The 72,089-nt window shown below is 44.5% G+C and overlaps 2 long non-coding RNA genes across 2 annotated transcripts; both read right to left on the reverse strand.

Annotated features, from left to right (window-relative positions):
• Window positions 1-22,750: 22,750 nt before the first annotated feature.
• LOC135377077 (uncharacterized) lies at window positions 22,751-23,672 on the reverse strand. The gene is made up of 3 exons (XR_010418009.1): window positions 23,433-23,672; window positions 23,294-23,362; window positions 22,751-23,216 (listed from the first exon to the last, which is right to left on the reverse strand). It is a non-coding gene; the product is annotated as an uncharacterized LOC135377077 (long non-coding RNA).
• Window positions 23,673-25,927: 2,255 nt separating this feature from the next.
• Window positions 25,928-35,287, reverse strand: LOC135377076 (uncharacterized). Its single transcript, XR_010418008.1, has 5 exons — window positions 35,261-35,287; window positions 32,901-32,969; window positions 31,719-31,750; window positions 27,472-27,573; window positions 25,928-27,124 (listed from the first exon to the last, which is right to left on the reverse strand). It is a non-coding gene; the product is annotated as an uncharacterized LOC135377076 (long non-coding RNA).
• Window positions 35,288-72,089: the final 36,802 nt, after the last annotated feature.

Below are 72,089 nucleotides of genomic sequence, written 5' to 3' on the forward strand. Positions count from 1 at the left end.
TCAGGAATGCATGTTGGCTACGCATTCAAGAAAAAATGGCGTCATACTTTTTCTGTAACAGTTATAGTACAGAAGGCGATTCATTTCTTTTGACTTTTATTTGCTTGGACATTAATATTTTGCAAGAACGTTAGTGCAACGGATAAAAGAACAGCATTCGCTACACACTGTTCCTCATCATTTTAAACCAAACCAAACCAGACTGCATATATTCGTAAGCATACTACATTCGCTAAATAGGTGAGCCACTAATCATTCAAATAACATCAAATAAAAAAATATAATTCCAACATGATTGACTGCAAGCTTCAGCACCCAACAGAGCAGTGCGCCTTGACGCCCCTCTACACGTCTTCGACACGACAGACACGAAACCTTTTTGAATATATTATGCTGTCACTGGTATAAAATATTTGTTGCGAGAATGATCATCTGCTACGCTCGTATTTTTTATAACAAATGCCAGGTAGTCTCACTCTTATCTTGTTAAACAATACACAGCAAATGATAACGACAATGATAATACTGGCAAGCCATTTTTTTTTTATCTTGTGTTCTCAGAGCTCACACCTCTGGGTGGGTCCTCTAAAATTGAAAATGTCTGCTCTACTGCTGTTACAGTAATAAAACAGTGATCGCGCTTGGGGAATCGGTAACGGATCGCGATTGCGTGCGTCCCATGCGTCAGTGAATCGAAACTGCAAGAACTCACCCGAACTCTGCTCCTGTGGGGACGTTGCTCGAACACACTGTTTTGTCACTTGTTGTTGAAACGCACGCGTGACAATTGCTTGATTGCTACGATCGAATTTCATGCATGCTGTTTTTTCTGCTTTCTTTTTGTTGATTTTAAGATAAAAGTGAATACCATTAAGAGTAGTATAAAATAAATAATCTTGCAATTTAATGATTAGTACGTGGGTTTCTGTAAGCTCTTTGCACTGCCTGGTGCAGCTCTATTCCTCCTCAGGTGATGTCATGCAGTAACTTGATTGCTTCTGGAGTCTGTAGCGGTTGCGTGACCCTTAATGGAAAAAAAGTGGGGCCTCAGAAAATGCGAGGTTTGGTTCTCACGATCGATGGTGTGCGTTTTCATGGACTTTATGCTGAGCAGATTTATGGTGAGGACCGTTTTTTTTTTAATAAGAGGAGTGTGTGCATGTGTGTTTAGAAATAGTTTGATGCTGGAGAGTGTGTTTTCAGTTTGTTCAAGTGTTTGTGTGCTTGCTTTCCCTTGTTGACTAGCAGTCGTGTGATTTTTCCTCGCGTGACAGTGCTCATTGTGCAATACCCTGACATTCCCAGACCTGTTCCGTCTTATGATGCATGCACGCCTTCCTTTTGCTGAAGCATCTAGTTCTGTATTTTTTCTTTGTTGATAAGAAATATTCTGGTAGAAGCAGTGTCTTGACAATGACGATAGTGCTGCCACGCCCTTGATCTGAACGGGAGTAGCGTTGGTATGATCCTTAATAATTTTGCAATTAAATTACTTCAGAAAGTAACCGCAAGGGGGATAGACGTGTGGCGTTATTTAGGAAGACAAAAACATCATTATTCGGCCTGCCTCTCCGAAGGAACGGCGCTCCTCACTGAGCTCCTCATTAGTAGTTGTTGATTGTGTGCCTTGTTGTTAAGGTATTTTGTTCCTGTTTTTGGTAAATCTACCTGGTCATTTATAAGGCTTCTGGATAAAAATGTTTAACTGGTGCGATCAGCTTTAATACATGGCGTCTGGTGCTCTTTCGGCATAGTTTTTTCATTTGTATGCAATCATTATTTTAGTAGAATCAAGCAAATAATCTTTGGTAGGGATTCAATAAATAGTTGACATGCTGTCTAGGGCGCAGCCGTACGTGTTCTTGAACCATGCAGGTGCATGCCTCAGACATGAAGTTATGATATAATGCACTGGCTCTATCGTTTTCGGCAGACGTTGTCGATAGCAGTTGTGTTGGCCATTAGTGAAAAAAAAAAGCAGCATAGTCTTGACCCAGTGGGATGATATCACGACTAATGAGCTAGTTCTGCAGAGGGCGCGATGGGTATTAACGTGTTACTAGAAGATGATACACGTCGATTTTGTCGATATCAGTTGCGTTGGCCTTTAGTGGAAAACTGTAGCCACAGTGGGATTCAGTTTGCCTCTCACTGGGTACAGACATGTGACTTGTCACTAGTTGGTGATGTGTGTCGATGCTTGTGGATCTCGTGTCAAGCGGCTTTATGATTAGGGAGTGCTGTCAACGTAGAAATACTTCAATGCTGGTGAGTGTTTTCCACTTTATTCCACTGTTTCTCTGTGGTTGCTTTCCTTTGTTGCCCTGCAGTCGTTCAATTTTTTCTCGTGTGACAGCGCTTATTGAGCAAATGTCCTGCCGTATCCAGACCTGTTCTGTCTTATGAGACATATGAGACATACTTTTCTTACTCTTCCTAATCGTGGCAATAGCGCTGCCACGCCGTTGATCTGAACGGGAGTAGCACTGGCAGAGTTCTTCATAATTTTGCTGTTAAGCTAGTTCAGAAGGTAACCCCAGGGGGGATAGATGTAAGGATTTATTCAGCTGGAAAAAGCATCATTATTCAGTTCTCCGCCTGGCTCTCGGATGGAGTGGACGTGTCTCACTGGGCTCCTCGTCATTACTTAGCCCCCGGTTTGTTTGCGATTAGCAGTGACTTGACGCATCAATCACTTGGACAACGGATATAAAAGGCAAGTTCCAGCGCTAAGCAAGTAATATGTAAGGGTTTTGGCGGCCCTCGTAAGAAAAGTAAGAAGTACATACACAGTACACCGCGTACACCGCTATCTCTTTTAAACCAGAACATCTGCATACATTGAAGCATTCTCCACAGAAGGGTTAATGTTTGGGCCAGATGGTACATAGTAATGGAAAAGGTAATCAGCGATAGAAAACGGGACGAGAGAAGTAGTAGAACACACACAGACGCTGGACTTGCAGCATGTTTAATGAGGAAAAGTAAAGAAACACCAAAGCGCACACCGATAGAATATTCGTGCTCCTTGACATTACGTTTAGACAGTGTCCGGTATGACCAAGAAACATGAATATTCGATCAGTTCTGTTGGCGGTGCCAAGTCGCCTATGCATTGTAGGGCGCGCGGTTGCTATCCGTCGTTTGATGGTGCGACGATTATTGGCAGGGGAGCTTCTAAATTTGCACGTGTACTGGTGGAAACCTTCCAGATGAAAAAAAAAAAAAACATGGTCTTCACTACTATGTCACTGTCCCGCCTTTATCGCTTATGGAAAGAGAATACAACTTTCTTGATAGAATTGGGAGCGCTGTTCCTTGAGATATGTTATCACCAGTGCTGGATTTTCACCTGTCTTACCATTCACATCGCTGTACCACACTTCACAAGCGGCGCTTCGGTGTTTCTTTACTTTTCCTCATTAAACTTGTTGCTGGTCTAGCGTCTCTTCTGTCTTCAACTACTTCTCTCGTCGCGTTTTCTGCCACTAGTTACATTTTTTTTATTCTCCACAGCCTTAGTAGCACATATCGAAAACGCAATACAATAAAAATTCATCAAACAATACGACTTTATTGGAGGAAAAGGCTCACAATAATAGATACATGTGTTTATAGGACACTGTACGTACGGCCTGAAAATTATGAGGATAAGGCGCACGTGACCTAACATAAACAAAAAAGAACACAGCATACTAGCCATAAACCAACAAATTACAGTAACTGGAACAGTTCAGATTAACTTGAAATGACGTTTCTGCACCCTTCGCTAAACTTCACGCACAACGAAAAATAAATTGTTTACAGTAGAATAGCTATGACAATATCATAATTGAATTAGCTTAGATTTATAGCACAGAAACATTTAATGAGCATTGCGTCACATGATGAGGCGTCGAGGTGCACAGGATATGAGATACACAAAAAATATAGAGCAGAGTTTCCATAAGCTAATTAATTATAACAACTGAACAGACAGTTCAGTGTATTCAGACGCAGCATTTATGGAGCATGGTGTCATTATTATTATATGGGAGCAATCACAACATGGAAGTCACCTCACAGGTGGTCTGTACTCGCTGTATATGCATGACAGTTTTGTGAACTTTCTTCAACAATGTGTCGCACACTAGAAATTTCAGGAGCACGACCTGCAATGCAGCTGAGGTTGCATGCGGGGTATTGGTACTGTAGCATGGCCACGAGGAGCATCTCCTGTTCCTGGGGATGCTGAAAAAAGAAGTTTCTTCTCAACGTGCTTGGTGGTATCGTCGAATGGCTGCACATGTCTACGGAGCAGTATATATCCGCGGGACTGATGCTGTCCCTAGTGTTTAAATCAGAAAGCTAACCCTGAAAACACGGTAGCGCCGTAATAAATCATGCCGATAAAGAGCTCCTCGCCGGACCTGAGTCCATATCCGCAGAGACCTAATAGATTGAATACTCATAAACGTAACACGGACTGCGAGAACCACTTACTGTACTCGAAACACTCTCGTCATTTAACAAAACACTTAACTGAGTTTTGTTAAACGCATAAATCATTTTTGGCTCTCTAAGAAGTTGCATTCTACACGTGTTTTTGCACCAGCACTGCCACCACCACGATATTAAAATTGTAGCCGCCCTGTACAAGTCGGAAGAATCACATCTGCTTCCTGTCAACACAAGTTGCTGCGCTATAATGTGCAGTAATCATTTGAACTCCTATTTGACCTGCTATTACAGGAACGGATTGAGGAATCTTTAGCATATATGCTTCAACGGCGGGAAAAGCACAGAAAGGAGTCTCACCTGTAACAAAATGCTTGTAGATGGCCGCACATAAAGCACCAGCACAATGGGCGTCATATGGACAATGGGCGTCATATGCAGCGTGTAGATAGCCAGGACAATCAAGGGACCATGAAAATATATTTGACAAGCCCACGATCATTTTTAATTTGTTCCCCTGTACTAAAGCACTCAATCTGAAATATGAAGTTGAAAATGGTTCAAATAGCGAAGATATTCTATATTAACCACGGGTGTGAACGGCAGCTGCTATGGCCCACCTCCGAGGCGAACTGCCCGTGACATCATACACAGAACATGTTGCCGCTTCGTGGACGGGTTTTTGCGAGCAAACTGCAAAATTTGCAAACAAGCTTGCGTACTTCGCCATGAAATATGTTTTCATTTGACCTGGATACAAGATTGTATCTTACCGTCGACACAGGATCCTGCGAGAAATGTAATACAGCCGTTGACTGTCAGCATGGTTACCAGAGCACGTTTACTTCTTTAAACTACTTCTTCGTCAGAACATACTTCCGTCGGTGACATTTTACAAGCTGCTGAGTACCGAACCATCCATAGACGCTGTGTGTGTTGCATAACCTCTTCCTCAATTGCCGATAATTTCCCTTTCGCCATATTTCCAGTGATTTCGACGGCAGGTATACGACGTCGCTGTTGTCCAAACCGATACCATGCACCCACATGGTCCCGCGGGGTGTGTCCTCCTCGTCGGTCACAGTTGGTTGAGAGAACTGAATGGCGAGGACGATATATGACGGATGGCGATTTTGTTTGATATCTGCGCCCCCGTTGTACTGAATACGGTTAAAAGTCGATGTGTGTACGATAGAGAGGGATAAGGAGAACAGTTTCCTGCAGAGTACTCGGAATTCGCGAAAATCATTTCATTGTCCCTTTAAGGGGCGTCCGCGTGCTTATCCCACTAGATCGTGCGAAGTTGCCGCGTTCAATGACATTTCATCCTGCCATATGTTTGACACAAATGAAGTCCGTGAAATTTAATGAAACTCAAGTCACCGAGCCCAAGACTTACATAGCTGGACGGTGCATAATGTGAGGCAATGAGACGCCAGAAGCCAGGGTGGGGGGTCATCCAAGCGAGGTACAAAAGAGTAGTATGGGATCAGCTCAAGTATCCGGAAACTCACATCTTCGTCTGGACGCCATTAATTAGCAATTAGAGCTAATTGGGACCCCCCACATTAATCAGGACCCACCAGGGCGTCATTACACTAATTGGGGATCATCTAAGACACGTCCAGACCACTGTGTGAGTTTCCGGCTACTTGAGCTGATAAAAAATAAAAAAATAGGTAGAAAATAAAATAAAAAGATAGAGATAGAGTGGAGAGAAGGAGTTTAGTTGAAGATCAACGACGCCATCTTGTAGAAAGCGGTCCGGAACGGCCGCTGGGCGACGGAGCACGGAGGCAAGTTGCAAAGCATCGCAGCACCAGTTCCGGACATCCTGTGACGTCAGCTGTGACGTCATCATGGCATGTCTGGGCAAGTTAGGACAGCTCTGGACATGCAAGGAGAAAAACACTCGTAATACAGAGGCTGGGAAAGCAAGAGTATGCAAACCATCAATAGCTAACAAGAAAAAACAATTAGTTACACAACAAATGAGCCCACCAGAACAGGAGCGCAGAACCATGCGACTGCTCCATCCGAGAGGCAGGCAGAAACTGACTCGTAATGCTTTTTTGTCCTGTATAAAGCCCCGCAGCTGCACCCCCTAGCGGTTACTTTCTCAACTAATCTCACAACAAAATTATTAAGAATCACGCCAGCGCTACTGCCGTTCCCAAGGCAGAAGATGATAGAAAATGCCGGGGATGCCCGGACAACAGCAACCAGCACTGGCACGAAAATCGCAAACAAAGCGGGAACAAAGTTGACGAAAGCATTAGTTACGCAACAAATCACCTCACCACAGCAGGAGCGCAGACCGATGCGACTGCTCTCCGTGACAACCAGCCAGAAACTGAGCGAGCGCGGGGAGCGCACGTCTTCTCCCAACGAGAGCCAGAGGTGGACTGACGTAAGCGCCACTCTACGGGTGCTACGCATGCGCGCGCTCGTAGCGCCCTCTGCGCGCTCCTACCGCCACCTGCGAGAGGCTAAGTGAGAAGAGCATTCCTGCGCCCCCTGCTGGCCGTTCTCATTGGTCCAGACATCATCCTATTGTCTCAGGGCTACCCTGTTTTTTTTTCAATAATGCTCCTTTGGTCAATCTGCAGTGAAGCCACGGTATGACGTCATCATGCACCTGCGTGCGCTCTAGACAGGGAACCCTATTATTTATTGAATCGCTATCCCAAGATTATTTCCTCTATTGTTCTATAACGATTGAATAGGAAACTATTGCAGAAGAGCACCATGCATGAAAGCTGATCGTAGGAATTCCAAAGTCTTACTAAATGAGACTTGCAAAAGAACAAAATATCCTAACACGTAACTCCATCAACGACAAATAAGAGGACTAGGCACTCAACAAATCAACAAAGAGTACGGGTAAACAGGAGCGCAGAACTCAGGGCAGCACTATTGTCAAGACAACAATGTTCCTTGTCAAAAGAGAAAAAATACTAAGCGTCAACAAAGGAAAGCATGCATATCGGGGCATGTCAGGACAAATCGTACGACTGCTGGGCAACAGAGGAAAACAAACACTTGAACAGAGTGAAAAAGGCACTCACCATCATTTTTCCTGTTCACAGCATTCCCTCATTGTAAATCCGCACGTCACAAAATCCACCTGCATCGTCGAACACCATTCACCAGTGACGAACCACATCCGCACCACATCAGAGGCAGACAGAACCCCACCGAAGCTACGCTCTTCCACTGACGGCCAACGCCAGGAGCAGAATTTGCGTGTCGAGACCCGTCAGTGTCCAAGAGAGAAGTGAATCCTTGCGCCCCCTGCTGGCGGTTCTCATTGGTCGTGACGTCATCCTATTGTCTCAGGGCTACCCTGTTTTTTTCCACTAATGCTCCTTTGGTCAATCTGCAGTGAAGCCACGGTATGACGTCATCATGCACCTGCGTGGCTCAAGGACGCGTGCGCTCTAGACAGGGGACCTATTATTTATTGAATCACTATCCCAAGATTATTTCCTTTATTCTTCTATAACGATTGCATAGGAAACTATTGCAGAAGAGCACCATAGACAAGAGGAGATTGTAGCATTTCATTCCCAAAGTCTTACTGTACAGGAAAAAAAAATGGTTCAGCAAGACATAAAGTCACACACCTGTCCCCCTCGCGGTTACTCTCTGAACTAAATGAATCGCAAAATTATTAAGAATAGCTCTACTCCCATTCAAGGCAGCACTATCGTCAAGAATATGCCTTGTACAAAAAGAAAAAAACTACATGTAGAAGGAAAGCATGTCAGAACAAGCCCAGGCATGTCAGCACATGTTTGTCAGACAAGGGGGGAAAAAGCGAAAAGAAACAAAGAAGGAAACCAGCATCAAACTATTTCTTCTTATTCAAAAACAGTTCTCATCATAAATCTGCCCAGGACAATACACACTATTTTTCTATTGCCACACTTTTTTCCAGTAACGGTCAATGCATTGCTACAGACTGCGTGACGTCATCACATCCTGTCTGAAGAAGACACCGACAAAGACTCCTATTATTTATTGAATCGCAAGATTATTTCCTTTGTCCTACTCTTAATGACATTGATTCTCTCATTAAAATTCAACAAAAAAGCACCCCGCATATTAACGATTTTCACCCCAAAGGCTCATCATGGTCATTACAATTACAGTAAACTGCCACTGCTCTTTTAAAATAATAAGTGAGACCACTCAACATCACCTCCAGGCTTATGTAATACGTGACCCTTTCTATGCTCATACATTCGTTGTCTGAGGCTAAACGTGCGAGCAAAAAAGGCGCGGAAGCCGGGTGGGCAAAGTTCCATTCGCGCATTGCGAGCATAATGGCGGGAAAGCCTGGGAGCAAAGTTCTATTCGCGCATTCCAAAGCACAAGACAGAACGCCTTTACGGGAACACGATAGCATTCCTATACTATATTAATGATTATTGCATTGCAGTTTAGAAAAACTACAACTAAACTATAATTTTAGGAGCCCAACTTTCTATGGAAACTATAATTGCCCTATTACTTGGATCGCTACTAATGAAGCGCACCAAATTTTTCTCTCTTCCCATTTCAGCCTTGTCATGCAGGGAAGCAGACTCATATCCAAAATAATTAATTTACACTGAGGGTGCCGTGCTTCAGGAATTCCTATCCTGCGCTCAGATGCAAGCATTTCTTCACGGATACCTTTAACAGCTGACTTCCTCAACATATCGAACACCCAACAAAATCAAACAAACAATCAGAGAAACCCTCTTCTCAGCTGCACCATGCGACTTTCTTCTGCGTAAAATCGGTGATTTGAAGAAGAGAGCAGCGAAAAATTGCGCGCGCTTGTGCTCGACCTGAAGCATATGCCAATAAACCAAGAAAAAGGCACTCATGTCTGGTATCTGATAGTGCCACATACACAGACGCATTGTCGCAAAGAAAGCACAGGACACGGATACACAAATTTCCTTAGGTGAGCAGGGAAAAGGCTTAAGACCACAGGTCACGACACATCGCCACGCGGCTAGCACAACATGACACCAACAAGATACTAGCAGCGGGAAGAACTGCAACACTGCTAAACAAGTCCAGACATGCCACGATGGCGTCACAAATCAGGAAGAAAAAAAAAAGAAAAAAAGCACACGCACGCACGCACAGAGGACAACGCATTAAACACACGGAGCGCTCAGGAATAATTGTAGCGTCACCGCACATCGCTACGAAGCTAAACGTCTAACACAAGACGACACCAACAAGATATTAGCGAAGGGTAAAAATTGCAACACTACCGAACAAGTCCAGACATGCGACATCGCATACAAAACACTGCTCATCGGGGAAAAGGCCTAAGCCTGCGGCGGATCATCATAGAGCGTACACAACTTCATTTTTTCTATTTTGCGTAAACTAAACGCGGTCTGCTTGGAAAACGACGTACAAATTTTCTTAACGAGCAGAGAAATATTTCTACTCCGTGCTCAGATACCAGCATTTCTGCTCAGATACCTATAACGGCTGACTTCCTCAACATATCGAGGAAAGCGAATACTAACACTCAACATATAACAAAAAACAAACAAATTCCATTCTCATGAACTCTCTCCTCTGCCGAGCGGCTTTCTCCTGCTCTACCTGGATGCTGACTGTTACCCCTCATCTACATTCTAAGTAAAAGCCGTGAAAGGAGAAAAGAACCGCGAAAAATTACACGCATGTGTGCTCCAATAGCTGTAACTGCAAGAAACCGTAGCGCACGCCAATACACTGAGAAAAAGACACCTATTTCTGCCACCAGATAATTCTTGCATAATGCCACATACACAGTCGCATTACCCTTGCGTAAAGTACACAAATTTTCTTAGGTGAGCAGGGAAAAGGCTTAAGACCTCAGATCACCACACATCGCCACGCGGCTAGCACAACATGACACCAACAAGATACTAGCAGCGGGAAGAACTGCAACACTGCTAAACAAGTCCAGACATGCCACGATGACGTCACAAATCAGGAGAAAAAAAGCACACGCATGCACGCACAGAGGACAACGCATTAAACACACGGAGCGCTCAGGAATAATCGTAGCGTTACCGCACATCGCTACGAAGCTCAACGTCTAACACAAGACGACAACAACAACAAGATATTAACGAAGGGTAAAAATTGCAACACTGATCAAGTCCAGACATGCGACATCGCATACAAAACACTGCTCATCGGGGAAAAGGCCTAAGCCCGCGGCGGATCATCATAGAGCATACACAACTTCATTTTTCTACTTCGCGTAAACTAAACGCGGTCTGCTTGGAAAACGACGTACAAATTTTCTTAAGGAGCAGAGAAATATAGAAATTTCTACTCCGTGCTCAGATACCAGCATTTCTGCTCAGAAACCTGCAAAATTAAGCACTGCTTACTTCGTCAAGATATCGAACACCCAACAAAATCAAACAAACAACCCCACTTCCACTGGTAGAACACTATTCAGCTTTTACGCAGGAGGCTTTCTTCTACATAAAAGTAGAGAAAATAAGAAAAAGAGCAGCGAAATATTACACGCACTTTTGCTTGACTTAAAAAACCTGAAGCATATGCCAATAAACCAATAAAAAGACACTCATGTCTGGTATATGATAGTGCCACATACACAGACGCATTACCCTTGCGTAAAGAAAGCACAGGACAGGGATACACAAATTTCCTTCAGTGAGCAGGGAAAAGGCTTAAGCCGTACCGCCTAGGAATAATCGGAGAATCACCGCTTATCGCTACGCGGCTAGCACAACATGACAGCAACAAGATATCAGCGAAGGGTAAAAATTGCAGCAAGAAAGACACTACTGAACAAGTCTAGACATGCGACATCGAATGCCAAAACACTGGTGATCGGGGAAAAGGGCTAAGCCTGCGGCGGATCATCATAGAGCATACATAAGTTCATTTCGCGTAAACTAAACGCGGTCTGCTTGGAAAACGACGTACAAAGTTTCTTAGGGAGCAGAGAAATATAGCAATTTCTACTCCGTGCTCAGATACCAGCATTTCTGCTCAAAACCCTGCAAAATTAAGCACTGCTTACTTCATCAAGATATCGAACACCCAACAAAATCAAACAAACAACCCCACTTCCACTGATAGAACATTATTCAGCTTTTACGCAGGAGGCTTTCTTCTACATAAAAGTAGAGAAAATAAGAAAAGAGCAGCGAAAATTACACGCACTTTTGCTCGAATAGCAATAAGAGAAAAAAATAAAATAAAATATCGACACACACGCTAATAAACTGTGACAAAGACACCCATTTCTGCTATCAGATAATTATTGCGTAATGCTAAATACTCATTTGCATTGTCCCTGCGTGAAGAAAGCACAGGGCAGGGATACACAATTTATCTTAAGCGAGCAGGGAAAGTCACTTCTACTCGAACAGCTTAATACCATAAAGTCCGAATTTTTGCAAAGCAAATAAAGCTTGAACAGCGCTACGAACGTGAGAGACACATACTAACAAACAAACAAACAAACAAACATACAAACAAACACTTCTATTCATTTCTATTGATAAAGGCGTAAACCACACTACAAGAACAAAGCACGCGGCTTCAGGAAAGCGTATCAAATGCATCGCAACAGGACCGGCTCTCGAAACTTACATCCCCATTTTTTTCTTTACTCACATCACATCACACATCACAGGACCGGCTCTCATAAAATAGCCTGCCCAAAACGAAGACTTCACCAGGTTCGCGAGGTAATTCCATTAAAAACGCTCTCGGTCTATCCTACAGATAGCAATGCAAGCGCTGCTTCCCTTATTTTTTAAGCCACTATTCCACGCAATGGCACATAAATGTATCACTCGTGTCACATGAAAAAGCACACACAAAGAACTTACTTGTCAAGTGGGATCCCTGGTTCACACATACACAGACACACACTCACATTTTCACAATCACAAACACAAAGTCCACCGCAACCACATAAATCCATATTATTCCTCAGGTCAATAATTATCCTACCATCGTCAAAAGATGGCTCACTCTTGTATGCGATCGCAAAGCGATAGGTCCTCGTTCCGGATGTAATAGGATATCGCCACTCGGCCGACGCGAACCAAAAAAGAAAGAAAGGAATGCGCGTTCGCTATACCTCCACAAAGAAAACGGTGCCGTGCTTCTACGCAGCGCTCATCATACAGTAGTGAATTGTCTTCTTCGTTTTCCTTTTATTTTCTTGCACCCATATATTTTGCAAGAATACTATAGAGCAGAACGGACAAATGTGAACATCATTCGCTACACACTGTAGCTCTCACCATTTTTAAACCAAACCACTGAACATGTGTTCATAGGTCTTCACTAAATAGGTGAGCCGATAATGACTCAAAATGAAATGAAATCAAATAAAATAATCATTCCAGCATCGCTGGCTGCAAGCTTGGGTACCCTGCTTGGGTCTGCTGGCGCTGGAATAAAAGATTTATTGCGAGGGTACTACAATGGTGAGCTCTGCTGCTGTTTAAGTGATAAAACAGTGCACCTGCTCGGGGAAAGGGGGTCGCGCGCGTCCAAACCGCGAGGCCCGCGTTGCGCTCGCACGGGGAACCGCGCGCGGCTCGCGTGGGGCGCGGTTCGGGAGCACTGTTTTATCACTTAAACAGCAGCAGAGCTCACCATTGTAGTACCCTCGCAATAAATCTTTTATTCCAGCGCCAGCAGACCCAAGCAGGGTACCCAAGCTTGCAGCCAGCGATGCTGGAATGATTATTTTATTTGATTTCATTTCATTTTGAGTCATTATCGGCTCACCTATTTAGTGAAGACCTATGAACACATGTTCAGTGGTTTGGTTTAAAAATGGTGAGAGCTACAGTGTGTAGCGAATGATGTTCACATTTGTCCGTTCTGCTCTATAGTATTCTTGCAAAATATATGGGTGCAAGAAAATAAAAGGAAAACGAAGAAGACAATTCACTACTGTATGATGAGCGCTGCGTAGAAGCACGGCACCGTTTTCTTTGTGGAGGTATAGCGAACGCGCATTCCTTTCTTTCTTTTTTGGTTCGCGTCGGCCGAGTGGCGATATCCTATTACATCCGGAACGAGGACCTATCGCTTTGCGATCGCATACAAGAGTGAGCCATCTTTTGACGATGGTAGGATAATTATTGACCTGAGGAATAATATGGATTTATGTGGTTGCGGTGGACTTTGTGTTTGTGATTGTGAAAATGTGAGTGTGTGTCTGTGTATGTGTGAACCAGGGATCCCACTTGACAAGTAAGTTCTTTGTGTGTGCTTTTTCATGTGACACGAGTGATACATTTATGTGCCATTGCGTGGAATAGTGGCTTAAAAAATAAGGGAAGCAGCGCTTGCATTGCTATCTGTAGGATAGACCGAGAGCGTTTTTAATGGAATTACCTCGCGAACCTGGTGAAGTCTTCGTTTTGGGCAGGCTATTTTATGAGAGCCGGTCCTGTGATGTGTGATGTGATGTGAGTAAAGAAAAAAATGGGGATGTAAGTTTCGAGAGCCGGTCCTGTTGCGATGCATTTGATACGCTTTCCTGAAGCCGCGTGCTTTGTTCTTGTAGTGTGGTTTACGCCTTTATCAATAGAAATGAATAGAAGTGTTTGTTTGTATGTTTGTTTGTTTGTTTGTTTGTTAGTATGTGTCTCTCACGTTCGTAGCGCTGTTCAAGCTTTATTTGCTTTGCAAAAATTCAGACTTTATGGTATTAAGCTGTTCGAGTAGAAGTGACTTTCCCTGCTCGCTTAAGATAAATTGTGTATCCCTGCCCTGTGCTTTCTTCACGCAGGGACAATGCAAATGAGTATTTAGCATTACGCAATAATTATCTGATAGCAGAAATGGGTGTCTTTGTCACAGTTTATTAGCGTGTGTGTCCATATTTTATTTTATTTTTTTCTCTTATTGCTATTCGAGCAAAAGTGCGTGTAATTTTCGCTGCTCTTTTCTTATTTTCTCTACTTTTATGTAGAAGAAAGCCTCCTGCGTAAAAGCTGAATAATGTTCTATCAGTGGAAGTGGGGTTGTTTGTTTGATTTTGTTGGGTGTTCGATATCTTGATGAAGTAAGCAGTGCTTAATTTTGCAGGGTTTTGAGCAGAAATGCTGGTATCTGAGCACGGAGTAGAAATTGCTATATTTCTCTGCTCCCTAAGAAACTTTGTACGTCGTTTTCCAAGCAGACCGCGTTTAGTTTACGCGAAATGAACTTATGTATGCTCTATGATGATCCGCCGCAGGCTTAGCCCTTTTCCCCGATCACCAGTGTTTTGGCATTCGATGTCGCATGTCTAGACTTGTTCAGTAGTGTCTTTCTTGCTGCAATTTTTACCCTTCGCTGATATCTTGTTGCTGTCATGTTGTGCTAGCCGCGTAGCGATAAGCGGTGATTCTCCGATTATTCCTAGGCGGTACGGCTTAAGCCTTTTCCCTGCTCACTGAAGGAAATTTGTGTATCCCTGTCCTGTGCTTTCTTTACGCAAGGGTAATGCGTCTGTGTATGTGGCACTATCATATACCAGACATGAGTGTCTTTTTATTGGTTTATTGGCATATGCTTCAGGTTTTTTAAGTCAAGCAAAAGTGCGTGTAATATTTCGCTGCTCTTTTTCTTATTTTCTCTACTTTTATGTAGAAGAAAGCCTCCTGCGTAAAAGCTGAATAGTGTTCTACCAGTGGAAGTGGGGTTGTTTGTTTGATTTTGTTGGGTGTTCGATATCTTGACGAAGTAAGCAGTGCTTAATTTTGCAGGTTTCTGAGCAGAAATGCTGGTATCTGAGCACGGAGTAGAAATTTCTATATTTCTCTGCTCCTTAAGAAAATTTGTACGTCGTTTTCCAAGCAGACCGCGTTTAGTTTACGCGAAGTAGAAAAATGAAGTTGTGTATGCTCTATGATGATCCGCCGCGGGCTTAGGCCTTTTCCCCGATGAGCAGTGTTTTGTATGCGATGTCGCATGTCTGGACTTGATCAGTGTTGCAATTTTTACCCTTCGTTAATATCTTGTTGTTGTTGTCGTCTTGTGTTAGACGTTGAGCTTCGTAGCGATGTGCGGTAACGCTACGATTATTCCTGGGCGCTCCGTGTGTTTAATGCGTTGTCCTCTGTGCGTGCATGCGTGTGCTTTTTTTCTCCTGATTTGTGACGTCATCGTGGCATGTCTGGACTTGTTTAGCAGTGTTGCAGTTCTTCCCGCTGCTAGTATCTTGTTGGTGTCATGTTGTGCTAGCCGCGTGGCGATGTGTGGTGATCTGAGGTCTTAAGCCTTTTCCCTGCTCACCTAAGGAAATTTGTGTACTTTACGCAAGGGTAATGCGACTGTGTATGTGGCATTATGCAAGAATTATCTGGTGGCAGAAATAGGTGTCTTTTTCTCAGTGTATTGGCGTGCGCTACGGTTTCTTGCAGTTACAGCTATTGGAGCACACATGCGTGTAATTTTTCGCGGTTCTTTTCTCCTTTCACGGCTTTTACTTAGAATGTAGATGAGGGGAAACAGTCAGCATCCAGGTAGAGCAGGAGAAAGCCGCTCGGCAGAGGAGAGAGTTCATGAGAATGGAATTTGTTTGTTTTTTGTTATATGTTGAGTGTTAGTATTCGCTTTCCTCGATATGTTGAGGAAGTCAGCCGTTATAGGCATCTGAGCAGAAATGCTGGTATCTGAGCACGGAGTAGAAATATTTCTCTGCTCGTTAAGGAAATTTGTACGTCGTTTTCCAAGCAGACCGCGTTTAGTTTACGCAAAATAGAAAAAATGAAGTTGTGTACGCTCTATGATGATCCGCCGCAGGCTTAGGCCTTTTCCCCGATGAGCAGTGTTTTGTATGCGATGTCGCATGTCTGGACTTGTTCGGTAGTGTTGCAATTTTTACCCTTCGCTAATATCTTGTTGGTGTCGTCTTGTGTTAGACGTTTAGCTTCGTAGCGATGTGCGGTGACGCTACAATTATTCCTGAGCGCTCCGTGTGTTTAATGCGTTGTCCTCTGTGCGTGCGTGCGTGTGCTTTTTTTCTTTTTTTTTTTCTTCCTGATTTGTGACGCCATCGTGGCATGTCTGGACTTGTTTAGCAGTGTTGCAGTTCTTCCCGCTGCTAGTATCTTGTTGGTGTCATGTTGTGCTAGCCGCGTGGCGATGTGTCGTGACCTGTGGTCTTAAGCCTTTTCCCTGCTCACCTAAGGAAATTTGTGTATCCGTGTCCTGTGCTTTCTTTGCGACAATGCGTCTGTGTATGTGGCACTATCAGATACCAGACATGAGTGCCTTTTTCTTGGTTTATTGGCATATGCTTCAGGTCGAGCACAAGCGCGCGCAATTTTTCGCTGCTCTCTTCTTCAAATCACCGATTTTACGCAGAAGAAAGTCGCATGGTGCAGCTGAGAAGAGGGTTTCTCTGATTGTTTGTTTGATTTTGTTGGGTGTTCGATATGTTGAGGAAGTCAGCTGTTAAAGGTATCCGTGAAGAAATGCTTGCATCTGAGCGCAGGATAGGAATTCCTGAAGCACGGCACCCTCAGTGTAAATTAATTATTTTGGATATGAGTCTGCTTCCCTGCATGACAAGGCTGAAATGGGAAGAGAGAAAAATTTGGTGCGCTTCATTAGTAGCGATCCAAGTAATAGGGCAATTATAGTTTCCATAGAAAGTTGGGCTCCTAAAATTATAGTTTAGTTGTAGTTTTTCTAAACTGCAATGCAATAATCATTAATATAGTATAGGAATGCTATCGTGTTCCCGTAAAGGCGTTCTGTCTTGTGCTTTGGAATGCGCGAATAGAACTTTGCTCCCAGGCTTTCCCGCCATTATGCTCGCAATGCGCGAATGGAACTTTGCCCACCCGGCTTCCGCGCCTTTTTTGCTCGCACGTTTAGCCTCAGACAACGAATGTATGAGCATAGAAAGGGTCACGTATTACATAAGCCTGGAGGTGATGTTGAGTGGTCTCACTTATTATTTTAAAAGAGCAGTGGCAGTTTACTGTAATTGTAATGACCATGATGAGCCTTTGGGGTGAAAATCGTTAATATGCGGGGTGCTTTTTTGTTGAATTTTAATGAGAGAATCAATGTCATTAAGAGTAGGACAAAGGAAATAATCTTGCGATTCAATAAATAATAGGAGTCTTTGTCGGTGTCTTCTTCAGACAGGATGTGATGACGTCACGCAGTCTGTAGCAATGCATTGACCGTTACTGGAAAAAAGTGTGGCAATAGAAAAATAGTGTGTATTGTCCTGGGCAGATTTATGATGAGAACTGTTTTTGAATAAGAAGAAATAGTTTGATGCTGGTTTCCTTCTTTGTTTCTTTTCGCTTTTTCCCCCCTTGTCTGACAAACATGTGCTGACATGCCTGGGCTTGTTCTGACATGCTTTCCTTCTACATGTAGTTTTTTTCTTTTTGTACAAGGCATATTCTTGACGATAGTGCTGCCTTGAATGGGAGTAGAGCTATTCTTAATAATTTTGCGATTCATTTAGTTCAGAGAGTAACCGCGAGGGGGACAGGTGTGTGACTTTATGTCTTGCTGAACCATTTTTTTTTTCCTGTACAGTAAGACTTTGGGAATGAAATGCTACAATCTCCTCTTGTCTATGGTGCTCTTCTGCAATAGTTTCCTATGCAATCGTTATAGAAGAATAAAGGAAATAATCTTGGGATAGTGATTCAATAAATAATAGGTCCCCTGTCTAGAGCGCACGCGTCCTTGAGCCACGCAGGTGCATGATGACGTCATACCGTGGCTTCACTGCAGATTGACCAAAGGAGCATTAGTGGAAAAAAACAGGGTAGCCCTGAGACAATAGGATGACGTCACGACCAATGAGAACCGCCAGCAGGGGGCGCAAGGATTCACTTCTCTCTTGGACACTGACGGGTCTCGACACGCAAATTCTGCTCCTGGCGTTGGCCGTCAGTGGAAGAGCGTAGCTTCGGTGGGGTTCTGTCTGCCTCTGATGTGGTGCGGATGTGGTTCGTCACTGGTGAATGGTGTTCGACGATGCAGGTGGATTTTGTGACGTGCGGATTTACAATGAGGGAATGCTGTGAACAGGAAAAATGATGGTGAGTGCCTTTTTCACTCTGTTCAAGTGTTTGTTTTCCTCTGTTGCCCAACAGTCGTACGATTTGTCCTGACATGCCCCGATATGCATGCTTTCCTTTGTTGACGCTTAGTATTTTTTCTCTTTTGACAAGGAACATTGTTGTCTTGACAATAGTGCTGCCCTGAGTTCTGCGCTCCTGTTTACCCGTACTCTTTGTTGATTTGTTGAGTGCCTAGTCCTCTTATTTGTCGTTGATGGAGTTACGTGTTAGGATATTTTGTTCTTTTGCAAGTCTCATTTAGTAAGACTTTGGAATTCCTACGATCAGCTTTCATGCATGGTGCTCTTCTGCAATAGTTTCCTATTCAATCGTTATAGAACAATAGAGGAAATAATCTTGGGATAGCGATTCAATAAATAATAGGGTTCCCTGTCTAGAGCGCACGCAGGTGCATGATGACGTCATACCGTGGCTTCACTGCAGATTGACCAAAGGAGCATTATTGAAAAAAAAACAGGGTAGCCCTGAGACAATAGGATGATGTCTGGACCAATGAGAACGGCCAGCAGGGGGCGCAGGAATGCTCTTCTCACTTAGCCTCTCGCAGGTGGCGGTAGGAGCGCGCAGAGGGCGCTACGAGCGCGCGCATGCGTAGCACCCGTAGAGTGGCGCTTACGTCAGTCCACCTCTGGCTCTCGTTGGGAGAAGACGTGCGCTCCCCGCGCTCGCTCAGTTTCTGGCTGGTTGTCACGGAGAGCAGTCGCATCGGTCTGCGCTCCTGCTGTGGTGAGGTGATTTGTTGCGTAACTAATGCTTTCGTCAACTTTGTTCCCGCTTTGTTTGCGATTTTCGTGCCAGTGCTGGTTGCTGTTGTCCGGGCATCCCCGGCATTTTCTATCATCTTCTGCCTTGGGAACGGCAGTAGCGCTGGCGTGATTCTTAATAATTTTGTTGTGAGATTAGTTGAGAAAGTAACCGCTAGGGGGTGCAGCTGCGGGGCTTTATACAGGACAAAAAAGCATTACGAGTCAGTTTCTGCCTGCCTCTCGGATGGAGCAGTCGCATGGTTCTGCGCTCCTGTTCTGGTGGGCTCATTTGTTGTGTAACTAATTGTTTTTTCTTGTTAGCTATTGATGGTTTGCATACTCTTGCTTTCCCAGCCTCTGTATTACGAGTGTTTTTCTCCTTGCATGTCCAGAGCTGTCCTAACTTGCCCAGACATGCCATGATGACGTCACAGCTGACGTCACAGGATGTCCGGAACTGGTGCTGCGATGCTTTGCAACTTGCCTCCGTGCTCCGTCGCCCAGCGGCCGTTCCGGACCGCTTTCTACAAGATGGCGTCGTTGATCTTCAACTAAACTCCTTCTCTCCACTCTATCTCTATCTTTTTATTTTATTTTCTACCTATTTTTTTATTTTTTATCAGCTCAAGTAGCCGGAAACTCACACAGTGGTCTGGACGTGTCTTAGATGATCCCCAATTAGTGTAATGACGCCCTGGTGGGTCCTGATTAATGTGGGGGGTCCCAATTAGCTCTAATTGCTAATTAATGGCGTCCAGACGAAGATGTGAGTTTCCGGATACTTGAGCTGATCCCATACTACTCAAAAGACGCTTTGCACACGAAACTGTGCACGCGTTCTCAGAAGAAAGGGCTCATCAAATGAAGAATATGCGTCAATATAGGCGTAAATGACTGATTGCCAACGCAAAGCCCTAGTTTATTCATCAAAACAACATCTTATGCGTCAGAATATAAGAGTAAACCATGACCTCCGCGGCATTTACATATAAAACTCTGCCCTCTACGCTTACAGCGGGGGCGTTTACGGATGTTTGGACACACACATATGGATATTAACACAGCTTGACGGATACGGCGTCAGCCACTTTCTCGAAACTTACGCTTAGTAAGGAAGGGTAAGACTGGACGTAAACCTAAATTCATCCGTTTGTTTCGCAAAAGTATACGGTCATTGGGATCAGTAACGTCTCGTTTTTCCCTATCCTCCTCTTTGTCCGTTTTTGGGTATACAGGGTGTTAATTTTTATGTTTTACAGAGTTTTTATAAAAGAAAAGGTACGAGAACAGCACAGATGTCATCTTTACAGTTGAGTTATACGGCAAGGTGGACACACTCTGGAAGGGTGCATGTAACTACAAAGTGACTAATTACTTAAAATCCATTATTAACCCTTTAATTATGAAATTTTTGTCGAAAAAGCGGGATAGCAGAACGGGAGATAATCCTCATTGAAGGTCCTTCTACCTTTTAAAAATTCAGCAAGGAGCCCTTGCCGTGAAATAATAATAGCTGAATTTTGGTATGCAAACGAGCCTCAAGAGCTGTTATCTCTGCCGGAAAGCGATTTATCTGGCCAGTAGATCGGCACCTACTGCAATCACCTCCATCGCTGCAAATCACGTGAACCTCTGACATAAAATGAGCGCCATGCTCCCTGCGTTCCCGGTCGCCGCGGTTTCGATTTCGGCTAGCGTGCATATTGAAATTCCGGAATGGATAGTTTAACGCACGTGCGTGTTTCAGGATTTGCTACGCGTGGAATTGCTGCCAACAAGGATAGCCTTTGATTCTGCTATTTCGCTTTTGCCCGAAATAACATAATCAAAGAGTTACTTAATGATGATGATTAGTATTTTAATGGCGCAGCAGCGACGGAAAGAGTTACTTAATGAACGAATTAGTTATATGTCAGTTGCATACTTTCTTCGAGAGGATGCACGCCTCGCCGTAGAACAAAATTGCAAAAATGATATTAGTGCTATTCTCATATGTTTTTTGTTTTTTTAATAGAAGTTCTGTAAAGTTTCAAAATAAACACCCGTACAGTTGAGTCGTTATGTAATAAATGTTGTTGAGTTCGATAACTTGATGTCCGTCCTTTGATGACCGTGTCTTTCGGTTGCCTTCACCATGAGGTCATACCAGCTTGTCTGCACCATCTCCCTTTCCTCTTTAGTACGTTGTTGCGGTGTTTTCAAACGTACATCGTTTAAACACATTTTTACGCACTACTCTTGTACGTATCATGAACCACATAATGAGTGTTTAAAAAAAAAAAACTTCTAACACAGTTCCAATGAAGCAAGCAGGAACAGTAAGCGAGCGAGCGGACGTGTAACTCAAGGAGGCAGCATAATACTTCTTTTGGTCTTAGGAGCAGGACAGGGGCGACGACGACTTGAGAAGGTCATGCTCTTAATGCCCAAGGAATTATGCTATATCCTGTGGGAACGAAAGTGCCCATCATCGGGGCGTCGGCCCTTCCGTTCGGCGACCAGAGAAAACGCAGAAGAGCAAATGAAGAAACAAAGGAACAAGAGGTTTATTACCGCGCTCATAGCCACAGTTGCTTCGCGCCGCTAACACGAGAGGTTTATTACCGAAAGACAAGAACGTGCAACCTCCAGACGGAACAACAGTCGAACCCGGAAACACCCCCGTTTCAGGGGCACCGCTCCCTCAGTAAAAGGGCCGTAAACAGGTATACAGTGAACCCTCGTTATTATGACCATGGTCGTTGCCGAAAATTTTGGTCATAACGCGGAATTGTCATATTAACGGGGGGATTTGCAGAGGTTTCACTGCGTTGTTCCCCAGGAGTATGGTCGTAAAGCGCGTATGACAGATTATCGGGGGTCATATTAACGAGGGTTCACTGTAAAAGATTATCATTTACGTGCGTTATATTGATACGGGCAGCACAGCGTAGCGATGGCAATGATTTAATCGACAGGAATGAGAATGCGCGCGACATGAGTCGCCGTTATCGTAGTCACAATATTATAGCCACTTAGGCATTTGCCTAAAGTGTATTACCCTGCTGGAAATAGTCCAATTCAAAATAGCCCAGAAATCTCATTCGGTTTAAGTGGATATCACATTTACAATTCTCATTGAAAGGAGCCAAAATTTCCCATTCCGAATCGACAATTTTGGACAAATACCATATTGAAAACTACTGGAATTTAGTGGGTTTCAAAGAGAAATCACTGTAAATGTCAATGGGGATGAAGTGGAACCACGCTTAATCACACCCATTGGAGGCCAGTCTAGTTTACCATTGGCCAATGTGCTGTAGCCCAGATTTTCCCCATTAAAGTCACATGGAAATTCTCATTGACGATTCACCTTTTCAATGTGTAATAACATTCGATTCTGCTGCATCGAATGAGCAGAACGCATGTTTTTGCTGTAGAAAGGAGTTACACTAGATGCCGTTTCTGCGTGCACATTTATTTCTTCATACATCACAATACAGTAGATATTAAAACATTACAAGTGGGACATATAAAGGTGAAAGTTATTTCAAATGTTTCAAATGTTCAAAAGTGTGAATATTCACCAATCAGTTAAAAATCGCTAGCAAGACAGTGAACAACAATAGTAAAACCTCCATTCAGAACTTACATGTTTTGAAAGCATACTGTCCATCACCAACACGCACAAAATAAATCCACAATCAGTAACTTCATAGTGATGTGTCCCCAACGTCCGTACAGCGTCGACGAACAAAACAGAAGGTCTTGAAGCACTCAACCATCATGGTCTTCTGTGCTTCGTAGGTGATTCGCGATGACCTGTCCAGCTTGCGTTTCATGCGTGAAAACTAATCCCATCCAACTTCGGTAAGATTCCGTTCTGGCCACCTGCTGACAAATGCCTATGCCAGCTGCGTCGCACCAGCCTAACCTTCGAGAAACACAATTTTTAAAAGATACAAGAACAGCAGCATGTCAGTGTGAGTGGGAGTCAAATATATTACATACCGTTGCTCACAGCGCGGGGGGTAACACCGACTGCACATTTCGCTCTCCTCCCATCACCGGTTGTAATGCCTACGAACATGCATAAAACATGTGAGACTGTGTAGAAAGAACGGGCATGTTTCTAACATCGATTACATACCTTACAAAGGGGAAAAATCCTCAAAATGACGCCCGAAATACGCCAACTGCTTGTGAGCCACGGCGGGACAAGGCGCGCATCCAAACACCTCTGCATTCCGTAACAGACTGACTAGTCCGTTGAAGATTTGAGGAAACGCTTGGACTCCCGTGCACTGGAATGTTATACGAATGCAGAAACAATAGGTTAAGGTAATAGGTGCGTATGAACTTACCGCGGCACATGTGCTTTTGAGTATATGTTCACGAACATTTGAAATAACGTAGCGAACTATTTTCAACGCGGACGAGCCACTATGCGGTGCGGCACGGAAACGTGTTACAACGCGCCCGCTTCGGACTCTGCCTCAGCGAGCGGCCACATCGGCGAACGGCTGGCGCAGTTGATTTGTTCGGAATAAATTTTCATTTGCTTCATTAATTTATACTATGTCTGATTGTCGTTCAATTTTCGCTTGCAATATATGTGGATACGGTGCGTATTCTGGAGCTTCATTTGTTTGAATCGGACGCGTTCCTCGAATTAGTTCATGTTCTACACGGACGTACGGCGTTCTTCCTAATTATATTATTACTTAATTTGACAGTGATGATGTACTATTCGTCACCATTACGCTCGTTCCTTCAGCAACTGGCTTCTCACTTATTGTATTGGCGGCCATGCAACATGTTGGATCCCACTAAATCAAGTGGAAAGCAGTTTCTCATTGGTACACATTAGACCAATTCCTCATTCCTTCTATTGGTGCAGACTGTAATGCACAACATGCTGGATCTCATTAAATCAATTGGAAGTCAGAGTTTCTCACTGACGACCATTAAACCATTTCGTTCAATTGGTTCCTTGCTTCGTGACGTGGTCTTCGCCACACAACAAGGCAGAGCCCGGTTTCGCGAAGGCAGCTTCCCTGCTTAACTTCGACTTCAGTCAATGAGAAATAGTCAGCCTTTACACGTTGAACGAATTCGCAGTCTGATTTCTCATTGAATCTCATTAAAATTGCGGGGAGAAGTCAATGAGATCATGCCGACTATTTCCAGCAGGGTATTGGGGTTAGGCAGTGAAAGCTCCTTGAATGCGGATGAAGTATACACCGCACTCTTTCGCTTTTTAGCTCCGCCATGCGCTCTAACTTTACGTCGTTTTGACGAGGCGCTTTCCTCACCAATTACGATCAAGGGTGCCATGTATGATTTTATTTCAGTTGCAGAAATGGACTACAAGAATGTGAGTCGTCTTCTATTCAAAATCTAAAGAGTTACAACCTCAAACTGGAAAAGAAATGCGTTTGTTTAGGTATCACACGCGCACTACTTTTCCCGCGCAGTAGCACGCAGCACACCGCGAGCGCGATTGAATATCCGGCACTACAGTTCCGGAATCTCAGGTAGGTGCTATAGGTGCCTGTGCGCGGTCATCTTCGTCATCTGCGAATGGTTCCGACAACTGGGCTGCCGTACTCTGGTTCAAGCCACGCAGCATCACGTCACCAGCTCGCGTGGCACAGTGGTTAGCGTGCTGGCCATGTCACGTCGTGACCGAGAGGAACCCGGGCTCAATCGCGTCATATGATAGCAGCTCAATTATTGTCGTTTGCGCCAGCCGAAGATGTTGGAGATGCCATGACGTTCAATTTCGGTACCACGGAGCTCAAAATGAAGTTCCACACACACAAATGAAGCATTCCGCCTCACAGCTGATAATGAAGCCTGTCTATTGGCTGGTAATTTGAAACGTCATGTTCAGAGCTCGGCCCCGCGATTGGACGGCAAAAGGCTGTCATGTGACGTATGCGTTGTGGAAAGAGGCGCGCTGGTTGGTTTGAAAGCAGTAATATGGGTCACATAGGTACCGATCGAAATGTATGTTTGGGTATTATGGGGGACCTGCGTTCTTTCACGGAGTACCATTATTTGAGAAATGTATGGCGCTCTGTTTACAGCTCCTTTAACTGAAGCGCCCTCACGGCGTTTTTCTAACACGTGCCTACACGCCTGTTATCTGGCCCCTTATCTCTCGGCCTCGAACACTGTTGGCGCTATTCACCATAACAAAACCCACAACGCTTCTTTGGAACAAAAAGCCATCTCTTATCGGATTTGATGCGGCGGACGGTGGACAACGACGAGGGTCACATCCCCAAGAACACACGCGGTCCTCAGGATGACCTCAAAGTGTCATCACGTCCTCGTCCGTGATCGGATGAACGGAGGAGGTCCACAGGCTGTCATCATAGGAGATTCCAGTGATTGTCATTTGCATACACCATGTGGTCGTCAACCGGCGGACAAGCACAGGGAAAGGAAATTATTTTAATACTGCACTGTGTATTTTAACACCTGCTAACAGTAATCAAGTTACCGGTTGATCTCTCATTGACAAATGGAACAAAAGGAGTGCCCTTCCACAAATTCAAAACAATTACAAACCAAAATATAACATAAGAGAGATATAACGGTGCAAATACAGATTGTCGGATTTTAAACGAATCCTTCCATGCACTAAGTTTGACGTGCACTAAAATATAGTTTGCAAGACTGCGTTCTTGTTGCAGGAGTATCCGCGAAGGGTCCTTGGCGGGACGTTCCACGGAGCATTTTATTTCTGAGGAGACAAGAAATCATAGTGTTTCATTGACCAAGCTTCACTTAATATGCATGCCTCAAACCAAAGCAGTAAGAAACACGGACATTACCTTTACCACGGACAGCGATTTAATGCTCCAAGGGATATCTCACTGCATTGTTGGTTATGTCTGAAATCAAGCCAAACTTCGGTACCTCACCCTTCATTTTGACGGAGATGCGAAGAGGAATTTGCCGAAGGTCGAAAGACAATCAATAACTTGTATCTGTTCTGTCTTGGAAAGGAAATGCTGCTGCAGCATACGCCTTTCTAAGTGGGCTTGCTGGTCTTAACGGCATAGGGGCCTTTTATATATCTCTGTTTTTGCTTTTTAAACTGTGACACTCATTGTTCGTGAGGAGAAATACGTTGAACGAATAAAGATGAGAAACCACGAATGCAAAACTGGTGACCGAGGTTGAAAAAAAAAATAGATATATAAACACATACGCTGATTGGGTGGTGTAAATGTGCCCTACTTCTCAAAATAAAGAATTGACTAAGGTACCCGGTTGTGCTCCTGAAGCCATACCAGCAGTGTCCTTGGGGGATTTCCCGGGTAAGTTCTGATGACGACACGCAGAGTCTCATTCTAACACTTTTCTGAGAAACTGAGCACCATTCGGGGACGTCCCAGGGATGCCATTCCTATCCCTCAGTGACATCCCTGGGATAGCCTGGGAGGCCAGTGTGTCCTTGGGGACACGCCTGGAGCACCCGCTCCTCAGGTCTACCGACGGCGCTCTAGCGTCAGGACACGAACATCTGCCCGCTGGGACATTCCATTATCGGTACGGTACCCGATCTTCGGTATTTACCGAAAAGAACCGATAGACGAACGCCGGTAATTGTTTTACAAGCTAGGTGGAAATAATTATTCACCGATTGTCGTCGAAATGTCGTCCTCAAATGTCTTGACTTCATTTCCAGTCCCGTCGCTGTGAATTGGTTGGCTGCGGACTGTGCACATGACGTCGTTCTTGAAAGAACGTATATTTCGTCTTTAGCTTCTCACGGGGTCTTAATGTTGCCAGGATAGTCAGGATCCAGACCAGTTAAATATAGATCTGCATAAAGAGAATTGGTCTGCTCGGTCAGGAAGTGCACCAGCTAGAGCCTAGAGACCATTGAATGTACCAATGCGAACCATTCCCCTATTACACAAACACTGAAAACTGGGACACAGACAAAGTGAAAGATTTGCCTTCCACAAGAAAGCTCCGACGCTAATTTCTTACAGTGAAAAGAGCGGTGTGCGATGTCACCCGAATCGGTAACATGTACCCCACAAACTTATGAACCCCTGATGTTAACAGTTGTCATCGCAATGGGAACGAAAAAAAAAAAACACACAAAAAACACCAGGATATCAAGTGTTGGTTCACTGTGTACATGGAAAACTCCCGTCACGTACCTCGCCGGTTTCCACCAGGTGTCTTCACGTTTCCAAATTTTACCTCCGAAAGACGCCGACACCTTGTGAGCCAAATAGCCACTGATTTCTTTCACCGCATCTCTGAAAAATTAAGCACCGAGAACCGTGAGCCCTGGTTATAGCCGGGTCAGGACTCATGTAGAGGAACACCACCTCCTTTACATTTGGTGAGGCTCCTCGCTCAGTATTCAGCGACCCGGCATATTACGTCTGGGTGACCAAATGTAAAAGAGGCGGTGTCCCTTTACATGAGTCCTGAACCGGGATAATAGAATGTCCCAACAGGCAGATGATCGTGGCCTTACGCTAGGACGGCGCCTGTAGAACTGAGGAGCGAGTGCTAAAGCCACGATCATCTGCCCGCTGGGACATTTTATTAGCGCCGGTCAGGATTCATGTAGAGGGACACGACCACCTACACACACCTACATACACATACACACCACCTACATTTGGTGACGCTCCTCGCCCAGCATTCAATGACCTGGCATATTACGTCCGGGCAGATGATCGTGTCGTGAGGCCACGAGCATCTGCCCGCTGTAGCATTCCATTATCGCCGGTCAAGACTCATGCAGAGGGACTAGGCCTCTTCTACAGATTAGACGAACTATGTTAGTCATAGTGAAGGCCTTCTTTTATTGGTTTGCCAACTTCTCACAGTGTTCTTAAAAGTGCGGATTCGCTCTGATTTCTGGCAACACACAGATCTCCCTCAGGAGCGCCTCAGGGTCTACTCCAGGCAAGATTCCACGGCCATTCCACACTAGGGAAAAAAGAGGTGGTACAACCACTTAACAAAATCCGGAGTGCCCGGGTGTCGGGGAGAGTGTAGTTGGGCCCAGCGTCGCCACGAGTGTCACCTGCGAAACTTCTCAAACGCCATCAGATCCAATACTATCTTTCTGGTCCACGCGATACGCCCTTGATTGGGCTACACGCATTTTCATTAATCATTGATTCCAATTATGATTGACACAAATGGCCATTGAAAAGGCTCGCACGCTACCATGGTTGTAACGCGTAAACTTTCCAGAAAGCGTGGGATCCAATGCACTCTGAAAAGTTAACAAGTTACACACTTGGTGGCGCCACGCATATGTAATGTTCAGTGGCTGTTGGTTTCAATGACCATCTAAACCAATCGTCATTGAAAATGTACGCAGCGCTACTGTTCGTGCTTAACTTCAATTTAAAAAAAAAGCACAGGATCCAGGGCATCATAGAAAGTTACCATGTCACACGTTCGAGGCGCTACGTATACGTTCAATTGCCGCTCGTTTGAAGGACCATCGGAACCAATGGCAATGGACAATGTACGTAGAGATACTATGCGTGTAACGCGTACAAAAGCATGAGTAAAAAAGCGTCAAAAGGCATGAGGTCTAATGCACCCTGAAAAGCAAACACACCCTTGGTCACGCTACCCATACGTTCAGTGGCAGTTAGTTTCAATTACCATTACAAATGTACGTAGCGCTACTATGCGTGTAATACGTAAACTTTGGGATCCAAGAAGCGTGGGATCGAATTCACACTGAAAAATTCACGTGTTACACTCTTGGTGGTGCGCCACATATGTTTAATTCTGAAAGCGATAAAACCCCAGTGCAGGGGATACGGACAGACGAAACACAGACAAAGCACTGTGTCGCTTTTAGAATGTACCACCAAACAGCCCGGTTCTTATCGCTTTTTATGTTTAATGGCCGTTCATTTCAATCACCTTTGAAACCAATGACCATTGAAAATGTATGTAGGGCTACTATGCTTGTAACACATGTCAACACATGTTCTTTTTCATGACTTACATCATTTTTATAGCTTCGCTATAAGAAGTAACAAGATGGCGTATATGCAGGCCAGCTGGTGGATGTAATCCATAATGTAAAAGCCTGAGTCTGCCCACACAGAGGGTCGACAGGAACACACGACTCAAACCAGCAAAATTTAGTCATCACCAGAATACCATGTACATATAGTGTCGCAGCATTTGAAAAAGAGGAAAAGCAAGGTAACAAGAAGGTCACATGCTCGGCAGAATGTCAAGCGAATGCAAGGGTTACAAGAGGCGTTGTTAAGCCGGATTAATAGCCGCAGAAGCAACACTGACACAGTTTCTCGCATTGCGGATCGCCAAAACTCCTCTCAGAAGTCCCCTTCGTGTATCTGGTTCCCACGCTATCACTGAGGTCTCAGCCCAGAGAGGTTGGCAATTATTGCATAAAGGGCTAGAAACATTTGAATCAGGATTTTTTTCTATGCTTACGGAACCTCTGATTTATGGACTGTGACGTTTGACTGATGTAGACAAACCCACAGGCCAAGGGGATACAATAAACTACATTCTTAGCACAAGGAACAAAATTTAATGACGCGTGATTAACCCCACACTCTGAATCATACTTTCAAAATGGGGTGAGACGATCAAGACGAAAACGACTTATGAAGAGAAGGCATACATTATAAGTTTGAGAAATAGATTTAACATTTTGAGACACTTCGTGAAAATGTGGCATCACAACACGCGAAACAATTTTCGTCCAACTAAATTACGGTTATACTCTTGCATCTGTGAGTCTTTGTACCTGACTGGTTAGAGCATTAAATACAAGGTGCTAACATGATTTCAGAGGAGCGCCTTTTAGTAAGGAGCATACCACACCACTCTTCACTGGCTTCGAATGACAACCGTTAACAGGGAGAATAGGCTTCGCGTTGGGCTCCCCTACATGCACGACATGACATCCAAGGATCTTCAATTTTCCGCAGCAGGGAATTATTCAGTGAAAGTTAACTCAGGGCCAGACTGGCGGACTAACCGCTGCTAGACGCGGTTTCCACGTGCGATTATGCGACCAGCCGGACACTCAGCGGCAAATACCCTGTAACTACTGAAAGACTAATTACCCAAAACTCATAAATTAACAATTCAATTTGACGCATTCGGGGAAATGCGAGATAGCAGAATTAGAGACGGGCACCATTATTTAAATTCATTATTGTCATTTAAATATCCTGCGACGAGCATATTCTTTGACATATAAATCGTCAGATTTTGAGATGCATATCAGCCAAAGGCTGAAACCACGCACTTCCCGAGCGCCAAACAAGAAGAGAAAAGGGCGTTCGCGTCGAAGGGCCGCCTGCTTTGTAACGATCGAGCTGATTGGTAACCTGCTGTTTATACCGCTTTCCCACGAGATGAGCTCAAGTGGTGTCGTTTCTGTGACCGAGAAGTGCGTAGTTCTCGTCTTCGCCTAATATTGCACATCAAAATTTGGCGATCTCTGTGTCTCAGAGCACGCGATTCTTTCACGATTTTTAAGAACGCTCTAGGTACATTTTCAATGGTAATTTGTTTCAATGGTCATTGAAACCAAGGGCCACTGAAGATACGCGTAGCAGCACGAAGCGTGTAACACGTTAGCTGTTAAGGGTGAATTGGATAATCTGCTTTTTGAAAAGTTTACGCTATGCACGCACAGCAGCGCTGCCTGCATTTTCAATTACCATTGGTTTCAATGGTGATTGAAAGCTACGGACATTGAACAGATACGTAGCGCCACCAAGTGTGTCACTCTCTGTGTGTGTTATTTACTTTCACTGTGCAAAAGCGAACGGATTGAAATACTGATTGCGTTCAACACCGGATTGCCTCGGATTTTCGGGAAAGCATCTAATTTGAAAGGTTTATAGTACGTTTTTTATAATACATCTGCCTTGTTCCCAACAAGAAAAATCAAGCTATTGTGCCGTCTTTTTTAGCCGGCCACTGAAGAAGATGTCAAACACGGGATACCCGTTTCTACAATTAACTAATGTGCGTCTCAATCCAAATTGTTTCCCTGGTAACGACTGCTGAACACGTGATTGTGATTGGAATGGCGTCACTCCCCATTATACGCTCACAGACAAACGCCACCTGTTGACAAAGTCTGATCGCTTGAGCGATGTGACCTAAGAAATAAGAGTCCACCAATGACAACATTGCTTTCATAAGCCGTAGCTATGGAAGCGAAGGAAGTTACTGGTAACCGCAGAAAGCCTGGGTTTCAAAATCGCCTGCGGCCATTGGCTGACATCTTGGCTTGCCGCTGTGATTGGGGGACTTCATATGTTTACGTGCCGGAAGAGTGAGAGCAGTCATTATAAGTCATCTCAGTGGCGTTGGTACAGGATACGTTGGCTGGATTGACAACGTAGTTTTTGTCCAATGTACATACCTGAACGACTACGGGGCGGGAACCTCGCAGGGCTGCAAGAAAGAGGAACGAAAACGCACACAAATGTTTACAATGCTAAGTGAAGTTATTCCGAATAATATTAGGAAAGCGTTACACTCATATCCCATATCATTCATGATAAATCGGAACAGCTGTAGGTGAGCCCGCCGTAGATTTTTTTTCTTTTTTTTTTCTCTCCGGGGATGTCACCATAAAATTCTCTGGGTTTGTACTATCTACCCTTTCGATTTTATCATGTCCACTGAGAATACTAGGTACAAGGAGAAAGTGCTCTACGCTTCAGCTTGCGTCACAAAATTGATAAACGTCAATATATGGTCACCAATGTTGGCAATTACGTCTCATAGCGTGTACCATAAGCGCCACCGTCCATAAGTCGACTTCACCTCACCACACTCTAGTGTTAAGTAAAGCTTCCTTTACACTGTTTATAATGTTGTGTCACTAAAGTCTACAACTTCTCTGAGCCTATGGTCAACACTCTATTCTGCGCACTGTTTGTTCCAGTAAATGTATCCCAACTTTAAGAGTTATGTTAAGTAACAGCTGGAAATATGTGCAGTTTCTAAAAAGTACAGAATATTCACAATGTGAATATAGAAAAGATAATAATAATAATTGGGGCTTTACGTCGCGAGACAACTGAGATCATGAGCGACGCCACAGCGGTCGGTCTGTGGATTGCTTTTGCCCACCTGAGAGTTCTTTAACGTGCGATGAAAGCTCATCACACGGCACCCCGTATTTAACGTCCCTCGCGGAAGACGGCGTGTCTAAGAAACTTGTACCGCAGCCACCAAGTTGCTGGCGTCCTCGGCCGGTTTCGAACCCGCGATCTTGGGATCAGAAGGCAAACACGCTACCGACTGAGCCACCGAGGCTGAATATAAAAAAGAGGAGAGGCACACAAAGCAGGATGCGTGCACCATGTTGACTAACTCTCAATGCAGTTCGTCCCTACTAATCTAGTCTACCATACAAAAAACACAGAGGGGACCCTTCTCTCATGGTATGTTATGCTGGGTGAAAAGGCTCACAAGTCTGGAGCAGAACATCATCGAATGAGCCACGAAATACACCACGAACAACACTACCATAACCTTTGTAGACAAGAGAGAAATGTTGTTCTGCAAAACAATGGGCACGTGACGAGTCACATACCTACGAGGACTACAAGCAGGAATGAGGAGATCAAGGCATTCATGCTGGCTTCTTCTGCAAAGAGAGACACTGATAAAAAAAAAAAAATCAAAATATTTTTATTTGGGGTTCTAGCTCCAAATAAAAAAAATATATCATCAATATAATATAATATAATAATATATATATATATATATATATATATATAAATAGCTGGAGCTCTTTGGCTGCACGGTATAGCATATGTTTGTAACTCAAACGTCGCCATGCATGTACTGGACAGCTGTTTCGGCCTTGTTGGGCCTCATCAACAGTACGCAGGCAGGCAACGTTTGAGTGGATGGCGTCAGAAGGTCACGTAACACGTGATTCCTCCCGTCACGGTGAGATAACTCACTCACTGAAAGCCAAGTGCAAAGCCAGTGAAGTATACAAGGGAAAAGATAGCCGGAGCTCTTTGGCTGCACGATTCCGGCTATTTTTTAATAAAAAAAATATATATATTTGTATATATATATATACAAATATAAAAAAAAATATATGTCATCGGGTTAGCAGAAAGACCGACAAACCGGCCTTTCAAATCCTCAGAGAAAGATTACAACGAACTCTTTGCTTCAGCTTTACCCCAAGTTGAGTTTCAGTCGAAAAACACCAGAAAAGATAGGCTGCGTAAATTGTCCTTCTTTCGGTTTTAACCGGAGAACACCGCATACGGAGGGACATTCCAGGAACGATGACAGAAATAAATCTCTGCGCACGCCCAGCAAGTTGTTGATCCAGATCGGAAAACCACACAGAAATACGATGGCTGTGAAAAATGTCCGTTCACTTTTTTGTTAGCCTTTGAACGCCACCGCAGCGAACAACGCCATGTTGATTACATTTTGATATTTTGATGATTATATTCCCCGATAACTGTCGGGTAAACCATGTACACGCCAGGAAAAACACCGTAGTCTCCGATTACGTGAAAATGAATAAACACCGAAACATATGCTGAATCCGCCCAAAAATAAAAACCGAAAATAGGGATCCTAATCGTACTGCATATAAAACATATAGTAGTGGATGGCGTTCTATTTTAGATGGATCTACATGGCTACGCGTAGGCATGTTGTTCAGAAGACGGACGATTCGTCCTGAATCGACGTTATGAGGAACTACTTCAAATTTTGCAACACAGCGTCCAATGATACCCGAGATGAAAAGAGCCCGAAAGAACACCCGGTGCCCAAATTCCAGTCACTTCCTTAAAGGCGTTCAGTTCCGTTTGTCCAATCCAGCTAACTTAGACGCAACGAGGACATACAGCCACGCACACGCAGGAAAATTCTGTCTTTCGAGTGTGTGGCTGCAAGATCGGCAATTTTTCTCCGGCTTCTTTTGCCTCTGTCCTGTTTACTGTTGGTTATTTCGACTCTACTAACATCTCTTCTTTAAGCTATATGGACAGTATAAGCATCCTGACAAGGTAAAAAAAAAATGCAGCACCCGGCTTTTGGATTGGTGTTCCAGCAATAGGCCAGCAATCCAGCAATAGGTAATTGGTGTTCCAGCAATTTCAGATACTGCCCTTGTGCTCCGCACGGGGGCCCTCCGTCGCCCAAGTCACGCGCATCGCGCAATCCGCCGTGAGAAATGGTTTGCATTCGTGCTTGCCTGCCTGTTGCTCGAAGGAAGGAGGGAAAATCGAAACCGTTTGCGCGCTTCTTGTTCTGTCTGACTCATGAAAACTAAATCCCAAGGTGCAGCGGGGCATTCGCAACACGGCGCTCTCTGGCGGGCCATCCATGCAATTTCTGAAATCGTCTATTCACGTACGTGCTGTCTTACAGCAACCCCTGCTTAGATAACAAACAATCTATCCGGTATTTCAATACCATGCCTGTAATGAGCCGAGTGCCCAGTAGAACAACAGTGTTCTTCAACATACGGACATTTCGCAACCTGAATATCTTACCTGTACCATATGCGACCAGCATTACAATGGGTGGCCGACTGAACGCACGGATATGACGCGATGTGTCAGCGACATGCATACGTGTGACACGCGGAGATGCGCCTGCGAAACGAGAAAGGCTGATACAGGCAGCCCACTGAGATAATTAAAAAGGAAAGAAGTCCAGTTACTGTGTATCAGTTCGAGACATATGACCGGAAGGGCTCCGTGCTTGCAGTAAAATGTTGCAACCACGTTATCACCTCCCTGAGGTAACCTAGTTCGGGGGAAGGGCTCCAGGGACATCTAGTCCCGTTCTCTTCATAGCTATACTCAAACTCAAAGAAACGCATACATTGTCACGTCAGGTTCATGCTGCCTGGCTTGCGTGTGAGCATCATGTTGTAGGAATATATATATATATAGAGCGGTAACTTACCTGCTAACCTTAACTCTCCAAGAAGACTGTGACTGGCAGTACACGTTCATCCCTGGAACCTTTTATATCAGTCGACGATACAACAATTCTCGAAGAATTTCGCGGATGTCGAGGATCGTAAAAGCAACGGAAAGTTTTTATGTCCACAGACGACAAGTAGTGCATACGCACTAAAACGCTACAATTCAAAGAAATGCTTTCCAGGGATACCAATATATTTGTGGAACTGCAGATCGTTATACCCATTCGTACTGCTCCTTCTCTATGCTAATCTGTGAGCTATTTCTTTACCCTTTGTGAGAATGAACGCCTCTTCATAGCCGCACGCTTTTCAAAGCGTGCGTCAATGGCAATATGTACCTTTCCAAAAAATTGGGTTGAAAGGTGGCCGTCTCTCCGTCCCTATGGGCATAAAAGTCGTACGTGAAAGGAGGTGTTTTCTTAGAGACAGGTATCAAGCAATGGTGTGTCGCAAGTATGAAGCAAGAAGGTCGTCCACAAATTGTCGTTGGGCAGACAGGGCGATGTACATTTTATTCCTGTGAATGAATGCAAGTTCTACTACTATTCTGCGAGTAATGCCCACTGCTGACATGCCCATATGTCGGCAGTGCCTGCATTCTGGTTTGACAACTTGCCAGAAACGCCAGCCATGATAGAGACTCATGTAGCTGTATCAGCATTGCCATGACCATATACCCGCGGTGCATGTACCTCGTTTGGCTACTTGTTAGGAACATCAGTCATACCAGACACTGATCTGTGCAGTTTGCGCCAGTGCTGGTATTGGAAAATGTCGGTACGTGTGAGAGATACCAGCATCCTCTTTCGTTAAATTATTGTCGCTATCCACGTTAGTGAATTTTAGCTACTGTCTCAGCAAACTTAGTCATGCAAGCACAGTTTGGGCAGTTGCAGATGCATAATGGGAAGTAATATTTGTAGCAATATGTCCTGTAGAAATATATAACATAAAAGGCCCATCCGAGCCGAGATACTATAGAGACCGGCCCACACTCGTCGAGTACAATAAAGTTTAATCTTAAATCGTTTCTGTGCCTTTCACTTGCACACATTCTGCATTGTAACATTTAACCTTGCCTTCTTTGATCACAAACAAACAAAAGAAAAACGATAAAGAAAGAGTCTGCAACACAGTGAGTGCACTTTTTTTATTCTATCGATCCCTCGCTCTCAGATTTTCCTGCCGCTCTGTCGACAATCATAACCAACTAATAGCTTAGCCTTAGCCAATCTCAAGTTACAATTTTTCTTCAAACACAACATTCAGTGGTACTTTGAAAACAGCACCATCTCCCGAAACATCTTGGAATGGCCACAATCTCAAGAGGTAGTATGATGCTACCGTCGTCATAATTCGTGGGGCTAGCCATTCCGCGGAGATGTTGACTCCATGCCCATTTCAACTTTCAGCACAGGCTCTCCCGCACTGATTCGTTGCTAAGTGATTCGTTGCTACTACCTGCTGCATCTGTGGGTTCTTGCCGGTACTCATCTACCGCAAGCATGAGGGGCTTCCCTTGCAGAACATTTCAGAAAGCAAAAAGACTGCAGCATTTTCAAGGTTGCCATAACCAGAATCAATGCAGCTCTCATCCCAACGTCGGCATCAAGACAGCTCTGATGTTAGCATCAGCGAGGGCAGCCTGGACACCTCTGACGTTAACATCATGAGATCAGCTTTGATGTTAACATCAGAGCCGCTCTGATGCTGACGTTAGCATCAGCTGATGTTAGCATCAAGACAGTGTCCCAAATCACATCAGACCTGATCTCGCTTTTTTCAACATGATGTAACCATATTATAACCACAAAATAACATATGCAAACTGTGTACATGTGTGCTCAACATTTCCACTCAACAATACACAAACAATGCATGTGGACTAATGTGTCATCCACTCACGCAGTATAAAACATTACTGATGTGGTGATTCCAGTCAGATACCAGTGGTATTACAGGTACACTGGTGTAGCCTGCATCCGGAGGCTATACCAGAATGCTAATCAGACGTGCTGATATGAGTGGTACCTGACGGTTGAGCTGGTACTACAGGTCTGCTGGTGTTGATGGTTTCTGAGGGTTATACCAGGACGATAATCCGTCTGGTATAAAGGCATACCAGCATTTTTTGACCAGCATTTGAAAAACACTGGGGTGTTTCACAAAAAAATGAGACAATCTTCGAAACGAAAGGTTAATAGCACACGAAAAAAGACAGATTGGTGTTACAAGTGATGTGAGGATACACTAACTAATCTTGCGTTGCCATTATTTAATTAAGTGAAATTTATTAGTCAGTTCTATTATTATTATAAGGATGAGAGCCAAAATGTCAATGAGAAAGTTGTACCGGGCGATACAAGGAAACGAAACCAGTTGAGTGCCACTTTGTACCTCAAATGGATAGTTTTTTTTCCCCGGCTTCAAAGACATGCCTTCGGGTTCGCGGGACACCTATGCGGGACCTGTCGCAGACATGCGAGAAGCGCCGGATTACTGCGCCCTCGAGCGCCTTGTTATCGAACAAAGACTAGTCACAGTTCTCATTGACGTTTTGCCACATGCAGCCCACCAATGCTCTGCCCTCAAAGTTCTCTTCACCTCTCTGTATACCATAGGACTCCGATCCTTATTGTGAAGGGGCTCAATATTTCATTCCCCGCATCCCCACCAGCAATGGGGTAGAGTATAGCCCCTGGTGATGAAACGAAATAAAGTTATTGTTGGACGTTTTGCCTTGACAATGTCTCACCGCACGTCTGCGACATGTCCCACGTAGGATTTTTTACTTTAATTTTTTGCAAACCTGAACGTTACTGATCACATTGCCGCTAGTTTTATTCACTCCCCAAGTAGTCTCTTACGCTTATCACATACACAAGCAATGGCGCGGGTTTCATGCGACAGTGGAGCACAATGACGGCATTCATTGAGATAAGTAGCGAGCTCCGAGGACGTGTTCTTCTTTTGAATATTTGAAGAATCTTCACGAAGCCTATAATTAATGTGCCCTATGTTCTCAGAGTTGGCTATTCGTCCCAATAAATGCAATGGTTGTGTGGTTGTGCGCCTCTGTTTAATGAAATTTGAGTCATAGCTTCTGAACGTGATAAGTGTAGGAAAACGCTTGGAGAGCCAATTGAAATAGTAACTATACTCTCGGGAAAAACGTCACATAGTAAGAGAAAAAAAAAACGGCGCGTTCTATTTTTTTTACCCCTATCCTATACGTTGGCGCTGTACGGACAGATACCGCGACGGATATTAAATGTAAAAAATCGAACCGTTGCTTCACTACGGTTTTAAGAGCCAGTGCTTGGCTGTTACTGCATACATCGTAACCTTACCCTGATACTAACGCTTATTTCTCCACCTTATGACGCACAGTAAGAGCAAAGACGATGGACGTTGTGATTATCAAAGAGGGTATCTCGACTGTTGACTTACGCGTCTTTTGGAGATAAGCAACTGTTGGCAGTGCCGATACGGGGGGGGGGGGGGGGGTAAGTCGCATTGTACAAAATGGTGTCACGTTTTTGCTTCTGTAGCCTAAAACTCGTATAGCCATAGCTTGTTGCTGATCCGAACGCCACGTCTTTTGGATGAGCAACAAGCTGACAACACTTGACAGTCAAGAACGCCACAATAGCTAGGAATACTCCACTGCAAAATCGGATGTCACAGACAAACGCATTCATTACGTGAGCAACGTATATAAAAGGCAAGTTCTGCGCGAAGCACCAGTGCATCACTTGATTCCGGCTCACGCTCTCACCATAGCCCACGTACACCGCTGTCTCTTTTGAACCAGCACATCTACATACATTGAAGTATTCTCCGCAGCCTTAGTAGCACACACCGAAACTGTAACACAATAAAAATTGGCTAGACAATTCGACTTCATTGGAGGAAAGAGCTCACAATAATAGATACATGTGTTTATATGACACTGTACCTACGGCCCGAAAATAATGAGGCATAATGCGCACGGGACCTAACATAAATGAGAAAATATAGCATACTAGCCATAACCAACAAAGTACAATAACTGGAACAGTTCAGGCTAATAATAAATGACATTTGTGCACCCGACGAAAAATAAATTGTTGATAGTAGACTAGCTCTGAGCATATCAAAATTGAACTAGCTTACATTTATAGTATAGAGACATTTAATGAGGAGTGTCACAGGATAAGGCATCGAGGAACACAACATCAGATACAAGAATATATGACAGAGTTGCCATGAGACAATTAATTATAACAACTGAACAGACAGCTCAGTGCATTCAGACGCAGAAGTTATGGAGCATGGTATCGTTATTCATGAAGCAACCACAACATACAAGTCACCTCTACAGGTGGGCTTTACACGCTGTATATGCGTGACAGAGTCTTGTGAGGTTTCTTCAACAAAGTGTCGCGCAGTAGAAATTATTTCAGGAGCACGACCATGTAGCGGCACCGTCATCGTCATCGATCATCCCGTTCATCTCGAGCATAGCGCGCCTCTGCAGAATAAACAGTCGAGCTTCTGGCACGAACCCGAGCTCTTGTCTGCTCTTTGCCTCCAGGCCTCGACAACCAAATGCAGCTGAGGTCGCGTGCGGGGTATTCGGTAGCGCAGCATGGCCACGAGGAGCGTCTCCTCTTCCTGGGGATGCAGAAAATAGAAGTTCCTGTTTAAAATACGAAATAACGTGCTTTCTGGTATTGTCTTATTATTGTGGTACTGTCTTGGTGGTATTGTTAATCTTGTTAAACGCATAAATCATGTTGAGCTCCCTATAAGAAGGGGTCTTCCTTCACGTGTTTTGCAACAGCACTATCACCACCACGTTGTAAAAAAAATTGTAGCCACCCCGTACAAGCAAGAATAATCACATTTGCTTCCTGTCAACACATCTTGCTGCGCTATAATCTGCAGTAATCACAAGAGCAGCATTCAGGGACACCCCCTCTGAAACCCGGCTTGACCTGATAGCAGAGGACTACGCAAGGAAGCTAAATTTACGGGGTGGTGCGTGAGTACGTGAGGAGGAACAGATCTGGGCAGGGAGAGGATGACATATCTGAGGCGAACAATTCCCGTTTCGCGCCCAGACCTGATAACAACACCGATAACACGCCCGGGAGCATTCGCGTAAGATAAAGAATAAGACGTGATGTATAACTCTGGGAACGAGCATGAGACTTTCCAGATATCGGGAGATTGCCGGATGAAATTGGCAGGTTGGCGCCTGTGATAGCCTTCTGGACGACAAATTCACTAAATGCGCGTTCTAAGAGTGCAGCAAGGACAGCAGCTACGGTCCGCAGACGATACACAGACTACGTAATTTTATGATGATACCGTCAGTATCAAATTGGTATCAAGAGTTATTACGAGCTAAAATAGAGGAAACTGACAAATTGGTGCCAGTGAGTGCCACTTGGGCGACGATTTGGCAAAATGTCTGAAGTATATAGATTGGGCTGGTTGGTGTAAATCCACAAGCGACCAAAGAACAAACACGAAACAACAACAGAGCGACTTGTGTCTGATCTTGTCTCCTGTCTGTTCTTTGGTCGCTTGAAAATGAATGATTTGACCAAACGCTACTTCGCGGGCTCTGGCAAGGGAACCAGGTATGGGCCGCGGACTCATAGCTAACTCATTGAGCATGGATACACAGACTACGTAATTAAGTGATGACATCTTCGATATCACGTTTATATCCAGAGTTATTACTAAATGAAATGGAAGATACGGACAGTTTGGCGTCTGCGAGTGCTGTGGCGATGCGAGTGGCAATAATTTGATCAAACGCGACTTCTTTGGACCAGATGTTTTGGAGCAGAACTAAATACCAGATTTGGAGATAACGCTAAACAAGTGCTACGCGCCCTCGAGTACATTATTTATTTCTCGCTTAAGATGAAGTAATGCTTAGATCAGGGCAATCAGGGCTCTCACACACGCGGGCCGCATGTGCATGGCTTGCAGTCAGCTATCCTGTGTCCCGAGGGCTCTTGACCACTAAATAGAATAAAGCTGCCCCCCCCCACCCACACACCCACACGCACACAATAATAAAGAATATATAACGAAGATTAATATAAGTCGGAATTCCAATTGATAATAATTCCAATAATGAAGAATTCGGAATGAAACCAGGTTTTCAGGCATTGTTTTTACCCTTGCTCGATGTAGTGCTGCTCCTGTCGACGTTAGGAAGGACATTCACATTTGAGCAGTTCTTGTGACTCACGAATCTCAGCTAGTAGTTATAGCGATTAGCGATCTGGTCTGAACGTGCATTTTGATAAACTACACTGTAAGTAATATGATAATTGAGAAGTTATAGTGGAGACAAGTGCACAGAATGACATCATCTTAATTATTACACTAAGTTTATGGGCTTCCAGCATAGCAGCAGCCTCTCCGGATATCATGCGCGAAAAACTGTATACTTAGCACAGAGAGGCGCAGTGAAAAAAAGGAAAAAAAAATACATGGAGTAGTTATGTTCGAGGCTCATTGTGTGAATATTTTCAATTATTCCTCTTTCCATGATTTCCTTTTTCTTTTTCACTTTGAAAATGCAAGCATAATCATCAATACAGTGTGTAAACCGACAATTTCAGTGCTCCTGAACGTTGGGATAATCGTTCGTGAAGAACTATGTACGAAGAACTTGCAACGCCTTTCAAATTTTCAAGGTCTAATTTGGAAAAGAAGCTCATTTGTCTCTGCTGGTGTGTCAAGTGAAGTTTCTCACTGACGAATTGTATATGCGAATGCCTAATAACTATACCGCTCAGCTGTTTACGCTAAAGTACTTTGCTATAATTGCGGTCATTTCCAGGGTGATTACCCCCACCCCCCAGGGAGGTGTACACTCACCCTGAATTTTTCCAACCACTCCCCTGTAATTCATGAGATTTCCCGATACACCTTGGCCACCAGTGCATATACGCATAGATATGTATCCATATAGATATACCACCCTATGGTTCTCTCCACTCGAAATCACGCAGACATCTTATCACGCCGGGTACCGCATCTTGGCTTCTATGCGCATTGATGATAGCGCCAGCCGCAACAACAATGACAAAGAAGAAATTGTCGTTCTTCTTCGCTGCTGATACGAGTTGCGCAACGGACCAAAGGCTGATACCTTCCGTTTGAATTCAGCGTGAGAGAGCCGCGACGGCAAGGAAAAAAAACTTGGCAAGACCCGGCCCCACAAAAGTGAACTTGCACAGCAAATCGCCGGCAGTCCGAACATTTACACGGCAACAGACACCTACGAGCACTGGTGCTAAAGTCTGACGAAAAGACATCATAGATGAAAATACATATCCGTTACAACAACAACAACAAATAGTTCATGACTATGGCCTGGGGTGGTTCACCGCTTGAGAGCATATCCGTTACAATTTCACTGTTCATGGTAATCAACCAATTTTTTCTCGAAGTGCAGCACGAATAAACAAGTCCATGGTTTGCTTACACCTCGACCTGCAAGAAATGACCCACAGTGACCCTAGAAGTCTGCCCAGGACGCACATTTCCCCAGGGCGTCAGTCGTGACGCTGCCCATATACGTGAGGCCGACAACGGCAAGCCCTTTCACCATCACCACCACCACCACAGTATCCTTCTGAAACATTGCATCACTTGCCAACTTCTTCGAGAAAAGTAAAAAATAACCTTTCTGCAACCCCGATGATGGCAGGGGCATCCAAGGAATACACAGCAAAGAGTCACTGGTGTATTCTGCATAGCAAAGCCATTATCAACGACTTATACAAGGCCCTTGCACTGGGATTTTGACAGTGGTGACCGCAAAATTTGGAAGAGGCGCCGGCAGAGCCCTCTAAAACGGGCAAAACCCTTTGTATCATGGTGTCAAAGGCATATTCGAGACGGCTTATGCTATTGCCCTTCCCACTGGGATTGTAACGGAGGCGACCGCAAAATTCGTAAAAGACCGCAGCAGAGCCCTTTAGAACGGGCAAGACCTCTTTAATCATGGTTCCAAACAGATATTATCAACGGCTTATGATGCTCTTCTACAGGGATCGCAACAGAAGCGACCACCAAATGCAGAAAAGGCAGCAACAGAGTTCTTTAAAACATACGAAACCCCTTGTATCATGGTACCAAAGGCATATTAATGACGGCTTACCCTGTGCCTTTCTACCGGAATTGCACAAGAGGAGACTGCATAATTTGGATACGGCGGCAGCAAGGCCTTATAAAACGGGCGAAACTCCATGTATGAAAGTTACCAGTGTCTTGGTGCAATCCTATTCTGCTGGAGTTATAACACAGGCGATCGCCAAATTCGGCAAACGTGGCAGCAGAGCCCTCTTAAACGAGCAGAACCCTTTGCGTCATGCTGTCACAGTCATATTATCAACAACTTATACTATGTCATTCTACCGAGATCATAACACAGGCGACCGCAAATATCGGGAAAAGGATGCAGCATAGCCCTTCAGAATGGGCGAGACCCCTTGTATCATGCTGCCGATGACATGTCATCAATGGCTTGCGCAATGCCGTTCTACTGGGATTATAACAGAGACTACCGCAAAATACGGAAAATGCGGCAGCAGAGCCCTTTAAAACGGTCGATACCCCTTGTATCATAGTTCCAAAGTCATATAAGTATACGCAACGGGTTATGCATGCTATTGCCGTTCTACTGGAATTATAACGGATGCGGCCGCAAACTCCATAAAAGGCTACAGCAGAGCCCTTTCAAACGGACAAAAACACCTTTAATCATGGTGGCAGACATTTTACACACCTATAAAGACGCGACGGCTTATGTTATGCCCCTCTCCTGTGATTGCATCGGAAACCACCGCAAAATTTGGAAAAGGCGGCAGCAGGGCCCTTTACAATGACTCAAATGACTTGTATCATTGTGCCAAAAAGATACTATGAACGGCTTGTACTGGGATTGTAACAGAGGATACCGCAACGTTCGCAGGCAGATCGAGCCCTTTAAAACGTGCGAAGCCCCTTTAATCCTGGTACCAGGCCGTACATGGAGAGGTCGCGTTTGAAGAAACTGCTTCCGAAACGACACTCCCTAAGCAAAAAGCGTCTTAAGCTAATTTTGTAATATGTATATGTCAAAGAAAGATCACGGGGTTTGAACCCCGTACCTTGTTCCCCTGTTGCACCCTGCGAGGTCGCGTTTGACAAAATCGCTTCCAAAACGGCACTCGAAATGGCCAAGTGGCGAATTTCGTCAACTTCGAGGCTTAATATCATTTGATATAAAAATAATATTAAAGATGTCCTAGGCTGATGTTGTAGTATGTATATGTGAAAGTAAGATCACGGGGTTTGAACTCCGTATCTTGTTCCCCTGTTGCACCCTGAGAGGTCGGGTTTGACAAAATCGCTTCCAAAACGGCACTCGAAATGGCCAAGTGGCGAATTTCGTCAACTTCGGGGCTTAATATCATTTGATATAAAAATAATATTAGAGATGTCCTAAGCTAATTTTGTAATATGTATATGTGAAAGTAAGGTCACGGGGTTTTAACCTCGTATCTTGTTCCCCTGTTGCACCCTGAGAGGTCGGGTTTGACAAAATCGCTTCCAAAACGGCACTCGAAATGGCCAAATGGCCAATTTCGTCAACTTCGAGGCTTAGTATTATTTGACATAAAAACAATATTAAAGATGTCCTAAGCTGATTTTGTAGTATGTATATGTGACAGTAAGATCACGGGGTTTGAACCCCGTATCTTGTTCCCCTGTTGCACCCTGAGAGGTCGGGTTTCACAAAATGGCTTCCAAACCGGCACGCGAAATGGCCAAATGGCCAATTTCGTCAACTTCGGGGCTTAATATCATTTGATATAAAAATAATATTAAAGATGTCCTAGGCTGATGTTGTAGTATGTATACGTGAAAGTAAGATCACGGGGTTTGAACTCCGTATCTTGTTCCCCTGTTGCACCCTGAGAGGTCGGGTTTGACAAAATCGCTTCCAAAACGGCACTCGAAATGGCCAAGTGGCGAATTTCGTCAACTTCGGGGCTTAATATCATTTGATATAAAAATAATATTAGAGATGTCCTAAGCTAATTTTGTAATATGTATATGTGAAAGTAAGGTCACGGGGTTTTAACCTCGTATCTTGTTCCCCTGTTGCACCCTGAGAGGTCGGGTTTGACAAAATCGCTTCCAAAACGGCACTCGAAATGGCCAAATGGCCAATTTCGTCAACTTCGAGGCTTAGTATTATTTGACATAAAAACAATATTAAAGATGTCCTAAGCTGATTTTGTAGTATGTATATGTGACAGTAAGATCACGGGGTTTGAACCCCGTATCTTGTTCCCCTGTTGCACCCTGAGAGGTCGGGTTTCACAAAATGGCTTCCAAACCGGCACGCGAAATGGCCAAATGGCCAATTTCGTCAACTTCGGGGCTTAATATCATTTGATATAAAAATAATATTAAAGATGTCCTAGGCTGATGTTGTAGTATGTATATGTGAAAGTAAGATCACGGGGTTTGAACTCCGTATCTTGTTCCCCTGTTGCACCCTGAGAGGTCGGGTTTGACAAAATCGCTTCCAAAACGGCACTCGAAATGGCCAAGTGGCGAATTTCGTCAACTTCGGGGCTTAATATCATTTGATATAAAAATAATATTAGAGATGTCCTAAGCTAATTTTGTAATATGTATATGTGAAAGTAAGGTCACGGGGTTTTAACCTCGTATCTTGTTCCCCTGTTGCACCCTGAGAGGTCGGGTTTGACAAAATCGCTTCCAAAACGGCACTCGAAATGGCCAAATGGCCAATTTCGTCAACTTCGAGGCTTAGTATTATTTGACATAAAAACAATATTAAAGATGTCCTAAGCTGATTTTGTAGTATGTATATGTGACAGTAAGATCACGGGGTTTGAACCCCGTATCTTGTTCCCCTGTTGCACCCTGAGAGGTCGGGTTTCACAAAATGGCTTCCAAACCGGCACGCGAAATGGCCAAATGGCCAATTTCGTCAACTTCGGGGCTTAATATCATTTGATATAAAAATAATATTAAAGATGTCCTAGGCTGATGTTGTAGTATGTATATGTGAAAGTAAGATCACGGGGTTTGAACTCCGTATCTTGTTCCCCTGTTGCACCCTGAGAGGTCGGGTTTGACAAAATCGCTTCCAAAACGGCACTCGAAATGGCCAAGTGGCGAATTTCGTCAACTTCGGGGCTTAATATCATTTGATATAAAAATAATATTAGAGATGTCCTAAGCTAATTTTGTAATATGTATATGTGAAAGTACGATCACGGGGTTCGAACCCCGTACCTTGTTCCCCTGTTGCACCCTGAGAGGTCGGGTTTGACAAAATCGCTTCCAAAACGGCACTCGAAATGGCCAAATGGCCAATTTCGTCAACTTCGAGGCTTAGTATTATTTGATATAAAATTAATATTAAAGATGCCCTGAGCTGATATTATAATATGTATACGTGAAAGTAAGATCACGGGGTTAGAACCCCGTATCTTCCCCTGTTGCTCCCTGAGAGCTCGCGTTTGACAAAATCGCTTCCAAAACGGCCAAATGGCGAATTTCATCAAGTATCATATAACGATGATAATAAAGATATCCTAAGCTGATTATGTAATGTAATGTATATGTGTATGTATATGTGAAAGTACGATCACGGGGTTCGAACCCCGTACCTTGTTCTCCTGTTGCACCCTGAAAGGTCGCGTTTGACAAAAGCACTTCCAAAAAGGCACTCGAAATGGACAGTTTTATCAAGTTGTATAGTTTCATATGAAAGCGATATAAAATACAAAACGGTATCATTTGTATATTACTCACTGAAAATAAAGTTGTCTGTTCTGTCAGCCACTTCGAGTTCTGGAAAAAATGACCGTTCTCGTTTCGAACTCCTTCAGATCGGCCGTACAGTCTCAGCGCATGCGTATTACGATAATACTGGGACTTAGTCCGTCGAGCGCCTAGGAGGGGAACCCTGTCTGAGTCGCAACTTTGAAGGCCCTGGGTGCATCAGGATTAACACTCACACATCGTGCCGTGGTTGGTATGTGGCCTGGAGGACGTACTGAACGAAAATAGGCGATGACATTTGCAGAATTTGACTGCCTTTGTCGAAAAATCGTAGTCTAAACATGGGCGATGTGCAAAAATCGACGGAATCCCCATAGGCGCAATGCATTAAAATTCATTTGGCCAGGGTGCACTAGGCTTATATTCTGCTGGTGCCTTTCATGTCTCCAGGGGTTCTTTACATGGTGTTCTTCTCTACTAGGCGATGACATCTTAAAAATTTTATTCTGTTTTGCTGTTAATTGGCATAAACGCTGTCTCTCATTGAATTAACATCCTGTAAGGCAGCTTCCCGCATAGCGGCTGAGTATAGTGACGGAGTGCGCCGGCGGGGGGGGTGACCGCGAATTTTGGGATTGTTTGAAGTGCTATTACAAGATCAGATTGAGGAATTGTTAACACAGATACTTCAACGGTGGAAAATGCACATCGCAGAAAAAATGACAGCGAAAAGTCTCACCTGTAACAAAATGATCTGCTCTTACATGACAATCACACATAAGGCACCAGCACGGTGGACAATGTGAGTACGGATATGAATTGGCAGCGTGGAGGTAGCCGGGACAATCACAACTGTTTAAGGAGCCCCCACGTGCTTGTCCCACTAGATGATGCGAAGTTGTCTCGTTCCATGTCATTTCTTGCTGCCATACATTTGACACAAATGAAGTATGTGAAATTTAATGGAACTCAAGACACCAAGCCCAAAACGTGACGACTTGCATTGCTCGACGGTGCATGATACGTCATGACGCCATGAGACGCCAGAAGCCAGAGTGGCGGTTATCCAAGCGAAGCACGAAAGACGCTTTAAACACGGAACTATGCACGCGTAATGAGAAGGCAGGGCCCGTATAACAAACGAAGAACATTATGCGTCAATATAGGCGTAATGGATTGATGTTCCGACACGAGGCCTGTTTATCCGTCATCCCGAAATCTTATGCGTCAGAATATAAGTGTAAATCATGACCCCCTTGGCATTTACACATAAAACACCGGCCTTTACGCTTACAGCGGGCGCGTTTACGGATAGTAGGAATAGAACACAGCTTGACGGATACGGGTTCAGCCATTTTGTCGAAATTTACGCTTAGTGAGGGTAAGATTGGACTTAAGCGTAAATTTATCTGTTTCTTTAGGAAGAGTGTCGAGTCAATGGGATCAATAACGTGCCGTTTTCCCTATCCTCCTCTTTGCCAGCTTTTGGGTATGCAGGGTGTTAATTTTTATCTTTTACAGAGTATTTATAAAAAAAGGTATGGAGAACAGCACCGATTTCGTTTTTACCGTTGAGTTGTACGGCGAGGTGGACACCCCCGGAAGAGATCGTGTAACTACCAAGGTGACTAATTACCTAAAATCCATTATTAACCCATTAATTAGGGAACTTTGGGGGTAAAAGCGGAATAGCAGAACGGGAGACAATCCTCGTTGAAAGCCCTTCTCCATTTCAGAAGCCCAAAAAAGGGCGCGCGCCGTGAAATTATGCATCGTTGAATTTTGGTATGCAAATGAGCCGAAACCAAAAAAATCGTGCCTCAAGAGAACATCATCTACGCCGACGCAGGCTTGTCTGTGCTGGAAAGCGATTTATCTGGCCAGCAAGAGGGCGCCTACTACAATCATCTCCATTGCTCCCGTGGCTCAGCTACCAGCTCCCGTGGCTCAGTGGTTAGCGTGCTGGCCATGTCACGTCGAGACTGGGAGGTACCCGGGTTCGAATCCCGGTGCCGGCTGTGCTGTCTGGGTTCTTTTCTGGGTTTTCCTCAGACGCTTTCAGACATATGTCGGCACAGTTCCCTTAGAAGTCGGCCCAGGACGCACATTCCCCCAGGGCGTGAGTCGTGACGTTGCCCACATACGTGAGGCCGACAACGGCAAGCCCTATCACCACCACCACCTCCATTGCTCCAAATCACTGACCCTCTGACGTGAAATGAGCGCTGTGCTCCGGTTGTTTGTGCTCCGGCTGTTTCCGGTCGCTGCGCTTTCGGTTTCGGCGCATCTGCATATCCAAATTCAGGGATGGATATTTTAACGAAAATGTGTGTTTGAGGATTTGCTACACGTCGATTTGCTTTCAACGAGCGGAGCGGTGTGGCAGAACTGGAGCAACTCTCTCTCCCTCCATTCCTGGGATATTCGGGCTCGACCACGCCTAGAAAGATGCACGTATTTGCTGACGCTAGTCCCTGCGCTTACGGCGCGGTAATCGACGCCGAAGCGTCATCGAGCGGCTCTTCTAGCATGGAGTTCCTCCTCAGTAAGAGCAGAGTTGCTCCCAGCAAGCGCCAAACGCTGCCAAGAGTTGAACGCCCTTCTTGCCGCACGGCTTTACCGATATGTCTGCACTGCTTTGAAGACTGCGCCTGACTGTGTTTTTTTGGACGGATTCTCTCATAGCGTTGCATTGGATAAGATGGCCAGTAGCACGGTGGAAGACCTTCGTTGCGAATTGCGTTAAAGAAATTCGAAGCACCACTTCTACTGAATGGTGGCGACCCTGTCCCGGTGAGGAGAATCCGGCTGACCTCCTTACTCGAGGTGTCAAGAGGCATCAGCTTCAGGGCAGCTCCTTGTGGTGGCACGGCCCTACGTAGTTGGCACATGCGGAAAAATAGCCAAGTTCACTCATAATTGAACCAACTTGTCCTGAAGGAAAGGACCAAGTGGTCTCTCAACGTGTTCCATCGGTGGCAATTGCGGCAGTTCAAACCCTCATGTCGCCAGAGCGGTACAGCAGAGCGAACCGACCTTGTCGAGTAACGGCGTGGGTGCTGCGCTACATACAGAACTCAAGGGGTGGAAGCAGACAGGCCCGCTCACAACACAGGAGTTGAAAAATTCCGAGCAGTACTGGATCAGGATGACACAAGCAAAGTTCCTGGACAAGAAGCCCACGCATCTTCAGAATTTCCGTTGGTACAAAGATGACGACGGCATTCTCCGGATTTACGGGCGTCTCCACTGTTTCGAAAAGCCAGCTGCGGCTAAACACCCAATGCTACTACCGCCTGCTTCGGAAGCCTGGTTCACCCGCCTCATGGTTCTTCGCGAACACGAAAGGATGGCCCACGACGGGGTTCAGGAGACTCTACATCAGATACGGGAGGATCACTGGGTGATCAGAGGAAGGCAATCTGTTAAGTACGCCCTGCACCACTGCTGCTTTTGCCGACGTCTCCGAACACATTCATGCACCGAGCAAGAGGCGCCTCTGCCGAAGGATCGGGTTTCATAGCACTTCAGTTTGACGTGGTCGGCGTAGACTTTGGAGGTCGTACAACAGCGCACGGAGATTTGAAGTCGTACGTGGCACTCTTCAGCTGCACAGCTACCCGAACCATTCATGTAGAGTTGGTAACGGACCAAGCATTCCGCACCTTCCTCAAGGCGTTTAAGCGATTTGTGGCACGCAATAGTGTACCAAAGAAGATCTATTCAGACAACTTTCTAACATACAAGAAGGCTTCCCGAGAACTTTCTCCCATGATTTCCGCTCAATTTCAAGCAGTGAAAGAGTATGTCACCCAAACACGGAGCACATGGGAGTTCACTGCAGAATAAGCAACATTGTGGGGAAGCCTTCGGGAGCGCATGGTACGCTCCGTCAAAGAAACACTGCGCAGGTCGCTAGGTCGGTGCGAACTCGACTTCCAGGAGCTTCAGACCGTGCTGACGGAGGACGAGCCCATTGTGAATTCAATACCTCTTACTTCGCTCACAGAAGACCCTAACGACACAGAAGCCCTTTCTCCTTCACACTTCCTGATCGAGGGACGGCTTACTGCCTTGCCCTCAATCCAGTTTCTCCATTCAGTTGACGTCAACGTTTGCCCCTCTCAGATTCAGCAGGCTAAAGAAAGTCTGCTAAACAATTACTGGAGGCTATGGTCGAAAGACTACCTCCTCCAACTGCGGTTAGCTAACCTCAGCCAGAATGTAACCTCGGCCAACGTTTGGCAACACGATCTGGTACTCATACCCGATCGACGACAGCCCAGGATGTTTTGAACCCTCGAACGGGTAGAGTAGTTGCACATCGGTCGAGGTGGGCTAGCACGTTCCTGCACCCTACGGATATCTAGCGGCGCGTACATACGACGACCAGTTCAGCTGATCCATCGCTTGGAACTCGACAAATGACAAATCATTGCGGGGGGAGTGTTAAGGAAGACGAAAACTACTGCGCACCGCTGTCGCGCATCTTATGGACAGACACGTTATGTGCAGGAGCTTGCATTCTCGTTTTCGTTTGGAGCAGTAAATTCTACTTGTTCCTGATGGCTGTCGTCCTTGCCCTTCCTCAACAGTATAATTTCGGTTTTGCCCAAAATCACTTAATTAAAGAGTTAGTCCATGAATTTCAGGTACCAATTTATATTTTAGTTACATACTTTGTTCGAGAGGATGCCCGCCTGGCCGTACAACTAAATTGCAAAAACGACATCAGTGCTAGTCGCATAGCTTTTTATAGAACATCTGTAAAGTATAAAAAACACCCGTATAGTTGAGTCCTTGTGTAATAAATGTTGTTGAGTTAGATAATTTGTTGTCCATCGTTGGATGACCGTGTCTCTCGGTTGCCATCACCATCTGGTCATATCATCATGACCATCATCATCATCTGGTCATACCAGCTTGCCTGCACCATCTCCCTTTCTTGTCTTTTGTAGGTGTTACGGTGTCTTCAAATGTACATAGTTTAACTAGTTCATAGCTAAGTTTTAGTTGTGTGGGCACACTCCCCGCTCAGCATTCAACGACGTGGCATATATCACGTCTGGGTCACCAAATCTAGAGGAGGTGGTGTAGCTCTACATGATTCCTGGCCGGCGACACTCGAATGTCCTGGCGGACAGATGATCGTGGCCTCACGATAGGACGGCGCCGGTGGAACTGAGGAGCGGGTGCTCCATGCACGTGTGGACAAGGGCGAGGATGGAGCATCCGCCCCTTAGTTCCACCGGCACTGCCCTTGCGTGATGCCACGATCATGTGCCCGCTGTAGTATTCCATTATCCCCGTTCAAGACTCATGCAGAGGGACACGGCCTCTTCTACAGATTAGACGAACTGCGTTGACCATTATTAAGACCTTCTTTTATTGACTCGCCCATTTGTCACAATATTCTTGGAACAGCGGATTCGCTCTGAATTCTGGCCGCTTGCAGAGCTTCCACAGGTTCATCCGAAACGGTGTTCCAGGCAAGAATCCATGGCTATGCCACACTGGGGAAAAAAGAGATGATATAACTTCTTAATAAAATCCGGAGTGCCCGGGTGTCGGGGAGTGTAGCTGGGCGCAGCGCCGCCACGTGTGTCACCTGTCAACTTGTGAAACACCATTAGAACCAATAATATCTTTCAGGTCCACGCGTTACACACTTCATGGGGCTACGTGCATTTTCAATGGGCGTCTATAACAATTATCACTCACACGACTTGCCATTGAAAACGCTCGCAGCGCTACCATGGTTGTCACGCGTAAACTTTCCAGAAAGCGTGTGATACAATGCACACTGAAAAGTTAACATGTTACACACTAGGTGGCGCGAAGCATATGTATGTTCAGGGGCAGCGGAACGTTCTGAGTTCAGGGGCGGACAAACCCCTGGTTGGCGCCCCCCCCCCAATGTCCCAATCCAGATGTACTGCGTTATCTGTGGTTAGAAATTCTTCGCGTCACAAGGGGAGGAACAGCCTTCAATCTCTTGCTGGCGTTTATATAGGACGAGAGGAACACACATGTTAACATACATCCTAATCGTGCCAATGAGACAAGTAGAAGCAAAGGTCGCAATTTATAGAAACTTTCAAAGCTGTGCCGGGCGCAAAACTTGTTCGATCGGGGCTGAATCCGGTAGATTTGTTAGAGACACTGCGGCTGACATACCTGATGTAGACCCGCCGGCGAAGGCGCTCTCTTCGGTTCGCTTTTCGAAGAACTGCGTAAATGCTTTTGACTGCACCGCTCGCTCTGCCTCTGCCTTTTTCCTCAGCCGACTGCTTTCTGAGCCAGAAAGCATGCGTTTTTCTCCCTCAATCATCTTGATGTGGTCACCCAGCCGTAGTGACACTCCCGATTGCCTACGCAACAGCATGCTATTTCTCCCGCAGCAGCATGTACTGCCGTCGTTCCCCTGATGCAAAACGCTGCCTCTACGCGCCAGACAACCCGGCGCCAGGCACTTCATTCAACGCGCGAATATGTACGCGCAGCTCCCTGTGCAGCTTGGGCTGCGTATAGCGTCATTCGATTCAGGAAACTGAAACGCAAAGAAAAGTGCGGGCTGTTGCACACGAATATTTTCTTCACTTTGACTACGGATTTCACAAGGTGCATGATCACAAGATTGTTTGCCCCTGAGATATTTTGAATTAGGCCCACTTGAGCCATTTTCCACCTGGTGGTAATGACGATTTGGGCCCTACCTAGGAATATCAGCGTTCCGCCGCCCCTCCATATCTCGAATGGCTGTTGGTTTCAATGACCATCGAAAGCAATCGTCATTGAAAATGTACGCAGCGCTACTGTGCGTGCATAACTTCAACTTCTAAAAGAAACGCAGGATCCAAGGCATCATGGAAAGTTGGAGGCGCCTATATGTTCAATTGCCGCAGGTTTTAATGACCATCGAAACCAATGGCAATTGATAATGTTCGTAGAGATACCATGCGTGTAACGCGTAAATTTTTCAAAAGGCATGAGGTCCAATGCACTCTTCAAAGCTAACACACCCTTTGTCACGCAACCCATACGTTCAATGGAAGTTAGTTTCAATGACCATCACAAATGTTCACGTGTTACACGCTTGGTGTTGCGACACATATCTTCAATGGCTGTTGGTTTGGATGATCGTGGAAAATGTTTGTAAAAGGAACATATTAACACATACCTACCTAATTTTATAGTGAAGCTATAGGATCTACCTAGACGCGGTTTTCACATGCGGCTTATGCGGCTACCATGCGAGTTATGCGGCCAGGTGGACGTCCAGCGGGAAAGACGTTTTAACTATTGGACCACTAATTACTTCCAATCCACAAACTAACGATTCAATTCGACGCATTTGTGGAAATGCATGATAGCAGAATTAGAGAGAGGACCCCACCTGGAGGCAAACCCTGATCGCTTGAGCTATGACCTATCAGGAGGTTGCTCTCATCGGCCGTCGCTATGGAAGCGAGACTCATGCGCAGTTAGTGGTTGCCGCAGAGAATCTGCGTTTCAAAATCGCCTGCGGCCATTGTCTGACATCTTGGCTGGCTGCAGTGATTGGGGGACTCTATATGTTTACGTGCCGAATGACTGAGAGGAGTCATTAAGTCATCTCAGTGGCGTTCGTACAGGTTACGTTGGCTGGATTGAGAACGTAGGTTCTGCCCAGGGCACATACCCGAACGGCTATCGGGCGGGAACCTCGCAGGGCTGCAAGAAAGAGAGAGAGAAAGCATACACAAATGACCATGGGAAAACGGCTATGAAGCAAGCGAGCTGGTGAGGATGGTGCATAATGTAAAACCTGAGGAACTTCCCTGTTTCCCTCCTTCCTGTCCTTCCTTCTGTTTGTATATATATTCTTGTACGTGAAGAAAATTTTCAGCCGTGTTTGAGACTTCATGTTGTGCCTGTCCTTTCGTGTTCCCTAGCCTCGGGGTTTTACATTATGCATACACAAATGTATACAATGGTAAGTTCAGTCCTTCCAAATAATATAGGAAAGCGTTACACTCATACCCCACTTCATTCATGATAAATAGAACACCTGTGGGTGTGCCTGCTGTGTATATATATATATATATATATATATATAGGGTGTCCCATTTAACTGGAAACATTTAAAAAAAAATTATGTATAACACTTTTTCCAAGATGAAATCAGTTGTAATATAGCATATGCTGAAGGGCACTCCTTAGGGGGGCATTAGCAAAGTCGAAAGGCAATGCCTTAATTAACTTTCATTAATTAGCTTTTTATTTATAAAAGCTACGAAGTATAAAAGTAATAAGTAAAAAAGTAATAAAAGCTTTCGGTCACCTGATATCGTAGCCGTTTTCAGAACAAAAGTCCGTTCGATAGATCGCCCGCAAAAAATTCGTGAATGAACGCCATTTTTTACTTTATTTTGTTCATTGCTATCTTCGGAGACGCGTATTTCCTTCATCGCCAACGTGAGAGGGGGAAGGAGCACAGTGCCGCATTACGCGTCGAAGATGAGCTTTAACTTGCGGGAACAAAACAAAAACAAATATATCGGATGACCCTATCAGAACTGGCCTTATCTTGGGTTGCATTTTTTGTTTCCTTTTAATCTTTTTCCAGGATGCGAAAGGCGATAATTTGCTCTTTCTCCCTCTCACATTGGGGGTGAAGGAAAGACGCGCATTCTAAGAAGCGCAATGAACAAAATAAAGAAAAAACATGGTTTTCCTTTACGAATTTTTTGCCGGCGATCTATCGAACGGATTTTTGTTCCGAAAACGGCTACGGTATCAGGTGACCGAAAGGAACAGGTGTTCTCATTCGGACAACTTCGTTGCTTTTATAATTAAAAAGCTAATTAATGAAAGTTAATTAAGACATTGCCTTTCGACTTTGCTAATGCCCCCCTAAGGAGTGCTCTTCAGCATATGCTATATTGCAATTGATTTCATCTTGGAAAAAGTGTTATATATATTTTTTAAATATGTTTGCAGTTAGCTGGGACACCCTGTATATACATGCTCTCATGCATGTGCTCACTGGGAACGTCATCATAACACTCTGTAGGCTGGCACTGTCTACACTTTTGATTTTATCATGTCCAGTCAAGATGCCGCATTAGTTCATCGACTGCGTCTCGACGTGGCCTTCACAGCACAGTGGCGCTACCGCCTGTGACAAATTGCCTCTCCCCACTGCAGCCACTGTGGTGCTATTGAAGATCACAGAGCACATTCTTCTCCATTGTCCACACTACCAACTTTCCCGAATCGTACACTCCGCATCCCTCAACGAGCTAGACGCTCGCCCTCTCACAAAATTGCTTGGTCCCTGGCCACGTCCAACACACCAATGCTCTGCCCTCAATGCTCTCTTCGCCTATCTGAGCATCACAGGACTTCGATCGTTATTGTGAAGGGGCTCATTATTTCATTTCCCACATCACCATCAGCAATGGGGTAGACTATCGCCTCCGGCGATGAAACTCCTCAGCCATCCTCCACTAATAAAGTTGTTGCTGTTAGGTACGAAGAACTTCAGCTTGAAACATAATTGTGTGTACAATAGGTACGATAGGGTGTACGATAAGCGCCATCGTTCATAATAATAATAATGATGATAATAATAATATTATTATTATAAGTCTACAAGTCGACTTAACCTCCTCACACTCGAGTGTTTAGTGAGGCCTCCTTTACAGTGTTTAGAATGCTATGTCACTAAAGTCTACAGTTTCAGTGAGCCTATGGTCTACACTCAATTCTGGGCACTGTTTGTTCCAGTAGATGCACTCCCAACTTTAAGAGTCATGTTCAGTAACAGCTGGAAGTATAAGCAGTTTCTAAAAGGTTTCCCAACGTAAAAATAGAAATGAGGAGAGGCACACAAAGCACGCTCTACGGACCATGTTCACTAACTCTCAATGCAATTCATCTTACTAATGGAGTTTACCACACATAACACCCTTCTCTCACAATATGTTATCCGGGTGAGAATTATCACAAGGTTGGAGCAGAACATCATCGAATGAGCAGAGCACCACGAAATATTTCACCACGGGATATTTGAAATTATTCGCATTGGAACTTTTCTGATTATTCAAATTCGGTTTGTAGAAATGATTCGGATTTGATCCGCAGTGCAAGTGAAATGTTCGTAAACCATTCGCAGTGGAAATTTCGCTTCCCCACAGCCCTACTAAACAGATTTGAACTCATTGGCTACAGTCATGGGATACCCAAAGACAAAGACCTTTAAGGTCTACAATTAAACCCTAGATCCTCAAATTCAAATTAGACTCCATTATACAGCCAGATTTTCGAACTATTTTTTTTTCCTTTCACTAAGCACATAAGGTATTAAGAAGGTTGTGAAGTTAGTCAAGGTGTTGTTACCGGTAGAGTTACTGGGAGCGAACGAGTAGAAGAAATATTAGAGCTGTGTGCGTCTGTCATTGTTTGGGTCCCAAAATGCAAGAAACTAAAAATATCAAGTTATTTTTATTTATTTCTGAAGTACCCTGTCGCAGGTACCCATTAAGCTTTTCACCTTGAAGAACGGTGTGAAACAAAGCAAGCGACAAGCAGGCTGGACAAGTGCGAGAAAGACAAAGCAGAAACACAAGTTCGTTGCAGTCTTTCTGACTGGCGACATGTTTGCCTAGGGCCTTGTCCCTATACAATAGTCTACCGCACAGGGCCACTTAGAAATACTTACACAAACGTAGGATCGTGATAGAGTCCCCCATAGGAAGCAGAAATCCCTGAAAACGGGCGACAGAGAACCTTGATAACGTTTACGGTATGCAAGTGTCCGTACCTCGGATTCCTTCCCCCATGTATTTTCTGTTACATAAAATGCTTACTACAAATGCTGCCCATTGACTAGGATGCAAGGCACATACAAATGAATTCTTTTCACGGAATGATGATGTGGATATTTTCCGGACAACTGCTAAGTTTAAGAGCGTATTAATGTCTATGTAACCATAAGTGTTGTTATAGCACTTTGAATCTTGGGCTTTGTTGGAGGTTTTATTACTTTTATGTGTTTCTTGTGTTTGGTGCACCACCACGTTAGGCCTAACCGCCGTTGGTGGGCACCAAAGTACCAATAAATAAATAAATAAATACGTATTACGTTGATCTCTTTCATGTTTACGTATTTGGTGTGAGAATCTCATCGAAAGCTTATCGCGTTTCCTATGTGGCATCCCATACACGTCTACGACAAGCGTTTCCTTCAGGGCAGATCATGCGTTTCTCCTATGGGAGCCCGGTTTCACGAACACTCTTCAGCATTCTTCAACGGTGTCCTCAGTAGCTTTGGTAGTGTTTTAGGCTGGTCAGGACGCCACTGGTGAGTTCCCGCAAAGGTCGGGGAAGTGGGACTTGCTATTCGCTCCATCTGAAGGTGGTAACGTGATTACAATGGACCAGCGCAGATGGTATAGAGTTCAAAAAGACTGTGGCTGTGAGAACGAGCTGTATACCGTCCCTAGGAAGGGTTAACTGAGAATGTATCACTGACACCAAGATTGCGGGTCGAAACCAACGCCACCCTAAATGCAGAAGGCCTGCTTATCGCCTCCTCCCTCTCCCCTTCGCTACATTCACATGTAAGAATTGGTCTGCTACTGCGAATCGCCATTCTGCGAATTCAAGAGCTTGCGAATGATTGCAGCTGGCTTGGAACCTGTAGACATGAATCTGCAAACAAATGGTGCAACACGCTTTCCTGAAAATAAGACTTAATGATTTTTACAGTTTTAGCTATCCGCCTCCTTTCGCTTTTCATCTACAGATCGCATGTACGAGTTGACTTCGTCCGCCTCACAGTTAGCAGCTGTAAAATTGATATTGACATTATGTGCAGTTAAACCGGTACTTAGACACTTGCTCGTTTAACCAATGAAGCAAAAACAACGCTTTGAAACTCTCAAAAGCAACGTAGTTGTCTTTGTGGTAACTCTACAACACTGACGATAAGTATATTCAAATAGCGTCAGCAGCGAAACAAAGAAAACTTTAAAAAAATTAACTTTTTTCCTGGCTGCGTCTCTGGTTATTCCCGGTACATGCACCTCCTCCTAGTCAGTGCTTTATCCCTTCGTCATAGTGCGCTTTCTGAACCGCACTAAAAATTAAAGGTTATCCACTCAAGGTGAAGCCCAAACTTAACTGAACCCAGAGGTGCAAAACGACAAACATGCGCTGCTCGGCGTTTGTGTTTTATACCTCTGTCAGGCGGGCACATATACGGCCCTTAAAGTTACGGCATGAAGGAATGGCCGTAAGTTACATACGGCCCTAAGCTCTGGGGAGCTGCCAGATGGTATCCGTGAAGGCATTTTGTCGATGATGTCCGCGTCGGCAAACAAGTCTGTGAACGTTGAATGTAATGTAGCGAAATCATGATTTTTCTTACTGAAAGTACACGAAAACAACGTTTTGTTGGTATTTTCAAAATACGACAGCAAACTATATTTGCTCTTAAGTGCTTTGGATATTTTTTTGAGTAGCGTCTGACTTTTTGGGTGGAGACGACACGGTGCGATGCTGCATGCAGTGGTTCTAGGGTGTAGCTACGAACGTAGCTGTACAGATGGGATAAAAAGCGAAGCGAAGTGTAAAAGCGCCAGAAAAACACGAAAAAAAATGACAATATTACGTCGGGTGAAAAGCATTTTATTTCGAATTGAATTAAATTTGCTAAACCCGGTTTATGGTGTACATGGTAACGAGGCTTGAGCAGTTTCGATGGAATGCCGTAGACTGTCTTGCGGGAACGCCGTTGCCCCTCTACCTCAGTTTTGTCGCAAAGGCTTTATCGCTGACCGTCTGGCAGGAAGTTAATGACAGTATGCATTTACGGCAGTGACCGTTAAGGCCGTATATATGCCCGTCTGACAGGGGTATTATCCCTTCCAGTACGCCCAACGTCACCCCTTATCTACTTTGTCAACCATTTCTTCCACCAGCTTGCCCGCCTATATGCCATCTTATATAAGCTAATCTTCTTAACATTCGGGCCAGGTCATTACACTACCATGACCTTTCTAGACAACACAGAAACGTTGTTCTGCAAAACAATGCATACGTCGCAGGTCACGTACCTACGAGGACTACAAGCATGAATGCGGAGATCAAGGGATTCATGCTGGCTTCTTCTGCAAAGAGAGACACCGATATGTCGTCGGGTTAACAGAATGACCTTCAAACCGGCCTTTCAAATCCTTAGAGAAAGATTACAACGAACTCCTTGCTTCAGCTTTGCCCCAGAATACTGACACTATATTTGTCACGTGATTAGGCGATACATCACACCTAGGGTTCCCCGTTTTCGGTTTTCACAGAATCGAAAAACACCGAATACAGAGGGACATTCCAGGAACGACGACAGAGATCCTTTGCTGCACATGCCCAGCAAGTTGTTAATCAAGAAGTTGTTGATGCAGATCTAGAATCCATACAGACAAATAATGGTTGGGAGAAATGTCCGTTTACTTTTACGTTAGCCGTAAAACGCCGCCGCAGCGAACAACGCCGTGTTGAATGAGCGGCGGTTCGAAACCTGTCAGGAGTAGTGCAGTCCTACAAAAAGTGCTCAAGACAAACCACTGTACGTAGCGAACATGATGGTAGCGCGCCAAACAGTAGACGTGGAACAGAACAACAAGAAGGGGACAGCGACAGTGCGCTGTCCCCTTATTGTTGTTCCGTTCCACGTCTACTGTTTGGCAGGCTACCATCATGTTCAGTACGTACCAACTAGCTCAACTTGCTGTTCTTGTTGTACGTAGCGAAACTGCTTTCACTCACATTTGAAGAGGCAACTCCGCGTACACTTTTCTGTGTAGGAATAGTGAAGGAATACGTACAGGAATAGTGTCCCCAAAAGTAGTTTTTAACTATAGGACTTCCATCTGTATATTAAATGTATGCATATTATGTAGTCAACAATCAACTCTATTTCATTGATTGACCGATTGAAAAGACGCTAGCGTCCCATTTTCCCCAAATAGACTTCTACCCGAGAAACCTCACCATGACGCTGATAGACAGACTGAACCGAAACAAATCGGAAGGGGAGGGCTGGGATCCACGAATGGACAGTCCCAGAAGGGTGTCCTCGCAAATAATATTGTCTAGGACGGCGTTGTGCGTTGGAGTTGTGCGTTGGTCTGTGGTTCAAAGGAAGGGTACGTTGTGTTTTAAATTCCATGCTTTTATTAACATTTGCGCACACAGCTGGAAACATATCCTACCATATTCACATCATAGCGTACCATACACAGCGTGACTCACTCCCTTCCCTCCCTTTCCTCCCCTTCTCTTCCGTTTTGTGATTATTGAAAACGGGGGCCTATCGTGTGACACTTTGCATGCGCCGTTCGACTTCAGCGAGTCTGGAGACAGAGCTCGAATATCATGCTCAAAATAACAACATACTCTACTTGTTGGTAGTTGCTATACATGATAAACGAGTGCAACGGAGACAGGACTACACGACATACAAGACACACAAGCTTCCGACTAACGTCCTCACGCACTCATTTCGTTAAACGCGTTCAGTTCCGCTTGGACAGTGGACCTAGTTTAGACGCAGCGAGGGCACACACCGTCGCAGGCACACGAAAAATCTATTTTTAGAGTATGTGGTTGCGAGATCAGCAATTTTTCTCCTGCTTCTTTTGTATCTGTCCTGTTTGCCGTTGCTTTTTTTTTTTCGACTGCATCCACGTCTCTGCTCTAACGTATATGGACAGTAATAATCCTGACAAGGTAAGAAAACTACAACACCCGGGTTTTAAATTGGTGTTCCAGCAACTTATGTACGTGCTGTATTACAGCAACCCCTGCTTGGATAACAAGCAGTTTCTCTGGTATTTCAATACGATGCCTGTAATGGGCTGAGTGCGCAGTAGAACAACAGTGTTCTTCAACATATGAGCATTTAAATATGGGCATTTCGCAACTTGAATATCTTTCCTGTACCATATGCGACCAGGATTACAATGGCTGCAAGATTGAAGACGCGGTTATGAGGCCATGTGCCTGCGAAACGGAAAAGGCTGACAAACGGGGTTGAAAAAAATCCGTATATTTTTTAAAATATCCTCCCTAGTGGGCTATTTAAAAAAAGCGGATGTTTTTTGGATATTTTTGGAGAATATAGACAAGCCTAAAAAATGTGACACCGAATAAAAACAACTGTGTTCTGCTGTTTTTCTTCATTTCAGGTGACTTTCCATAATTTCGGTTTATGAAACTGCCTGTCCCAGTAATATTGAATGAGTTTCCATTGCTTTCCGAAAGATGGAGTCCCATGCACGCGTGGGTGAATGGTATATACGATACACGCCTGGATTAGCTGTCGTATTTCAGTTAACATGCCTCCAGGAAGCAGAAGAAAGCCTCTCCCTGAATGAGCAGAAGTAGAATGTAAATGGGGGGGGGGGGGGAGTTAGATCTGAAAAGTTAAAAAAGTTACAAAGTAAAAAAAAAAGTTAATGTTGCGCTTACCTGGACTTTTGTAAGCAGCCAATTGTACAGTAAAATAAAACAGGAATTTTTCTGTGTGACAAGGAATAAAGGTTGCCTTTCACATCGCATCTGGACAAAACCTCTAAAAAATCCGCCTTAAATTGTGTAGATAAAATCCAAAAAATCCAGAGAATGAAATCCATGCGAATTAAACCCAAAGAACTTTGACATTATGAAAATGGGAAGACTCCTGATAGTGTCTATCAGTTGGAGACTTTTTTACTGGAAGGGCTAAATACATGCAGTAAAACGTTCTTACCACGGCATCACCTGCTTGAGGTTAAGTAATCCAGGGGCAAGGACCCCTATGACATCTAGTCCCGTTCTCCTTGCAACTATACTCAAACTCAAAGAAACGCATACATTGTCACTTCATAGCCACGCTACCTGGCTTGCGTCTGAGCTCTATGTTGGTGGAAAATATTATCGAACGGAAACTTACCTGCTAACCTTAACTCTCCAAGACGACTGTGACTGGCAGTACACGTTCAGCCATGGAACATTTTATATCAGTCAACAATACAACTGTTCTCGAAGAATTTCGTAGAACTCGAGGATCATAAAAGCAACGAAAAGTTTTTATATCCACAGACGACAAGCAGTACGTACGCACTAAAACGTTACAATCCAAAGGAATACATTCTAGGAATATCAATATCTTTGTGGGACTGCAGATCGCTATACTCATTCGTATTGCTCCTTCTTCTTGCGATTCTGTAGAGCTCTTTCTTTGCCCATCTTGGAAATGGACGTCTCTTCATAGCCGCATGCTTTTGAAAACATGCACCAGTGTCAACGGCAATATGCACCTTTCTACGCAAAAGTGCGTTTAAAACTGAGCGTCACTCCGTCGCTAGGGCATAACAGTCGTACGTGAGAGGGGGTGCTTTCTTAGAGACAGTTATCATGCGGTACTGCAAGCATCAAAGAGGAAGCCTTCCGCAAATTGTCGTTGGGACAATAGACGATGTATATTTTAGTTATGCGAATGAATGCAAGATGTACTAGTATTCTACGAGTAAATAAAAGCAGAAGGTGGTACGAACGTGTGTTTTTTTTTTTTCGTCTGCATATGTCAGGTGTTGATGTGCACTTTTTTGCGCTTGTCTTTCCTGTAGAACGTTTTTCTACGGTCTTCACGTATTCGCTAAGGATCAGGAAGGATTTCGTTCTTTGTTTTATCTATGTCCAGACAGGACAGGTGCAACTAGGGCGTTGATTCAGCGATTTACCTTCGGCGCGTCATTGGGCGTTTCAAAATGTAGAGAACGATGAGCACATACGATAGGACACAGACTATCGATGAACGATAGGACACAGACCGTGTAATCCATGTTGCCCTTCAGAATGAAATGGCGAGGACACGTGAATAGTCATCTTAGGAATACATTACGAAGTGAAGCTTTCAAAAATTGCAAAATAAGCGACAACGTCTTCTCAATTGTTCATGTCTCGCTTTGTAGCATACGTCAAGGTTCCTCTCGCAAGTGAGACCAGGGCGTCGAGCCGAACCCGAACCGGAGACCGTGCTTGAACCGTTAGTTTTACCGGAACCGAGCCCGAAAAGACTTTTTCATGACACTGTTGAACCCGAACCAGATCATAACCGAAAAAAAATAGCGGTAACCGGTTCGCAACAAAACGGTTCGGACATAAAAGAAGTCAGCATAAGAGTTCAAGTGCCTGTCAATCCCCAAACAAACATTGATCTCCATACCATAGACTTCGTAAAATTTCACCTAGCAGTAAAACGATGGCTATAGTAAGTATGCTTTCAGCGTCGTTTTTTAACAAGTTGAAGGGCAATTATTGTCTTTGTGAGCGCCGCGGCTAGCGTCCGACACACGCGCTCCACATTCTGCTATTGAGAGGGGAAGCGCCAGGTGGATGAATGAAGCAGAAATGGAGTAGGCCAGTTGTGTAGCTCTGTAGGACGTATGTGTGATTACGCAAGCACCCAACATCTCTCTCTATACGTGAGCAGTAAAAATTGAACACTCCATGCACTTGACAACTAAATGGAGTTCCGGCTACTGGTAGTGCAATTGTGTGGCGACTCATTGCTTTTGTGTTGTGGATTAACTGGTACACTGCTCTTAGCTCGAAGAGAGCAAGGCTGGCAGATTTATTTTCGACATGCCTTATTACAATTTCAGATCAATTCACGTTGCGACTACTCTGTGCCGGCAAGTACCGTCGTCTATGTAAAATGCCGTCCACCTTATTAGGCGTCCTTTAAGTGTACCTTGCTGACACCGTGGATGTAAAAACAGATACTTTGGGAACAGAAAGTAGCAGCACTGCACTGCTTCATCAGCGTGGACACTTTTTGCAAGCGTCCATCCATTTCCCCTTTCTGTCACTAAATGGAGTACCTGACCACTAAAAACGTCAATGCAGACAACAGCAGTATGATATAAGCCACGCATTGCCTTATAAAAGCAGCTTTATGGGAGATCGTTGAAGAAGCGTTGAACGAGTTCAATTTTTCAAGTTCAGTTTTGTTGTGACCGAACCGGAACTGAATGGGAACGAAATCTAAGCAACGCCAACGCGAACCCGAACCAAATCCGTATTTTTTTGCGGTTCGACTCTTTGACTGAGACACTGCATTATCTTCTCTTCTTGAGTTCGTGGGATCAGTTCCAGAACTTGGAACAGGAGGGACATCATTCCAGTTTTTCTTCTTTCTTCTTATGGCTTTTCTTAGGGCATGTGCAGACCCTGTATGGCTGCCACATGAAATACCCCAGAGGGAAACGTGCGCATTTCTTCCTGGAATCCTAGCAGACGATTGTGTGTGTCACTGCCATGCTCACCGTTGCGAACGTAGCGAACGACAATGCCGCCCGTTTAACTGAAAAACAAGTTTGTTTGCAGAAACGGCAATGCGAGGGGCTTCAACATTTTTTTTAATGGACAGTTGATCTACCTGACAGCACATGGAAGATGTTTGAAGAACACTTTTAAGAACGCTTTTTTGGATAGAAGGGAAGGACCCCCCTTCGCAGTGCTTGCTCCGTATCCCACGTTTTCCCAGCGCAGAAGAAAAGAGTTGTCGGCGTCTTTTAGCTTTGCTAACGGCGCCGCACATAAACTGGCGTCATTATATTTGAGGCAGTGAACGCATATATTTACAATTGATATATGTGAACTGTTCACGTTCAGGCACACACACACACATCGCGTATTTGTCTTGTTTCGTATATATTATTGACTTCAAAGCCGTACGCAAAAACAGTAAATGAAATAATTAACATTGAAAAATTATATTCTGAATCATCAGGTTAACGTTCGGTCGGCTTTATAGAACTCTACAGAAGAAACGTCACCGTGACGTAATGATGACGTTGGTAAACATATCGAACCCGAAACAGCGCGGTCGTTTCACAAAGCTTTATTCCTTCACGAAGGTCACGCCTGGCTTCTTTGTATTAGTTGTACACGCAAAAGAGGTGACGTTTTTCGTCGCTTTCGTGTCTTCATTCGCGTTGCCAGTCCACCGCGCAAAGAAAAGAAGGCTTCACCCCAAGGGTTGTATCGTCTGAAGTCAATGCAGTAATTCAGCGCGGAATGTGGTTTGTTATTACGTCTTTGTCCGCGCTTGCTTTGTATAGAGACACCACGTGCTCTCCCCGGGAAACCCGTGCCCTTCAGGTTCCTGAAGATGGAAAAGTCCGGTCGCCATAGGAAGGGGTATCGAACAGATAGGGCTACCGGTAGAATGGAGCAGAACAAGGCCATGCAACTAATAATATGTATGGAATTACATAAAAATCTTACAATACGTGAAGCCACATTTCAAAGTGGCTTTCTTGTGACTTATTGATTGTTTTCATATATCGTAGTTCGAGTCTACCAAGTTGGTGGGGCTGTTGTACCATCTGTCGGGCGTCATTTTGTTTGGAAACAGGGAGAGGTCCATCGACGACGAGCGCGAACGAGGGCCCCCCTCTCGCGGCCGCGGAACGAACTGCGCAGTGGATACAAAGCCGTTCCCCCAGCTTGCCAGCGCACGTTTAGTTGCGTTTCACAACGGTACTCAGCGGACGGAGAGGCTTGAACGTTGTCTGTCCCGAAGTGTGGCTACGTCAGAGTCAAACGAACATTAAATTTGTAATGAGTATATTCCTCTGCCTTGCCTTCCAGTTTCCCTATCGATGCTCACACCAGCTTACAGATACGGATATTTTTGTGACTCTAAAAAGCCCTCTTACCGACCTTTAATGCCGTGCCGACAATGTAGTTTTTTTTTTTTGTCGTGCTTGGTTAACGTCAGTACATTATTTTTTATTACAATTTGGTCCGGTGCAGAATTACTCTGGTTGCTCGTGCGTGCCGTAAGATTTGAACTGAATTGAAAGATAAAAAGCGTTGCCCTCATAGAATGAGACTGCTGGCAACCTGCAAAAATACATTTGAGGGTCAGGAAGATTAGAAGCCGCTGCAGAGTTATTTAATGCAAATCAACTCCACAATGATAATAAGAAGCGTCGACAGCTTTAATCCTTTTCCACTTATGCAAATACCAACAGGACTGCAGGCAACACTGTGAGCCACACGCTTGTTCGCCCTCTTTTTGCTACGTCCACACTACATCATCGAATGCGCCGAACGCGTGGAACTCCTTCACCGCTTTTTGCGGCCTTCGCGACAGTCGCGTCAACACTGTGCTCCCAGCGCCAAGAATGCCGGTACGGCCCGCACTACCGTCCCCAGCTTCAAAAACCGATCCGTTTCATTCTTCGAACTGTACTCAAGCTCCTCAAGTGTAATACGTATAATGTTGTTGCGATAGATCAAGGTAACAATTGCAAAACACATTTATAGTCACATGACCCCGTCGACACTCTAACAAAGCGGCCATTCACGCCGGCCGTAAAAGCACGAACGGACCCTGTCTTTTCCTTGGGCTATTGACCCAGAATTCGCATCAACGTTTAACACGTCAGGACTAACCCTTTAGATATCATTCCAATGATGAGGACGGTACCCAAAAGGACGGTCTCTGTTCGAAATATAGGCTACTCTCGTCCTTAGGCAATTCCTTTCGTATTTCATTACCGGTTCGCTGGATTTCTACCCCTCTACGTATTCATTGTGTTTCATACAGCAACCTGAAAAGCGATGCCCGCTGCGAGCAGCAGATGGCGATCGTCTACACATGTCTCAACACAGTCAGCACACGTACTTCCTCCTTTTTTCTCAGCAGCTGCTATGGTGAGATTTTATATCTAGATCTCTGCTCCTCTTGCGTTTCCTGTCGTACGACATTCAGGGCTGTATTGGAGCCTTGATTATACTTTCGTAGACCAGGCTGCGCATCCGCCATGTTTGTTGTCCACGCCGCTGCTCTTCCTTCCCAGCATACTCGCTCGTGGAGCGCGCTGATTGGCCCGCACTCGCGACTTTCCCGGCGTTCACTGCAAAAGCAAAGCAATTCCAACTCGCGCGTCGCGTTGTTCGGCGCCTTCGCGGCTTTCCCAGCTCTCGCAGATTGCTGTGTGGACGTGACAAGTCGTCCGGCATTTCCGTTGTTTGCGGCTTTCGCCGCGTTCAGTGCTGTAGTGTGGACGTAGCATTAGCTCTACAGTGACAGTCCTCAAGGAGCTGCATAGTGCATACGTGTACAACGCTGTCATCAGTGATCATATGTAATGTAATCTTGCGCGCGCATAATAGTTTCGTTCCTGACCCCAATAACTTGTATGTATTCGTATTTTTCCTGAATATTATTATTATTATTATTGTTGTTGTTGTATTGAATAGAGTGATGTTTAGGTCCATGAACTACTCGTACACTAGAAATCATGCGGTAGTGTAACGCCGTTATCCCCACATAACTAGCTGAAGATATATGACTGATGCTGGTTTTCTTCGGGTGGAAACCGTAATCTATAACCTGCGGCAACGGTAAAGCACTGGGAAGATCGGTATCACAATAAACGAAACCGCTCATAAACCTATCTGACAGTGCAACGCAATGAGGATTTCTTTCAGGCGGTTTCTTTTTTTTTTTTCTTTTTTTTTTTTTTATGGAGGCTTGTCGAGCATTCGCGTGGATATATTTCTTGACGGCGCAATATTTCAGGAAACCGCGTTTCGAATCTGGATGGGGAACCAAGGGCAGCATATTGTTGCAGTTTTCTCTCCACCAAGTAGTTCTTTACCCTTTTATTTCATTCCGACGCACGCTCCGGCGGAGTGCTCCGAGCATGGCTTATAGTGCACCATTTTTTTTTTATCGGGCTTCCTTTCCGTTTCGCAGCTTGATTATTAATATGTTATAAACTTGACGTGTTTCGGATAGCTTTCGAAGTTGATTCCAAGCGATGCTGCTAATAACTTCCAGTTAAAAACAGCGCAACACGGCGTAATCACGACCAAACACGGCCACTACCGCTGATAGGCATCCGGCTCTTTCCACACTCCCGACAGATCACGTGAATTTTAGAGCGCTTGTTGTAGGTGGCGCTCGCCGCCAACTGGCGAAGCTTCGTTCGTTAGTAGATGGGCAGGTTAGTACATGATCCTTCGACACAGCGGAACAGTTACGAGGATAAACACGAAACTTGCTTGATCCCAATGCCTGCCTGTAAGGCACCTCCTTGACTAAGACGTCAGGCGTGACTCTCTCCCCTCGCAGCGTACCTCAGAACGCCTCTGATAACAGGCACGAACAAGACTTCAAGTGTCCGACGGAAACAAAATGCACTTCTGTGCACCCTTCATGCACATATTAGCAATACTAGTGCAGTGTGCACCTTACACGTGCAAGGCTGTCCTAAGAACCACCAAGATGTAAAACAACGTGGACTGCAACGACGTTCGACATATTCGATGACAAACAACTGACTTTACAGACACTCACTTGACGGCAACAACAGCTTTATTGTGAGATTATGAATGGACAGTTTCATCGCCAGGGGGCGATACTCTACCCCATTGCTGGTGGCGATGCGGGTATTCGCTGACACTTGGCTATATACGACACATAATGCGGTGATATCCCCAATATTGGCTGACAGTTTGCAATGCGTCTGCTATACCGCCGAGATATAGCTCACATTGGGGATATTATAGCAAAACAGGACTTGTTTCGGGCCCGTATAAGCAGTGCTCGCGCATTAGTGAGCCCATGTAGTTTTCTGCTTGTAGATTATTGTAGAAAGATAGTGTTGCTTGGACATCTGATGAATGCTTATCACTGGAAGGGCTTCACAAAGCCCCTCTCATTCAGTGCAGACATCAACCTCATCAATTTATGAAGTCACTTCTAAATGACTATAATTTGTGTGGAAATTCTGCATTAAAACCAAATCCACATGACCGTCCAAGGAGCGCACCCTCACCATAACTGCTACCGACACATCCATCCAAAGCAATAAAGCACTTGCCAATTTTCTCTTCAAGCACTACGCTGACATTGATTGTGACTTCATCACTTCCCTTCTCCCACCTCACCTCCAGTACCTGTGTTGTCGTCAAGCGTGCTAACGCTCGGCGTTCAAAAAGCCGTTGTTGATTGCATGACTGAGGAATGTGAGCCAGGAAGTCGTCCTTCATAAATCTCCCCGTTATTCATTAAATACGTGAACAACGTCACCTTATAATGTCACAAGACCTCACCATCAGTCCATATGAGTATCACTCTTATATTAAAGTGAGGAAAATATGATTTCCACACACAAAAAAAAAAAGCGTTTGCTACTTTGAATCGTTACGGCTCTGATAACAATTTCAACAGTAAAGTTATACAAACTAATGTTCGCTCCTTATTGGGACTCGTGCTGTTTCTGTATAACTGTTCTATGTATATTTTGTGTAATTGCATTTGAAGTAATATTTATGTTTCATATGCACGAATAATTGGAACTTCGTCAAGATGACAACCGCTTAAAAAAGAGGAATGCGGGCAAGTGTGAAAAAAGGGAGACTATGGTTAAGGGCTTGTTGAAAGTTTAACTGCACGGCTCTGTTCTGTGTAACTGTTAACCACTAGTTCAGTCATCAACCCAAACTCAGCACTTCGCCTCAAAGTCATTAGTAAACGAATACGAGATGCGTAGGATACGAAATGCGTGAGTGAGATGCACCTTCGACACTTTTTTCTGCCGTGCAGTTAAACTCTGAGCAAGCTCTTAACCATAGTGTCCCTTTTTTCACACTTGTCCGCATTCCTCTTTTTAAAGCGATTGCCATCTTAACGAAGTTCCAATTATTCGTGCGTATGAAACATAAATATTACTTCAAATGCAATTACACAAAATTGACATAGAAACGCGACTTGTGTACCTGCAGGGAGAGCAGCTTTCTAGGAATTTATGTGCTCTGCACTTAGGGCGGCTTCCAAACAGACAAGAAATTGAACACTGCTGAAATAGCCCTAAACCGAATTATTAAGAAGAGACAAACAGTTTTGACCGGTAAAGTGAGCACATTTCTCGAACTGACATGACAAACAGTAACAATCTGCCACTGAAGAACAACATCTAACAAACACACTCATTCATTTCTGCATCCTCAATTTAACACACATAATTATTGTGCATAATCCGACATGCAAATGCATTTTTCTCTTGATAAAGTATACACGGAACATTAAAAAAAAGGCACACAGACTAGACTTTTCTTTCTTAAGTGAGCAGCATAAATAGCTCCCATGAACAGTATAAGAAGTCGAACTTCGAGCTTTCACTGAGTAAAATAAGGTATTTACTGTGGCACACTGTTTGAAGAGCGTATTCATATCCCTTACGAAAATATGTGTTTAGTTTCTGTTTACTTTCTTCAGACAGACACTCTTCAGAGTCTGTGTTGCTTTCATCCTTACATCATGTGTTTGCTTCTTGTTGACTTATGGCCCTCAACTTTCTGTAGACATTTGGCTACAAAATACCTGTGCAAGCTTTTGTTCACTTTATGTGTGCTGTCAACATAACCCTGGCAACACCATCCCGTGTGTGATGTGAATAGCTTTTTGTGGACTTCCTGTGACTTGAGCGAACTTGAATTTATCCGTTCTATATATCTTCACTCACTCGCAACGCGCATGAAATACATGAAATGAAGTACTGCAAAACTATACAGGGTGTGTTTTTTAGCTACTACAGATTTTTCATAAAAAATTATGAGGGCTATACGCATGCTATTTTCACTTCTATCATCTCTGGAATGGCGGACGTTCTTGGCCGTATGTTGCTCGACCGTCAAATGACTAATTACCAAAAATGCATTAATGTTTAATTATAAAAGCTACGAAGTTGTCCCAATGAGAACATCTGTTCCTTTCGATGCCCTGATATCTTAGCCGTTTTCAGAACAAAAATCCGTTGAGTAGATCGTCCGCGAAAAATTCGTGAAGAAACACCTTGTGTTTTCTCTTTATTTTCTTCATTGCGCATCTTCGAAGACCTGTCTTTCCTATGCCCCCAATGTGAGAGGGTG

This window comes from Ornithodoros turicata, chromosome 1 (genome assembly GCF_037126465.1).
Source record: "Ornithodoros turicata isolate Travis chromosome 1, ASM3712646v1, whole genome shotgun sequence".
Classification (NCBI taxonomy): Eukaryota; Metazoa; Arthropoda; class Arachnida; order Ixodida; family Argasidae; genus Ornithodoros; species Ornithodoros turicata.